This window comes from Megalops cyprinoides, chromosome 23 (genome assembly GCF_013368585.1).
Source record: "Megalops cyprinoides isolate fMegCyp1 chromosome 23, fMegCyp1.pri, whole genome shotgun sequence".
In the NCBI taxonomy this organism is placed as follows: Eukaryota; Metazoa; Chordata; class Actinopteri; order Elopiformes; family Megalopidae; genus Megalops; species Megalops cyprinoides.
Genome location: NC_050605.1, coordinates 1,088,391 through 1,160,479, shown reverse-complemented (window position 1 = coordinate 1,160,479; position 72,089 = coordinate 1,088,391). Strand labels below are relative to the sequence as shown.

At 42.3% G+C, this 72,089-nt stretch overlaps 1 protein-coding gene across 1 annotated transcript; it reads left to right on the top strand.

Annotated features, from left to right (window-relative positions):
* Positions 1-12,440: 12,440 nt before the first annotated feature.
* Positions 12,441-47,767, top strand: LOC118770454 (diphosphoinositol polyphosphate phosphohydrolase 3-beta-like). The gene is made up of 5 exons (XM_036518122.1): positions 12,441-12,893; positions 26,771-26,881; positions 28,027-28,071; positions 28,156-28,243; positions 45,359-47,767. The coding sequence occupies exons 1-5, from the start codon at positions 12,795-12,797 to the stop codon at positions 45,556-45,558; spliced, it is 543 nt and encodes a 180-aa protein (XP_036374015.1). The 5' UTR covers positions 12,441-12,794; the 3' UTR covers positions 45,559-47,767.
* The last annotated feature ends 24,322 nt before the right edge of the window (positions 47,768-72,089 follow it).

The window sequence follows — 72,089 nt, the reverse complement described above, 5'->3', positions numbered from 1 at the left end:
ACCAGTTGAGTAGATCTTATTCAAAAGGGGTGAGCATTCTGGTACAAAATGGCTACTGCACTCTACTCCACTGGGTGAGCTTCACCTTCTCACTGCAAAGGACTTAAAGATCCTGGAAAAACCATGAAATATGAATGAAAGAATTCATATCATGTTTTCAATATTATTGTTGTTTCAGCTGCATCCTAATCAGCAACAGCTTTATTTTCATTGTACTCTTCTTCATTAGAAATATTAAACTGGTGTGAGAGCCTTAACACCTGTGCCTTAAAGCACACCTAAGCCTTTCGAAGGCATTGCCTCAAAGCCAGGAGGGAAGGTGACAAAACAAGTTGTCAAAAAGTTACTTAATGTAAAGACATACAGTAAGTTAATTAAATTACAGGAGAAGAATAAGCTTTTTTAAATTAAATGTGCTTCAGATGAGTTTCTCCAGGCAATTCTTTTTTGCAGAACTCTATGACCTTTCTCTGTTGTTGGGACACCTGCTGACTAGATTGTTCTCTCAGGTAGTTCAGTTCAGAGGTGTGGTACACACAGTGTTTGTCCAAACGTACTTTCCCACAATCTACAAATCTGTTTATCTCTCCCTTGCCTGTTTGGATCTCTCTTACAGCACCATTCATAAAATTATTTGTTCTCTTGTTTGTTGTTTTGCCAGTCCAAGGTGACTGCTTAAATACATAATTTCAGTTAAACCAGAGAACAAAATATTCATTGCTTTACTGTTTATATCTCATGCAATCTCTACCTCTAGCTAAACATGGCTGTTGTACCTATGATAATTGCAGTGGCTATGATAAAGCCTTTCCCTCTGTGTAATTATTGCAACAGTTATGTCTTTGACTCACTTGTCTAATAGATGCTTTCTGCTCATTATAGTTGTTACCTTGTTTTGTAAAAACAGCCCTTGTGAAAGTTTTTTGTTCCTTAAATATTGCATTTTCAAAGTCAACATTCTCCTTATCAGCCAAAGCACATAGCTCATCAGCTGGGCTTGCTCAAACACTCCTCAGTCTTACAGACCCTGGGAACCACATCTATAGGAATTTGAGTTGATCAAGCAGCAAATGTTCTTTACCACTCTATGTTTCAATGCTGTGTGGTTTTTGTTGAGAAAAACAACAGCAGCAGCCTTCATGGTCGAAGATGTCACCTGAGCCATTTTCCCATAAATTAAGCACTCAAAAGACTGTCACTCATGGTCTCTGTTTAACATATTTTGTCATGGGGCATCTGGAGATGAAATCCACATGAGAAACATGTTTTGCAGTTGGTTTGATGAGAGATGAAGGTTGGGGAACACTAGCCCTGCACTAAACCCTCAATAAGCAGCTCTGTGAACCATAGCATGGTGATTCATCTTTTGAACTCATCCCTGCATTGGAGGGTCAGGAGTTTAATTGCTGTTATTGCTGGGTGTGCATTAACACAGGCTCTCCCCAATGGTGTCATGTTGCCCACTTCCCTTATCATACTACAATTTGCTCCCTTTCTTGAGCATGACTGGGAGACCGGCAACTCTTTGAGTAGCCTCTAAACACAAGAATTACTGTTTACATAAACTTAAGCATCACTTCACATTGAAAGCAGCAGTAGAAAATACAAAGAAAAAGAAATACAGCCCATGGTGTACTTGCAGTAATATTCTCTCATGCTATGACAATGTATGAACAAAAAGAATATCTTTAAAAATTCAATATATTCTCATATCTAATTCAAATACATCACATTACTATATTTATATAATACATTCAAATAACACATTATCATATTGTCAGGGCTCAGGCACGTACTCAAACGCAGACCATGAGTGCTCAGGTTCCAAGCGGTTTTATTGGAATCGCTGGACAAGAGCGTAATGGCAAAACAGGCAGGGTCAAAACCAGGCAGGCAGTCCAAAGCCAGAGCAGGAATCAAACAGAAACAGGCTGGGTTAAACCGGGTAGATCAGGCAATCAAGGCAGGGCGACAGGCAGAGACGAAGTCAGGCAGGATTCGGTACCAAAAGTAATAACAGCAAACAGCCAATGCAGGTACAAAACAGACAAAAACCAAGACAAACTGGCAACACAGAGACAAGCAGGGAATATAAAGGGCTGGGGCTGATGAGGAGATAGGATGCAGGTGGGCAGGCATGTAGGTGGACGCGATCAGGTAATCAGGTGGGCAGGGACAGGGCGGAGAGTGGGGCAGTGCTGGAACACAAGGAAAACAGTAAACAAAAGCACATGGACCACACTGACAGACCTGGGGTGTATTCCAGAAAGGAGGTTCAACAAACTCTGAGATAACCCCTGACCTATGGGTTAACAAACCCCAAGATAGGAAACTCTGAGTTTACGGTTCCAATACAGCTGTTCTGGGTTAGTTCAATTAACTCTGAGTAGGTTTACCTTGAGTTATGCACGTGCCCGACAACTATAAAAAGCCGTCATCAATAGAGCTCCGATTCATTGATTCACCATGGCAACAGCCAAATGCAACTGTTCATCGTATTTCACGCCACTGGAACTAGAGATACTCCTAAAAGCTTACGGTGACTATGAACACATTTTCAGAAAAAAAAGTAACACAGCAGCTTCCGCAAAGGCAAGACAGGCAGCATGGGAGTCCATTGCTGCCCGAGTCAATGCGTACATAACTTTGATAATGTAGATTGCTAAGCCTTCTCTCATCTCTTAATAGCGTATGATCTTATTAAATAATTAGGCCCTACGAATACGCTAGTGAATACTATTGTTAAATGCTATTTCGGTTATTTGACCCTTATAAAATAGCAAGTGGCTTTGCATGAACTAGTCCAACCTGCATGACTTTTCTTTTTGAAACTTGCAAAAGTGATATACTGTGAAGACAATCAAACTGGCCCTTACAAAAATAACTGCAGTTATGGGACTGAAAAACAACATTTTTTTGTGTAATAAATATATTGCATTTCCTGCATATTAACTGCAAATAATCCTTCCAATACTGCAGTTTCAATGCAGTTTTGATACTCAGAAAACTGCAGTTTCACAGTACTGCAGTAGGGCAGTTATTTCTGTCTAAGGAGAATATCTATAATTGCAGTTCCACTGGCATGAAGCGCACATGGCAGCAGTTAAAAATGAAATATAAAAACATCGTGCAAACAGGTAAGGCATATGACTTTGGTTTGAATCATGTGTGTGTATATAGTATGAAATTTAGGCTATGTATGTAGAGCTAAGTGTTGGTTTTAACATATAGGCCTAAGTGTTCCTTGAGATAGTAGGTAACTTTTTTTATTTTGCCTCTTTCCAGCTAACAGAAAGACAGTAGAGGCCCACAAAACGGGTGGAGGACCACCACCCCACCTTTGACTGAGGCCGAGCAACTGGCTCTGAGCCAAAACACAGGGCCAATGGTTGAAGGCATCTCAGGAGGGAGCTCTTCTGAATCCAGTGCCCCCCACGACACAAGTGGCTACATAAAATGTCAGTGTATATGTGTTAGAAGACTGTGTGCAGTATGTGTAGGTGTGATGGGTGCACAAATACATCCATGGCTTTTTTCACTATTGTCTTTATAGTTGTAGATGGTGTCATCCACCTTTAAGAGCCTCCAGAAACTCCAACAGAAGCCCCTGCAGTTGTAAGCAATCTGAATTCCAGACATTTGGTTAAATGTACTCCCAATTGTATTGCTAACAGCTTGTTGTCTACAGCATGGTGATGATGACTGTAGTGATGATGACCATGGTGCTGGTTGTGGTTATCTTGATGAGGACACTGCCCACAGCTGTCACAGAGGAGCCTTCTGCAAGGCCTACAGAGGTATACATCAACCTAATTTGTCTTGCATAACTGAGGATTTGACGGGTTGAAATGTATAGAAGTGATGTGACGAAGGTGAGTGAATTTTAAAGAGCTATTTGTATTAAATTCTTTTTCACAGAGCATTCCAGGCCTATGCCAGGACCAGCCATCAACGAGCACAGCACATATGAACACTGTGAGATGTTAATTATGTTCCTGGTTGCAGTTATGCAAGTACAATGGAACTGTAAACTTAATACTATCCCTGTTTCTCCGTAGTTACCTGTAAAGGATTTGTATAAAGTGCACCTTTTGAAACGGAGAGAAAAAACAGAAATTGAAAAGACTTATCTGTCAAAGCTTATTAAAAAGACAGATTTGGATATTCAGCTACTGAACACCAACTAGAGGTGGGTGTATGATCATGGTTACATTGTGTGAAATGATGGAACAATATGTAATAAATGTTCCATTTCTGTTTTAGGAAATAAAGAAGAACAGATGATGGGTAGTTTTCTTGTCTTTATTTCTGACCAGGGGTGATTTATGCAAAATGATTTCTGCAAATGGTGTCCCAGACAGCCCTGCCATCCAGGACATCTGCTGGAGGGTTGGGGTCATCATTTTCAATTTGTATGGCAGGGTGCTGCTCTCCTCTAATTGTAGCAATATTATGAAGAACAACACATGCCACAATGATGTTGCATACTCTTTCAGGGGTTACTCTGAGTTTACGCAGACAGTGAAACCAATTGTCATTTCAACCCGTGCTCTGGTCCTGCTGGGGGGTATGTTGAAGCGTTGTTGTGGGCCTAGTTCTGGGTTTGGGTAAGGGGTCATTAGATGAGGTAGACAAGGATATCCTCTGTCTCCCAGAAGGTGGCCTACAAACTCTCCTGAAATGACAGTGAACATATTTTGAGAGCCAGAAGAGACAGAGAGCAAAATTCTTTATCCAAAGCCTTTTTTACCATTTCCTAGTCTGGTGCTCACAGTGGACTCAGTGGCAGCATCACATATGATCTTCACAGTGCAGACAATGAGAGATGGCCTATGAGTTACAGTGTACCGTGATGTAGCCTGATATAGTATGCTACTGTAACACAACATGCAATATACCTGCACACTAATGCTATGAAAAGACTTCCTATTCACATAGTCTCCTTCATTTACTGAAGGAGCTGCGATGGGAATCTGGGTTCCACCAATGCAGCCAATTACATTAGGAAACCCTGCAAAATAGCATCATGAGTTAAATCCATGCAGAGGTTGAATGCAGTAGAATGAGTAATACAATTGACAAAATTAATATTAATTGAATGGATGACAAACTCTGTCAGGCACCTGCAATCCTGTAGAATTCCTCTTTAATGGCATTGACAGGTTTGTGCCTGGGGAAAACTACAACATTGTGCAGCAGACGTTTAAGTGCAAGACACACTCTTCTAACAGCTCTGCAAGCTGTTGCTTTGCCTACATTTTCTGCATCACCGATGTCGTACAGGAAACTTCCATTGGCAAAAAAGCATAGAGCAATGCACAAAATTTGTTCTGATTTCAGCACATGCCCACAGTGAGTGATATTGTTGAGGTATGTAAGTGACTGTGAAGAAAACCGATATCTTTCTATTAGGTATTCATCTGGGAATGATAGTATGTCTACACGGGGTCACAAAACCCTCTCCCGACGTAAAGCTGTGCGAATCAGCTCTGCCTCGATATCAGTGGGATTTCTCATGAAAGGACACCCCATGTTCTTAAATTAAGTAGCCTACGAAAAAGTCTGTAAGGACTTTGCAGAAACCCAAACCAGCTTTTTCTTCCTATATGGCCTAATGCAAATTAACTTGGTTTTAACAGCAACGAGAAGACGACGACATCACAGCTCATGTCCAATAGCTGGTCAGCAGGAGGGAGGAGATACGCAGAAACTTGGGGTTTGTTTCAACAAAACCTGCTAGAGAGTAGGTTATGTTCACATAGTAAGTTACTATGGTAACTTACCCAGAGGTTTAGTTTTGTCTTTTATTGGAACCGAAAACCCTGAGTTTCCCTTTTCTGAGGTTAACAAACTCTGAGTTTTCAACAAATCCCGCTTTCTGGAATACACCCCTGGAGAACACCAAAACAACAGCTAGGGGGCCGGAGTACTGACACATATAGTTTATTATGACATATTCAGAGATCTGAGATCTTGAAATATGGAGATGTGAGAGATCTATTCATTTCAAAGCATTGGATGGATTTTAAGCAGATGCCTAGATATGACGTAAATCATGTTTATGTCACATATATGTGGTATATGTTCAGTTTAGTCTTAATGTGTTTATCAATAGCAGTATTTGACACTAGATTGTGTAGATGATCCCTCTTTCTGTCAGTATTATATTGGGTCAAAAAATTGCTTTGTATACATGAAGGTAAAAGTGAGTAGGTCCATGGAGAAATGTAACATGTATTTAGCATTTTAGAATCTTTAGAGTGACAAACAAATGGAATGGATATTAGCAGTCTGAAAACTTTGTGAGGAAAAAGAAACTTTATAAAAAAAACTGTAATTTGAGGCAATTGTCAAATAGCTGTAAAATTACTTAGTTCTAATGTAAACATTGCACTAATGCTTAAAGCTACGTTTTGGTAGAGAAGTAATTATATAGGCAGCACTGCCCTCCATGCCAGTTCACTCAAGTTCACATACCTGGTGGAATTAACTTTTTGAATATCCAATCAGGATTATCAGAAAGGCTCGGGGAGAGGCACAGTTACTTGGTGGCACAGGGATACCATTTCATGACTTATCATTTTATTATATTTACACACAAGGCTTTAACATGAGGTGATTTTTGTTAGAGGCATCAGGACAAAGCCCTGTATCACACAGTGGTTTACAATAGTACTATCACAAGAGGGTGTGAGTTTGAGTGACTGTTGCACTCTAGGTCCTGGGCACAGGTTCTTGTAGGGGCTGTGTCAGATGACAGGCCACTTAAACTTTTATTAAGTTCACTTTTTGGATGTGAAAAGTTTATATCAAGGGAGTGGAAAATGTGTATCAAATATAGAAGCTTTGAAGGACAGTGAAAATTAAATGATATCTAAAGGAGATGAATAAACCTTGAAACAGCACGTTGGGTGTATCCAGGTTGACATTTTCAAGCTCCTTGACACTCTAGGTCAAGGAGATAAGTAACAGAACTTCCTGTCATGCTCCTTGCCTGTAAACCCCATAACTGACCAACCCAAATACAGCTCAGTGTACCAACCTAAACACTGCTCACTACAACAATGTAAAGAGTTCACTGCACCAACCTAAGCACAGCTCACTGTACCACCAACCTATATACAGCTCACTGTTCCACCAACCTAAACACAATTCAAAGCTGCAGCCTAAACACACCTCACTGCACTACCAGCAAGTGAGCAATGGTATATTTAAACATTTCCTTGTAGCACTGTTTTTTGTGATAGTGATTGTATTAAATACCAAAAACTTTATAACACTGCTTGCATCACAAACTCTTTTCAACTCAAATCTACTGCCATTTTATAAAGGTGTTTTAATTTCATTAATGAATGCTCCTATATTATGAAGGAAAGAAGTGTTTTTACATGTTTTTCATACACCTTTGCCACCTTTTATTTTAAACAGGTACATTTTTTAGCATTTCACAATGGTTCTTCTGTATGAGATTATTGGTTTGGCTAATACTGAGGCCATGATTTTACTAAGAATGAATGTTATTCTGTTCCTGCAAGGATGCACCCATCTTAGACTCAACACAGAATAAGTGTAAATTAAGTAAGTAAACTGTGCAAAGAAATGTGCATATCTTCTGTTCAGTATGTCCAAATTAGACTGAATCCCCCTGTGGTTACCTGGGAATGGAATATTTGAAATACTTTTGGTTTCAGTTTTTTCATTTAGAAATCAGATGTGTCATGATCAGATTAGATGATTGCTAGTCATCCATGGCCCAGTGTCCAACTACCCAGTTTGTGTGTGTGGGTAAAGGTCAGCATGACACATATTTCCCAGTGACCTCAGCAACCTACAATGACCACATTACCTCAGCCAGACTCACACTGATGATATTGCAAATGTCTTAACTACAGTTACCATAGTATCACAGGCTGAACCATAGTGACAACAAAACCACAGTCTGATCCACAGTGACTGCACAGCCACACTCGGAACTACTGTGATTGCAATGGCACATTCTGAACCACAGTGACCATACTGCCACAATCTGAACTACAGTAACCAAGCTGCCACAATCTGAACAACAGTGACTGCACTGATACTATCTGAACACAGTGACCACACTGCCACAGTCTGAACCACAGTGACCACCTCAGTGACCTGTTTAGAGCTTTGAGACATGGTTTCACCCACACTATTGATATCATTCCAGGGGGGGCAGTGGAATTCACAGACAGGCCAGGCATGTGTGAGTGAGCTGCACTGTGCACTGCACCAGTGGTTTCACACGACCTTCTTATGAGACAATACCCACCAGGACCAGCAGGAGGTGCAGTTTATGCAGCACATCACTTCAGTCAGTTAGGCATCAAATGCTACAACTGTAAACATGATCAAAACTCTCTAAGCAGGGACCCAGAACAGCTCCAAGGCCAGGGAGATTTCCATTAAAGTAAGGGCTTACACCAATTTTAGAAGACAACATGTGATTTCCCGTCCCATAAACCCAGTGACTATTTTGACTATTTCACCAGTGAGTCCAGGAATAGGCTGCACTGAGATCAGCTGTGGACAGGTGCGGGAGGGAGAACTGTATTCAATAGTGACAACAGTAGGAGATCCATCAAACACTGTCTACCACCCACACTGAACAACCTCTTACAGGCGCGCCTCCTACACTAAAACCACTGAGTAACATCTTAAAGAAACGGCTCCCACATGTCAAATAAAATGAGAGACTGAACCCTGCAGAACCAGAGTTTGGTACCATTTAACAGACATTGATAGCAGTTAATTTACTGTAGCTTTAAAGCACACAAAGCTACATTAATGTCATACATTCAGGAGCCTCCTCATATTAGGTGGTTCTCTTTGTGTAGTCATTGTTATTCATGCTATACTGGCACAACAGAAATGTATATAAGGCTAATCCTTTAGTTTTAAATATTGTATTTTTCACAGTGCAGGAGGAAGTGCATCTCTGTTGGCACCTCACCTGTCCTACACTGACAGAAGAGCTCCTCCTACTTGTGCAGCCATGTTGTTTTTTTATTTTATTTTTGGTTTTTCTCATTGGTCAGGCTATTCTCTCGAGCCTGTCCTTGCTCAGGATTTGTCTCTGGTTTGTATCTGTTACAGTAAAAGATGCTCAGCTAAGAGTTAAGTCTTGTTTTAGGGTCTGAGGTCTGCATTGTGTTTTTGGTTTCATCATCCCAATGCCAATGATGTGTTTTGTTTGCTTTATAATTTGTTCTATTATGATCTGCATTTTGATAGCAGACATGGCCTGTTATAATATATATTAGAAGGGGTTAGTAAATTCAACACATTCTAGCAAAGGAGTCTGTTTTCAAGGTTTAGCTCTCAGTAGTTTTAATATTTTGCAGTCTGAATAAGAGTGTCTGCCAAAGGAATAAATATAAATGCAAATGCATATATATATATTGCATTATCTTTGGGATTTAGGAATTTAACCACTCTTTTTGGATATTAATTATCAATGGGATTATCAAGCTGCCCAAGACAGACAGCACCACAATTTCCAGTACAGACAATAGACAGCCTCACTGATCCCAGTGCTGAGATTGAGACAGCACCACTGTTCCCAGTGCAGAAAAGTATGACAGCACCACAGATCCCAATACAGACAAAACAGACAACGCCACTGGCTGCAGGATAGATGGTGAAAGACAGTGGCCACCAGATTTCAGGACAATTCTGTCCCATACAGAAGAAAGTTGTAACATTTTAAAATATGAAAATAGATTCTCTAAAACATCTTTGTGCTGGGAGTTTATGGATTTCACCAAGGGTAAAGAGGTGCATTGAAAATATTTACAAGTGTTGCTAAAATTTCTTCCCACTAATTGCTACATCCAGAGAAAAAAAGTATCAGCTGCAATGGGAAGTTCTAGTCTTGCAACCACAAGTCAAAGTGGGACAGTGCTGCTAGACCCTTCAGGAGGGCACTTCCCTCGAGCTGCTGCAGTAAAGATCTGTCAGTGTAAATGGCTAATGTATACAATGTAATCTGTATGATTCACCTTGGACAAGGATGTTGAGTGCATGAATGTCCCTGAAAAACAAGCTGCCTCAATATTGGCCAACAGGAGGTGATGAGGATCACAGTCCAGTGCCTCTCCCCCGAGGTCATCTGGAGCAAACCTCTCTGATTACACAGTTCACTCACAGTCTGTGCAAAGTGTGCAAGAGGGGCTATGGGTGCTGTACACTGATTAATTATGGTGATTCTGAGACGATATGCTAACATTATCACTGGAGCTCCAGGGGATGAATGAGATTGAGTCTGTGGGGCCCCAGCGATGACATGGGGCCACATGCCGCCTTGGAAAGGGACTGCCAATGATCATGACAGCGTTTGCACTGACCTGTGATGCAGGGGATATCACTGGCACCAGCTGTTGGCCCAAAGAAACTTTGGAACGAGGCCTCATGTCTCATGTATCAGGTGCCCTAGATCCTATTTCACAGGCATTAGCACTAAGTCACCAGGTCAAAAGCAAGCCATGGATCCAATGTTTGAAATATTGAGAAAGAGGAATCAGTACTTCAGAATGTGTTAGCTGATTTATATTTGAATGTGATGGGTGGCAGTGTGGCAAAGTGGTTACAGGGCCAGACCTGTAACCAGCAGTTTATAGATTCAGATCAGAGACATGACACTGCTGCTGTGCTCTTGACAATCTGTTTCAGTGAATGTTCAGCTGTATATATAGACAGCAACTGCTTTAGGGAATGTTCAGTTGTATATATGGTTAGTTACTGCTATAATGAATGTTCAGCTGTATTTATGGTCATGTAAAAGAGTAATCTTTGTACCACCTGTAAAAGAGTGAGTTTTGTAAGTATCCCTGTGTCAGGACTGCGGCATCTTAGCCGGTTGTTTTCTTTTCCCTGTCCACGTGCTTTTGTTTTTCCCTGTGTTTCAGCCCTGCCCTGCTCTCCGCCCTGTCACCGCCCACCAGATTACCTGACTGATTGCACCTGCCTGCCTGTGCACCTGCATCCCGTCTCCTCATCAGCCTTGCCCTATTTAGTCCTGCTCGTGTCATGTCTTGTTGCCAGTTTGTCTCAGTTTGCTGTGTCGCTACTCGCTGTTGTTTCTTCGTGTTTGCCTGCCGGTTCTGTTTCTTTGCCTGTTTTTCCTGACTTCGTTCCTCGTTCTTGCCCTGTGGTTTTGGTCGCCGTGTCTGCCCGGTTTTTGACTCTGCCTGCCCTGACTTCGTCTTGTGGATTTCCCGTTTGGATTAATAAACCCGTTTTTGGCATCCATCTCCTCTGTCTGCGCTTGAGTCCCTGCCTGAGTTCTGACACCCTGAATAAAAGTGTCTGCTAATGAGTGGAATGGAATACCTTTGCCAGCGTTGTATTCCAACATCACCATGTTTTAAGTTGTGCAAACAGTAGCACAATGGTTTTAAAGAAACATGAAAGTGGCTCGAGGTCAAAGGTCATGTACAACCCCCTCTGGTACAACTGACTACTGTCAAATAATAAAGTATTAGCATAAGCACGGTGACATCATGGATCTTTTTGCTTAGTCTGGTCATTATACAGCTGCAGGAGACAGATCCGTAGCTCACATCATTAAACTCTGACACATTTTAATAAAATAGCTTCCACCTCCCTCTCAGATCCCTGAGATGTCTATTAATGTCATGTGATTGGCTGTCATTCTACATCACCACGTCCCCACTTGTTAAGTCACAAGCTTTATTTTCTCCTCCATCCCACCAAAATTAAGTATTTTATTTGCCCCTTCACCCTTGACCCCAGAACAGAGAGGTCAAGAGTGTCCCATCCTGCCACTCATTCTGCCTTGACAGCACTCTCTTATCAATGTGCCCCAGGAGCAATGGCTGCATTGACACAGCACATAAAAGAACACTACTGTGTGAGTACCTATTTTGGGGGATCGGATACTTTCTCTGTTTCAGGAAGTGATGTTTCTATCATTAGAACAGTGACTCTCCGGCAGCCCCTCTTACTCCTGTCTCACGCCAAAGCTGAGCTCCTTTACCTCCACAAAGACAATGCTGGTGTTTCAACCGGTTTGATTCTGAATCGATATGATACACAAGTAACTGTCATACTAAACAATGTGAGAAAACACGGTAATATGTTAGATAATTGACGTAAGTACACACTGTGTGTGTGTCTGTGTCGGTGTCTGTCTGTGTTAAGGTGGTGGGTCGTACTTCTCTTCTTGCTTAAATTTGGACGGAGCGGTCTATAAACAAGTGTTTCTTATAGATTAAAATGAAAAACTCTCGAATATATTTCTTTATCTTTACGATATGTGTGGTACCGCCCCTGTTTTAAAGCCATACGCACTTCTTTGATATTTTCTGTGGGAAACGCCTTGCTCTCTTGAGGGACTGCCACCACAGGTCTGTACAGGAACTGCGGGGCGGAATCGCCTGTCCTATGAAATTCTGTGATCGCGTTGTGTTTAGTATTGACACCTAGCGGCTGCGCACTCCTCGCAGAGGTCATTGGGTGGATTGCAAAACCCACTTAAATATCGGATTGTGAGAGAGAAGTAGTGAAAATTCATACTGTTGGTACTGATCAGGAAGGAGCGACGTAAACTCGAGTTGTTTGAGTGGATGTATTCAATGGAAACAGATACGGCACAAAGGATACATTGTCATTAAATTGCTTCCCTAGACTTTTCACGCTTTAATGCCAGCTTCTTCTCTTCGCTATACCGCACCGGTTTGGCGTCTCACTCATTTGTCTAACCTTTTGATCTTTCGCTGCGTTTTGTGGAGCAACAGTAGCTGTAGACATTCATGATGAAGTTCAAGCCGAACCAGACGAGGACGTACGATGGCGAAGGTTTCAAGAAGCGGGCGGCGTGCTTGTGTTTCAGGAACGAACGTGAAGACGAGGTATGAGCGGCGAAATGTTATATAGCAGCGGGAAAGGAGATGGAATACTACCCGCTGTCTTTACTCGTGTCTGTATAGGGTGACATTTGGGAATTAATTCCAGCAGACGTCCGCAATATGTTCACCGGTCACTGGCATCCAGTGTTAACACTTTTGAGCACACGATATACACGAAATGTGTTTACTGTTGTGTTATCACAGATTTATTTATCATGGTTGTGTTTAATTGTACATGTGGACGCTTAAATGGAATCCAGGCTGTTGTCATTTTGTCTTTGTCATTGTTTGGAGTGTGCGTTCAAAGTGATAACCTGCAGCGACTGTGTAACGTACGGAGGCACAGGCGTAACGTAGCGGCCAGTTTGTCTAGAATGTCTTTGTGAATCGCCCGCAGCAATCCAGTTTGGGCTAGTTTGAAAAGCACAGGGGGACAAGGCGCTCTCTCTCAGATTTAATTTAACGTTGCATCGGCAGGAACCAATCTACAGATTTACGGCAATGTTGTGACAGTGATGTATTCTAAGGGCATGGAGTGGTAGATTTACGGCATATTGATAATTTTCATAGCATGCACCAGTTTGATATTAACTGACACCACTAGAAACTGCATTATTTCATGTAAAAATCATAATATGATGACTATATATGAACTGTGACCACTAGTATGTGACAGCCGTAGATACAACAGATAGGCCTATGATTTGAAGTACAAATTCCCATTTTAATGAGGTTTGCAGGCTGATAACGCTCACATTTCGTTTAGCTGTTGTTGAAATGACAATAGCAGTTAGTCTGCCAGGTTTACTTACACTTGGAATGTTCCATGTATTGGAATATAAATTGGAATGTATTGTGTGCCTTTCAGCTAGCGAATTCACGCAGACGAATATCAAGACTTAATGCACCCAGGAATTCACGTTATTGTAAACTGCGCAGTCCCCAGCATTGCCATACGGGGTGGTCAGTCTGTTTTTTGGCTATGTTTGACGTTTTATTGGCAATCGACAGTTTATGCACCCTTTTCACTTTTATTTTATCGCATATGATTATTTTGCGAAACAGGACGTTGTGTAGTGCTTTTTGTTAACCATACGGCAGAGTTTACGAATGGCTGGGTATTGAATCTGTGAGTCTGGGTTTGATCTGATATGAAGGCAAACACAGATTTAGATTAAGCGCGTACCAGAACAGTCAGGTCGTGCAGTCGCGATAACACACTGGAATGTAATGCACCTGTTTTTACCTGAATTGTTTTCTAGGAAATGTATAATCATAGACTAAGTTTATATAATTCAACACCAAAGTGTCTTTAAGGACAGATGGCGTTTATATGTACCAGAAACTGTTAGAGTCGTTGGCAGCAGTGTGGCATCGTCCATACTAGGAATTAGTATAAATTAGTTTTTTGTTTTACAAAAATGATAGTTTCATTCCTCTAACTATAATAAACCTCCTGAAGCACACTTTATCTTACGGCGTGGTGTCTCATTCAAGAATTTCCTTTTCCTGAGTTTGCTGAGGTGTACTTGAGCATGTAGTGGAGTCCCATTCAGCCTTGAAAATAAGGGGACATATTTAGGGGAGTTGTCTTCTGGCCTTTTGGCCCTCAGTGATAGAGGGAAATCCATGGTGTGGGTGGGGTGAGGGGTGGGCCTTTGACATACGGAAGATCCTATGTATACTGTTCCCTAGATGTTCCCCCAGTTCTCTTGTACAATATTTATACCACACATTCATCCTCTGTCTGCACACTGGTGGTGTTTACCAAATGCACACCTCCTCACACATCAGCCTGCAGAAGCACAGAGTAGCAGGACAGCATTCTGAAAGTACAGCAGACTGCTTAAAGCTCAGATGCCAAACTGCAAGGGTCAGCTTGAAAATAGGAAATATGTGTTTCTCTGAAAAACTGTGTCTTCTGACAAAAGTGAAGTATTAGAAAGTTATGTGTGGATGTACCTTTGGTGACAACAGGACAGGATGTGAGCAGCAGTGTGGCATAGCTGATTAAGAAACTCAAGGTGAAATCCCTGAAACTGCGAATTCGTCCCTTTGAGCAAGGGTTTACCAGCATTTCCTCATCAAATGTACAAATGGACAATGTTCAACCTATGTAGGTTGAGGATGGTGTCTGCTGAGCCAATAGAAAATGTAATTATTTCAGAGCACTTCCCTGTAAACAGTGGTTGACATTGGTTAAGATTGGCTTTGATTTTACAGTTGTTATTTGTAAGGGCAATGTCAGGTCCTGATACACACACTACACCTGCAATTCAAAGCCAGGCATCATTACTGGTGTTTCAGTGATAGCTTCCAAGTTTCCAGTCATGGTTCCGTGTGGCACCATGCCTGCAGAGAGATGGGCATGTTTTGTTTGTTGCCTTATTATTGGGAACAGGAATTAACTGTTAGTTAAGTCCTGGCTCACAATGAAGGCACCGTAGTAACCAGACTTTCACAGTTCCATTGTTCGTAATGAATAGGGGTGTGTTAGAATTCAGTGTTAGAGAGCATTGGTCATTGAAAAGGTAAGCTCTTGGGGTGAGTGGATGAAATTTTAATGTAGCCTGTTAACTCCTGAGCTCTCATACTAGTGAAATACTTGCGCTGTGCATTGGGACCGATGGTGCATTGAATTTAAGCCACGTTAAGCTTTTTCCTTATAATGGGCATCAATGGAGAGGAAAACGTTGTGAGATAACGACCATACTCCTCGGATTTCGGTTTTGATTTTTTGAGATGAAGAAGTGTTTCTGACAAGAGATGTCCGAGAGAAATTTGGCGATCATTGATCACAGTTTTGTAACATTAAGCCACATTAAGCGTTTTAGATGTCCCCTTGATATTCATGATATTGTAAATCTTGACTCCCACAATAGTCTACTAACGTTTGTTTGTAGAACTACAACACTTCACGTATTATTCATAATACCATTTTTCCATGTATTTCCATGGGCTTGGAAGCATTTGAGGTAGGTTGCGAATTGTAGTTGTTGTTGCCTGTTATCGCACTTAAAAACCCGCACATGGTTCGTTATGTTTTCATTAGCATTATTTAGCTTCTCATAGTTTTCAGTTAGCATTTGCTATATTTTTAACGTTAAATCGCTGTTACCTCAAAGCTAAAATTAGGTAGAATTTTTCCAATTTCTAATTAGGGTTGTGTTCTAATTAGGGTTGGGTATCGTCTGGGTTTTTTTTTTTCGATACTGGTGCTAAAGCGATACTTTTAAAACGGTACCGGTGCCTAAACCGATACTTTAAAAAAACACAAAACGATGGTGGACAAGAACGGCTTTTTTATTGCTAAGGCAAATTTGAACTTGAAATTGAATTATATATTAACTGTTAACAGTTTAAAATATACTTAATTATATAAATATAAATAATTACAAAATACTTAACAAATGTTCGCATTGTTAGCATATGTTTTCACTCTTTATTTTTTGTAGTCATGTGTTTCTATCTACCACATGGAAGCAGCATAGTGCTGTTGCTGTGATATCAACATGGCATAGATACGAGTGGCGTTTTTTTCCGACAGAAGCATTTCATATGGCCTCGGAAAACTGCGGGTGTGCTCCCACATCAGATATGACTAAAGAGAAAAAAAATACGGGAAGAAACCTACCGCCCTAATAACCCTTTCGAACGTAACTTATTTTTTATGCTATGTTGCACTTGTTACCTATTTGAACCTGTGGTTCGTTGTGTTTTCATTAGCGTTATAAGCTTCTCGCAGTTTTCAGTTAGCATTTGCTATATTTTTAGAGTTAAATCGCTGTTTCCTCAAAACTAAAATTGGCTAGAATTTCTCCAATCTAGTGTTCTAATCGCACCGGTTTTAGCATACGCGCTTAACTGCAAATCACACCTGTGTGACCGTTCGCGCAAAAGGGTTAAGTGGCACCAAAATCTGCGTTGCGATTTGGTCCGGTAGATAACGGTCATATAGAAACCAGCACCAGGTTTCTGTGCCCACCCCTAGTTCTAATCACACCGGTATGAACGCCGTTGGCGCGCGAATGAGTATGTACTTCCGTTTATGCAGAGGACGTCAGTTGAGGAGTAGTGATGTGCCGGTCACGAACGAGTCAGCTCAATGAGCCGGCTCCTTCACGTGAACGATAGGAGCCGGCTCCCGTCTGAGAGCCGATTTTTTTCTTTTCTTTTTTGTTAATTAATACAAAACAGAATAATAGGATGATCTTTTCGCCACACTGCTCAGCCACAGGCAGTACATGCACTGACCAGATGCACTGTGTTTAGTGTTTATAGCAAAACGCTAATTTACAACGTTCAATATAAATAAAACGTTCAATACACGTGTATAATAGTGTATAACGTGTATAACACGTGTATAATATTTTTACATGAATGTTTTTATACCATACCTAATGTAAAATAATGGTTTTCTGGAAATTATTAGGTTTAGTATAATTACATTGAATAATTTAAGTGATATACGTGCACACATACCAATCATAGGTCATTGCTAAATTTGGCTGAATTACAGTATAAAAGTCAAAAGTGGTACTAAATGAAGAGCCGTTTGGGAGCCGAAAGAGCCGGCTCTTATTGCTGAGCTGAGCCAAATGATTCCCATCACTATTGAGTAGGCGGTCCTTCAATGTGGCCCAGGACGCATTTGCTTTCACACGGCTAAAAGAATGTGGCCATATGCAGCCCAGACCACCTCTGAATGTAGTCTGTGAGATCAGATCTCAATGCGTCCTAAATGCGTCTTTGGTGTGTTCACACCTGTACTTGCCGCTGTCCACTTGTGATCGGATCACCCAAGACGCATGTTAATACCAGGTGTGAACAGGGCCTTAGTCTGTTCTTTTCCTAATTTTTTTTTTCTTTCCAAAATGTGATATAAGGTGAGGATGGTAAATAATTTGCCTTTTGCTTTTTACACTGTGGTACAGAGTGTTTTATCTTGTAAGTGCCCATTTTATTATGTGTTGTTAGTTCTTCTCTGAAGATGTCTAGTGAATGCTTCCCTTTCCTCCATCCTTTAGTGTGTGCATCTTTTCTTCAAAACTGAGACAAAGGATTTCAGTAAGGATGACTGGCGAGTCCATGAAATAGTCATTAAGTAGAGAGAATGCTCCATAGCGCAGTTTGCTTTGTTTGGCTTAACTATTGTAGCAGCCCAGCACAGCACTCAGTCATACCAACCACAGAGACATAGCAGCTTGCTAACCCTCCACAGCTGGTATTTCACCAAAGTGCAAATAGGAATTTCCTTACACCTGGGGGTTTCAGAGGCTCTTATTTTGACACTGAAGCTCCTCTCCCCAGCGCTGAGGTCAGGTTCATTTTTTTGTCATGTTAACAGCATTTAACTTTATCTTGCTAACAAAACTGCACATTGAAAAAAGTACATAACAGAACTAGTTTAATCTGGGCTGATTTAGAGACCGTACATGTAAATATTTCTATGAACTTGTACAAATTTTTCCATTTAGTCCCTCTGAGGGGAAGTAGTTTGTTTGAACAGGGCAAGTCCTTGCTCTTGTTGAGAGTGCATGTCTATGAGCACATATGTGAAGTTGTTTCTAATTTTAATACAGAGTTTGAAACTAGTTGAAGCATGTGATTAGCTGTTAGTTTGAAAGAGTCTTTGCTCCTTATGGAAACAGTAGTAGCCAAAGAGAGTGAGTGCTGGTTGTCGGCTGATATGAGGCAAGCTGTAGAGCTGGAGCAGCAGATCATGGCAGTGCAGGGTGGTGGAGCCGCTTGGAGTTCTCTGAGCTCTATGGCTGACGGCAGTGGAGCTGAGAGCTTGTTCCACATGGAAGGCCTTGCCTTCACTGTTCACTGTTTCTCCGTCTCCCTGAAGGCTGTCTCATGCTATGTCCCATATTGGGCTGAGATGTGAGGCACACTTCCTCAGGGTGGGGGCCCTGTCTGCTATCAGGGCACTGCACCTGCCCTTGCTGCCAAGCTCAGCTACAGGGTATTTCTATGGAGTTTCTATTATACAAAACGTTTGCATGTTCTACAGCAGGATCGCATATTCTACAATTCTTTCTGAAACTCTCTATTTCACGTAAACAGACATTCTGCCGCTGTAACTCCAGCTGGCTGCTGGATGCCTGGCTGCCATACTGGCTCAGAGCTGTATGGTGAGATTAAGTATTAGCCTGTTAGGTTAGTGTTGGGACCAGAAGTGTGGTCAGTAGTGGATAAATATTAGCATGTTAGGTTAGTGTTTGGACCAGAATTGTGGTGAATCATGGTTAAATGTAAGCCTGTTAGGTTAGTGTTGGGACCAGAATGATGACTACTGTCCCTGCTATTGTAGCCACTGAGTTCCTGTCATGTTCTCTGTGCTGTCATTATGCCTAGTGAGTTCCCCTTACGTATTCTCCATGCTGTTGTTATGAATAGTGCATTCCCCTGTCATATTCTGTTCTCCAGAAAGGAGGTGTTTATCTTCCAGCGTCTGACAGGGGTTGTGGAAGGGAGTGGACTGTGCATTCTGGCAGTGACTTTCCTCTGTTGCACAACAGTTTGTGCAGAGAAAATGTCTTAGAAATGTGTATTTTCCCAGGCAGTAAACAGAGGTGAATGAGCTCTTGACCATGTCTGTTTTGATAGAGACCTTATTACTTGCAGTTTGAGTTTGATGCACAGCCTCTTGAATTGGAGATGACACAAGTGGCATCAGTCCATGCAGGGCACCAGTGACTCACTTCCTTGGTACCAACACACCCCAGTGTCTTCTGTTTCTTAAAGGCTTAAAACAATGATTTCACCACCAAGACCCTCCTTGTGTCTGTCCCCCTCTGAAAACTCCACATTACATTACATTACATTACATTACATCATTTAGCAGATGCTCTTACCCAGAGCAACTCCCAAATAAGTGCATCGCTATGCTAAGAGTAGTTATAGATCTACTGAGTCAAACCATAGGACTGGAAATGCAGGTATGTGTGCCTAACTGTACGTTCACACCGGGAGCGGCGAGAGTGTCAAAATTCGCTCTGGCCACCCTGCCAAGAACGCTGTCAAAGAAGTGGACGCTCTGACGTGGATGAAATGGGCGGCTACAAGTTCCTTTGGAATGCTTGGGCTTGCAGATGTTATTTAAAGGGGCCGTAAAGCAAACAAATGTGTCAACTGCTATCTTTGTGCTGACTGACCACAAGTAGGGTAGTTAACCTCATGAAATCTTTTAAATGTTAAGGTAAGAAATTGATTGATGAAGGAAATAAATGAACAATTATAATTACATGTTTGGTAACAAAATAAACTAATGAAATAAACTAATTAAAAGCCATTTGTGTGGTGTGACTTTTGTATTGATGCTAAATGCTAAGTCAAATTTCAACATGCAGTTTATAAGACACGTTTACTAGCCTTGGTCTTTAGTTAACATTAACGTTAATTTGTGTGTAGCCTACATTAATTAAACCTCTCCTCCATTGTGCTTGGGAACTAATGTTTGGTGGGAACAAAAGTTTACACCGTTGTGCTCTTTATAATTCTGAAGAGCAGAGCACTTCTGTTCCGATTGGTTGCCGCCGAACTGCGTCATAGCTCATTACCATAAAGTTGCCCAGACTTCAACTTTATTCTGATGCCCAGACCGCCCAAGACGCACCGCCAACGGTCATGCTGCTGCTCGCCACCGAGAGATGCTGGCTCACATAGAAAATGAATGGCTTCCGGTTGCTTTGACGCTCTCGCCACTCCCGGTGTGAACGTAGGATTAAGAACAGAGCTGAAACATGAAACTCCAACTTTTCTTTTCAAAAAAGAAGCTCCCATTTTTGGCTCATGTAGTGCAGTTACGCAAACCAGATTTGAATTTCAGGAAGAGCATGACTGTTGAACACGTAAGGTGCTTAAATCCAACTATATGAATGGATGGGGTGTAAAGTGTGAGCTGTGTCAGTGGCTGTGGAAATGGGTATGTAGGTGAATCCATAAAGACAGCTCCCAGTCCCACCCCCCTCAAACCATGCTTGAAATTGGGTAGGACACACACCTGTTGTCTGTTAGTTAGCCACTGTTATTTTGGGGTTAACTAGCTAGCACATTGAATACTTATAGTTATCAGAAAACTGGCCTGATTTAGTCAACTATGTGATGTTTGGTAACTTTCCATTAATCTTGTACTGGTATTTGTAGACATAGCTAGCTAGCTAAATTGGCAAAGAATGATAATTGTATATATAGATAATATTATCTTGATGTTAGCTTCAATGCTTTGTTTGTGTAATATGTGTTATTATTTTTCATCTGAAGTAATGCTACCTAATTTGCCAGTCAGTGTGCTGCAGCTGTGGCAGAGGAGAGAACGGTGGGCGCAAGGTTACTGTGGTGATCTGGTGGATATTCACTGGGATCACAACGCGCACCAAACCGAACATCCTGTACCGAATGGTACGGTACAAATACGTGTACCATTACACCCCTAAATGGTATGATGATTTTGTGCTTTATATGTGTTATAGTGTTAATTGTGAAATGAAAAATGAGTTTTGTTGCATTAATAACGTAATGAGAGCTAAACAGGCTGCACCTGCAGCGGTGGCAGCGGGTTGGGGGGTTGTCGACACAAGACTGTGGATGTTAGTATCACGGTTTAGGTCTTCAGCGGTCTTTCAGTCTTTCAGCGGTTTCAGAACCGTTACACCCCTAGTGTGTAGGGTTATCTCTGTTTGGCTCTCTAAGCACAAACAGATGCTCATGTAAGTGTCTGCTCATCAGCTTATTGTGTGCAAGTACATTGTGTAACCCCTATGGATTTCAATAGAGTAGAGCGTAGAATAAGCAAGTTTTTTTTTTTCCCCAACCCAAGACTTTTCTTGGAGACGTGCGTTTAAATGAGCTCCTGACTTTTGTTGTGAAACAGTACAGAACAGTCTTGAAATCTCAAATATCTTCATCTAGCTATACTACTAAGCTTACCTTCTACCAACAAGTGAATTTTCAATCTTGAAGAGAGACGGTTTTGTCGAGTTTAATAACTCCGGTGAGTGAAGCATGTTTCGGCTAGTTCAGTTAGCTTCTTGCTAGCCACTTAGGGGGAAGAGATTAACGTAACATCTACTTGCTTTTAAAAGATATTTTTCATAAAAAAAAAAAAACAATCAGAGTATGGGAATGCTTAATGTTTATAACCAACTTTGGTACATGGTATCATATTTATGAGAATGTTCAGTGTCTTTTACAACAGTGTCAATACTTCCACTTTGAAACACGCCATGCCATTGTATTAATGTTAAGAGATGGCCTGCTAGTGCAGCATGTTGGCTTGGCCAGCGGAATAGTGAACTGCATTTTGAGCAAGGAAAGATACATGACTTTTATTTTGTTTACATTAAGCTAATTGGTTTAAGTGAATTAGTAATTATTAATGGGTTGTAATATAAATGCCTGGTAGATGCAATGATTTTGAGTTTCACATGTATATTTTGTTAAGTTAAAAAGGGATCATGTAATTTCAGTTCATGTTAATATGAAGCATATTAAAATGATGTCTTATAAGGTTAAAAAGAGATGCTGTAGTAAGAAAAGAGTGTAAAACAGACAAACACTTTCATTAGTGGTGTTAAAGCCTTTATTATTGTTGTATTGTTTTATGCAGTCCATCTTGTATTGCAGATACATGGTTAAAAATAATTAGCAATCTGTTGCTTATTTTACAACACTGATGGTTGCTGTGATGTAAGCCATTCATCTCACTGTAATCTAGGTGCAGCCTTAGTTACTGGTTGCACTGATTGTAAGATGGTCTGAATGAAAGAAAAGAAGTTAATGAGATCTCATGTTAGAAACAGAAAAGAGAACAGAACACTTATTTCTTCTGCACTTTGTGTAGATTGGTTTTTTGAATTATCAGAAAGGAATCTGGATTTGAGATGGTGAGCCCAGCCCAGTGAGACTGCGGATGATCGTGAAAGTGGTGTGGCCAGCCGCGAGATCTGTCCCAGAAGAAACCTGATCTGCTTGACTTGTTTATTGAAACACCAGATAAGAGCTTCCATACTGTTCTTCCACACAGATAGATATATTAACAGTAGTACATCCAGTCCACACACAGGAAAGGGACTGAATTGGTTTTTTTTGGAATCGGTACAGACACATGTTCAAGGAACTGAATTTTGTTGGGATCAATACGCACATACACATCCGAGCTGATTACTCTTCGAACATACATATACATACAAAGATAAGAGACTGAATTTAAAAAGGAGGTTTCACTAATTTCCATGTTTATTTGTGTTTTTTGAAGAGCTCTTCCTTTTTATCTCATTTTTTATACAAAGTTGAATGCTGTATATGTTCATTGTGGTTGCAAAGCAATAAATTTGTCAACTGTTCAACTCATTCCCACTTCTAGTAAGCATACCTCTCTCTCTTGATCCTAGGTAGATGTTTGTGCTTTATTTTAAAGGTCCAGGACTACAAGTGCTACAATTGCTATATTGTAATCCTTAACCATAGTGACAGCTCGCTCACACCTGATAGATGCAGGTTTTACTGGAGCAGATGTGCACAGTTGTGTGCAGGTGAGGACAGCAGCAAGCCCAGAATGACTGTCATTTCATCAGTCTAACCAAACCTCTCTAAAGCACAGAGTTGGCTTGTCCCCAGTGTGTTGTGAGAGTGACATTATGGAGTCATAGACTAGGAGAGAAGCACTGCACATGTAGCAGCCTCACATTAGCCAAGTGAAGACAAGCAGAATTCTTTGTCCTCTCCATCTACAACCTCTCTCTCTCTCTTTGTACCCTTTTCCCCTCACTCTCCTCTCTCTCCCACAGTCTGTGTCTCTCTCTCTCTTTCTTGTTCCCTCATTGCGGATAGAGCTGTAACAATTCCAAGGGTTGCTGTATAATTAATTGTCTCAGAAATAATTGCGATTAACAATATAATTGTCTCTCTTGGTCAAATTTAAAGAATATTTATTTATTATTTTTCAAACAAGTTAAAGTTTTTAATGAATCCCATGGTATATCTTTTGGTTATTTCACTGTTATGTGACCCAGATAATTTAATAACACAAGTATACAGCCTATGAAGTAAACCACGCCTCTTTATTATCATAAGATCATATCATCTTTTGCTTAAATGAACATAAAATTGACAATAGAACATTTGTCCTCATTAAATAAAAACAACGCATCACTCATTAACATAAAAACAGATTAAATTACAACCTCATTTCCAAAAAAGTTGGGACACTGTGTAAAATGTAAATAAAAACACAACGCAATGATTTGCAAATTGCACAAACCCATATTTTATTCACAACAGAACATAGAAAACATAACAAATGTTTAAACTGAGACAGTGTACTGTTTTATGAAAAAAAAAAAAGTTAATTTTGAATTTGACGGTTGCAACATGTCTCAAAAAAGTTGGGACAGGGCCATGTTTACCACTGTGTAGCATCTCCTCTTCTTTTAACAACAGCTTGTATATGTTTGGGAAGTGAAGAGATGAGTTTTGAGTGGAATGTTGTCCCATTCTTGCCTGATATAGGATTCCAGCTGCTCAACTGTCCAGGGTCTTCTTTGCCGTATTTTTCGCTTCATGATGCGCCAAATATTTTCAATTGGTGAAAGGTCTGAACTGCAGGCAGGCCAGTTCAGCACCCGGATTCTTCTGCTATGAAGCCATGCCGTTGTAGGACGTGCGGTATGTGGTTTGGCATTGTCTTGCTGAAATATGCAAGGCCTTCCCTGAAAAAGATGTCATCTGGATGGAAGCATATGTTGCTCTAAAACCTGTATATACCTCTCAGCATTGATGGTGCCTTTCCAGATGTGCAAGCTGCCCATGCCATATGCACTAATGCATCCCCATAACATCAGAGAAGGTGGCTTTTGAACTGAGCGCTGATAACAAGTCGGATAGTCCTTCTCCTCTTCAGTCCGGAGAACACGGCGTCCATGTTTTCCAAAAAGAACTTAAAATTTGGACCCGTCTGACCACAGAACAGTTTTCCACTTTGCCTCAGTCCATTTTAAATGAGCTTTGGCCCAGAGAAGAAGGCGGTGTTTCTGGATCATGTTCATATATGGCTTCCTCTTTGCATGGTACAGCTTTAATCTGCATTTGTGGATGGCACGGTGAACTGTGTTTAATGACAGTGGTTTTTTGAAGTGTTCCTGAGCCCATGCAGTGATATCCGTTACAGAAGCCGGCCTGTTTTTGATGCAGTGCCGTCTGAGGGCCTGAAGATCACGGGCATCCAGTATTGCTTTTCGCCCTTGTCCCTTATGCACAGAGATTTCTCCAGATTCTTTGAATCTTTTTATGATATTATGTACTGTAGATGATGAGATGTTGAAATTCTTTGCAACTTTACGCTGTGGAACATTATTCTGAAATTGTTTCACTACTTGCCTGGGCAGTTTTTCACTGGTCGGTGAACCTCTGGCCATCTTTACTTCTGAGAGACTCTGCTACTATAAGATGCTCTTTCTTTACCCAATCATGTTACTAGCCTGTTGCCAATTAATCCAATTAGTTTTAAAATGTTCCTTCAGTTGTTTCTTGTTAGTATTATTTACTTTTCCAGCCTTTTGTTGCCCCTGTCCCAACTTTTTTGAGACATGTTGCTGGCATTAAATTCCAAATGAGCTAATTTTTTTCATAAAATAATTAAATGTCTCACTTTAAACATTTTATATGTTGTCTATACTCTGTTGAGAATAAAATATGGGTTTATATGATTTGCAAATCATTGCATTCTGTTTTTATTTACATTTTACACAGCGTCCCAACTTTTTTGGAAATGAGGTTGTAAATTAGGAGTATAAAAAAATAGTCATCACTATTGGCAAAACTACGTGGCAAAATGGTCATCACCGCATCTTCCCTTCTGGTTTGGCTTGAATTCAAAATTATCCCAGAAAGATGAAGTCATGTTACGTTTTGAAATAAGCTCCATATCGTGTCATTTATTCTGCCCCTTCCTCTACCAAATGTAGGCCACTGTACATTTGCTGAATCTGGTGTCGAACTGATGCTGTAGCTGACAGCAGGCTGACAGTCTAATCCCTCCCCAGATGACCGATTGTCCAATCGTGGTTTAGCTGAACTCAGTTGGGCTTGCAGACTCCCCAGATTTTGTCAGGACCAACGGGCCAGTGTGAAGTGATTTTTTTTTTTTTACCAACACTAAATGAAAACTTTACCAACACTAAGTGAAAACCAAACGTGTATCAGTTTAATGTTATGGGCATTTCACAAAGATACAACACTGCTTCTCACGAACCTGCCCAATTCTGTTTGGATTTTTAACATTCGAAAGCCAACTTGACTTTGCAACTGTAAATCAATGCAGGTGGGGCATCCTCTAATAGGACAGCTACTGTTCTGTAGCGCTACAGGTGCATGCGGGCATTGGAAATGTGTTTGATGGATGCAAACAAAAGTGTGACCATGCTTTGACCCATCTTATTAAAAAAATGCTTTAACCGCAGTTCAACAAAGAAACCGCGATCACATCAAAAAATCGCAGTTAGACAATTATGAAATAATTGCTACAGGCCTAATTGCAGAGGTTGACTTGGCCCCAAGCATGAGCTTCGCTGTAATGCAGCCAGGTAGAAAAAGGGGTGGATCCACTTGAGTCCTGAATCTGTGCGCTCTGGTGTTTCAGTTGGGAGATTATTTTTTCACTGCTTTCTCAAGCTGCTTTGAAGTGAGTGACCACTCATACATACGTACTCACACACACGTACACAATGTGAGACTAGTGCCAGTAGACACCCTAGAGGGTAAGGTCCATATGGTGGGGGTGTACTCGCTAGTGCAGTTTGAAGGTGAGCCCCTTGGTGCAGCTGGGATATGGGTGCCCTGTGGAGCAACTTAGCTGATGGGACTCTCTCTTCCTGCAGGTGTTGTTGGTGAGCAGCAGTCGCCATCCAGACCAGTGGATCGTACCTGGTGGAGGGCTGGAGCCAGAGGAGGAGCCATGTGGAGCAGCAGTGCGAGAGGTGTATGAGGAAGTGAGCATGTCATCATTATCATCTTCATCACCCCTCTCAAACCCTTCCAATCACTGATGTATTATCTGTCAGGAGGAGCACATTGTGAGGATATGCATAACTGCGAGGATGCACTGCTGCATAACACTTTATAATAATGTTGAGCTCAAACTAACAGTGGTTACTGCAGATTTAGTTTGAAGTCGGTGAGCAAACAGGAAGCCTAAAATTACATAGCACCACGTCACATCATAGTCATGTTTGCTCTTAAATGGCAAATGGCAGAATTTTACATTTTGCACTTTGCATTGAAGAAGACCACAACAAGCTTGTTGCACTGGAATGCAGTGGTTCATACACTGACTTGGCAGCACAAGGAAACTGCCAAGTTTGTGTTCCCATCCTGAGCTTCACGGGCACACATTCAGGTTTGGTAGGTGTACCATCACCCACATATCAGAGGCAATATTCTGGGTCAAATGTGGGTGTCACACTGGCCTAGTGTTACCTGTCAGAATCATTTTTTTCTGCACAAACAGAAAGTCATGAGTCTGAAGCTCTCCCTCAGGGAAACTTCCTGGCAGCTGCTTTAGACAATTTAGTGTAACTAGGATTTATTACTACCTTGTGAAGGAGAAACTTCACCTGTTCCCCAAAACTAATAGCTGTTTGTTAATTGTTTAAATGTCTAAATATTGCTGTCTTTCAGTGTTCAGCCTTGTGAGTAATTGAATTCATTTCACATCAGATACACCGAACCAGTTAATTGTTTCATTGTTTATTTTGTCAATTTATAATTGTCTGTCTGTAAGTCAGCCATTGGATAGTGAACATCACCTGGCTAAACAAGCCTATTAAATACAGGTGTATGGCTGCATAGCCAAGAAGACTGAACTGGTTTGGCTGGGTGCTCTGGCTGGTTCTTTTTGTTTGTTATGTATTTTTTAAATAAATTATTGGTTGTTAAGTATTTGCTCCCTCCCTTTCATTTTTTTGTGAGAAGTGTTGGCCAGCTGCTCCATATCATCTACAGCAGATGCAGGTAGATGTAGGTCATTTGTTCTTCTCTCCTCAGTCTGTCCTCTGTCTCCCTCTGTGACTCCGCTGTCCCCCTGTAAAAGATGTGATAGAAGACTCCTAACTCTCTCCTGTCTCTTCCTGTTCAGGCGGGGGTGAAAGGCAAGCTGGGCCGGCTGTTGGGAGTGTTTGAGGTGAGTTCCTCCATTTGCACTCTGCTTAGGCATGTACTGTCACCTTGAAGACTGTGTTTAAAATGTTTCTCTTGCCCTCCAAAGCAAAACCAGGACAGGAAGCACCGTACGTATGTGTTTGTCCTGACCGTGACTGAGACACTGGAGGACTGGGAGGACTCAGTCAACATTGGTAAGCTTCCTTATGTCCAATCATCTTCCTGCTGTTTATCATTGGATCTGCATTTCAATTAATCTGCACTTCAAATATTCTACAGCTCCCAGCATTTGAATAACTTGCTTCTTTCCCTGTGGATGAAACTGCAGTTCTTTCTGTTTTAATAACTCTCTCAAAGTGATCTGTTTACTCACTGTCTCAGGCAGGGAAATAAGTAAAATACATGATTTGTTCCTTTAATCAGGGATATTTGTCCCATTAATATTGATTCAATGCAGATTCTGATTCTGCAGAAATGATTCTACATTTATTTAACATGCATTTCACTACTGAGTAATTAAGTGATATTATTGCAAGTTTTCAAATAATTGAACATTTGGTCTCATCCAAATAATTTTTTGCATATGTAGATCTTATGAAGTAACGTGTTTAATGGAATGAGCAGACTTTCAGACAAATGTTTCAGTGAACTCTGATTTTTTTTCTGTTAAGACCACTTAGTTTGGGTAATTTTAGCCTGGGATTAATAAAATGTTGTAGTTAAATAAGCTTGTTCTTGTTAACATCGAAGATACTGGTAAGTTTCAGAGAGTGGATGGAAGAAGCTGTTTGGTTGTGTATTAGTGAGAAATTATTGGTGGGATAATGGCTTTAGAAGCCCCATTAAGCCCCTTCATGAAGCTTGATGGTGTAATAAATAGGAGGTCACATAACACCCAGTTCTGGTGCAGGGGTGGCTCAATATTATTGATTTATACAGATGGGTCTGTGTTGAATTCAGTATCCATTACTACTGACCATAGATTGCATCAAGAGTAATCTGGGTTTTCAGCCTTTATCACTCTGCCACCCTGTGCCCTGCTGCCCCACTTTGTTTCTTCTGAGCATGCTCTTAGTGTGTCCCCCTCCCACCCCCTCTGGTAGCCTAAGGATTAAGGAATGTCTGCAATGCCACTTGTAGAGGGCAGGATTTCTCTCCCCCCACAGAGTAACGTGTGGAAAAGGAGCCTTTAAGACAGAGAAGTTAGACAGATTTGTAAAGCTGGCCTGTAAATCCAACAGGGTCTGGACACCGCCCAAGAAAATGCCCCCCCCCCCCCCCCCAAAATAGCCCTGGTATGGAGGCAGTATGTTACTGCAGAGGAGACATGAGGTGAAATGCGACCGTGCCACTGTAAATGTGAACCGTCAACACATGGTGTGAACAGGTGCTCATAAATCAGTTTACTTTCCACTGTGCTACTGGAGGAGCCCCTAAATTAGACTTTGTCTTACAACCATAAATAATTTGATAATTATCAGAGGCATGATATATTTGGACACTGCTGACAGAATCGTAAATAGTTTATCATGGGTAGCCCTGTGGAATCATGGGAGTCAGGATGGGAGGTGAGGCAGTGAAGCTGCGTGTCCTGTACTCTGAAGTAGGGTTTTGGGGTTCTGCTGTTTCCACATGGCTTTTACAAAGCAACTATTACACTTTCAGAATCTAGTTTCACTTTCCAGTTTCAAATCTCAAAGTAGGTAGGTAAATACACACTTTAGAGAAGAATAACTATAAACCCTGCATTATCTGGTGTAATACAGAAACCATGCATTATGGGGTGTAATGAGGACACAGTGCAGTGTTGGGTGTAATGGGGAAACTGTGCAGTATGGAGTATAAAGGAGAAACACAGTGCAATATGTGGTATATGGATGATGCAGTGTAACCCAGTACAAGATGAAGGCTAGGCATTGACCGCTGGAAATTTAACCTACAGGGTCTAGGATCACAACTGTTATATTAAGCTGTGTCCCGGGTTCAGGATTCTGTGGACAAAGTTTTTCTTTTAGTTAAATGAATACAAACCAGAACTGCTCTCATAAGTATGTTCAAATAAAGAGAGAATTTAATGTAACACTTTTGACTTTCTCTCTCTCTCTCACAAAGTCACTTTTATAGACGTTTACCCAAACTGTTTTAACATTCATGTCATAAAGAAAATCAAATGAAATAAAGATAGAGTAAATCTGTATGACTGTATAAATCATCCAACAATGTGTTTAACCATTACATATAACCCACTGATACGAAAAATTATTCAATGAAAAAGGGGGGAAAAATATTATATATTATATATATATATATATATATATATATATATATGGGCTCCAGACTAACTTTTTTTGCCAGGAGCACTGTAGCCCCAAGCAGAAAATTTAGGGGTGCACATCATAAATCGATTTGCAACACAATTATTCACATGTTCCCCCATTTTAACTGTAATAAATACAGAAACTACAATGTGCTGTTACCAGTGTCACATTTTAATTGAAATGGTGCTTTTTCAATCATGTTTACAGAATGTAGTCAGAATGAGGTATGTGGTCAGAGAAGAACCTCAACTTAACAAATGTACACAAAGAAATATCTGTTCAGTGACCTTCCTGTCATTACAGTACAAAAAACAACTAAACAAATACATTAAATGCAACCATGAGGTAAGTGATCACTGTTCATTAACTTTACTGCAATTACTGCACCGCTTACTTTACCATTACAGCACATCCAGGGCTCCAGACTAACTTTTTCCACTATCAACACTAGTGCTCCTTACTGAAAATTTTAGGAGCACCAGCATAAAATTTAGGCACACCACTTAAATCGACATGCAACACAACAGTGTTGTATTTTTTTTTTTTTTTTTTTTTCATCTTAACTGTATTACTCATAAATTGTTTGGTAATAAACAGACAATTTACAGAAATAGCAATGTGCTGTTTTATTTTAAAGGAAAAAGTCACAAAGTGAAGTGATTTAAGAGAAAAAAGTTAAATTGTGCTTTTTTAAACACAAACACCAAATAATAAATTTACAAATGTAAACACAGGGCTCCAGACTAACTTCTCCACTGGTAGCACTTTCTCAGTTTTTTGGTGCAGCATGGTATTAATCAATGACCTTGCGCGCTGATGAATACTTGTCTTAATTTGCATACCCTAGTTTTGCATTGATGCAAAGATTGACAGTGACTCGAGACTTGATATTTGCAAAATATTTTAATCTGAACATTAAGTTTCCCTCGGACCAGCAACCACGGGTACTGCGTTAGCCATTGTGGTTGAAAGTAGTACTTTTTCTCCTTCACTGGCTCAGTCGGTCTCTCCCTGCCTCCACCTGCACTCTCATCATCAGTTGCGTCTGAGTCGGGACCTCTCGCTGGCTCTCTCTCTCCACCAGTCTCCTCCTCTATCTCCTCATTTTTTTTAAAATCCTTTCGCGCGTACGGTCACACCAATGTGATTAGCCGTTTAGCGCCTATGCTAAAACCGGTGCGATTAGAACACGAGACTGGAAAAATTCTAGCTAATTCTAGCTTTGAGGAAACAGCGATTTAACATTAAAAATTATAGCAAATGCGGCGGTGAAAACTATGAGAAACTTAATAACGCTAATGAAAACATAACGAACCATGTAAGGTTATGCGTGCTACATATCATAAAATAAGTTACGTGCGAATGGATTAAAATAATCAGCTATAGACCGCTTCATCTTTGCAACAGGATAACAGCTAAATGGATCGTTTCGCACGTTTCATCATCAGTGCGCGTGTACAGGCAGGGAGAGTGCAGATAGGAAGAAACCAATTAAGCCAGTGAAGAAAAAGTACTACTTTCATCCACAATGGCTAACGCAGTACCCGTGCGGGAAAGGCACCAAAATTATCATCATGCACTCGCACGAATGTGACCACGTGAAATTTTAACTTGCACACTCTCAAAAAATGTTCGCATATGCGGGCATATTTGCAAGTCGCACTGGTGCGCCTAGTTATAAAATTTAGTCGCACTGTCTCCAAAAATGGTCGCAAAATGCGACTAAATGGTCGCAGTCTGGAGCCCTGACCTTTGTGCTCAACTAGAGCGAGCTTACTGTATGCTGAATCAGATGCTCAGTCCCGACGCGTGCACTAAGAGCGTTGAAAAAAATGTTAGCAGCGAGGTAGCTTGCCAGAGTCTGTCCAGCGGAGAAAAGCACGTTGCTACGTCGCCCGTGTAGCTTGAAGGGAAAAAATCCGTCCAGACAGGGAAAAAAAGGAACGCAGTCTCCACGCCGGGAAAACACAGGTATAAAAACAGTGCTTTTCAGACACAAATGCGACGGAGTACAATAATGATTGGTGAATTATATTCACAGTTATGTGCGGAGAGCATACAGTAGTGGTGTTCAAAACGATTCTTTTTAGCGATTCGGTTCCTTTCATTTCAGTTCAGTTTAATAAAATGATTCGAATCTGATTCGTTCATTTCCATATCCGGTCGGGCGGCATACACGAACCTGTAAATAGTTTTATTGCATTTTAAAAGTTACTCTACATTGTTCCAAATATCATGTCCATTATTAGCCTGCTCTGCAGCAAAACAACACGTGTGAAACCAAATGTCAATGAAATTAATAATAATTAAATCGTAATATTTATTACATGAAAGTGCACCATGCTATTCAAACAATCATGCAGCCGTATGCAGCAAAGTATACTTCATCTTTAGGAAGTTAATAGAACCCCACATTTTAACGTGTATAATAACCTAAATACATGTCATTTGCTAAAACTAATAAAGCACTGAGGAAAAAAGCCACGCTTAAATCCGCGAAAAACTTCGATTTACAAGTTTTGTTTTTTTTTTTTTTTGTTTTGTGTTTTATAAGTGCCCACCACCAGCCCTCTCTTCGGAGGACAACTTTATTTTTATTCTGGTTTAATTATACAAACTTTGACTGAAGTTGCTCCGTAACCCGCTCACCCACCCACCCAAGAGTGGATGTTTTAGGGCAAACAGACAGACAGGTATACAGTCCGACAGACAGACAAAACAGACCGGCTTTCGGCTATCGAATTGGATCAAATCTTGAAAATTGGTTGTTCAAAAGAAAAAAAGGATTCTGAAATCGGATTAGATCACATAATCCAGTCTTGGTTTTGAGCTGGATCAAACCTTCAGTAAGTTCAATTCAATTCAATTCAATTCATTTTTATTTGTATAGTGCTTTTTACAACACAAGTTGTCACAAAGCAGCTTTACATTGTTCCCAGGCCTGAGACCCCCTGAGAGCAAGCCTAAGGCAACAGTGGCAAGGAAAAACTCCCTATCAGGAAGAAACCTTGAGCAGAACCGGGCTCATAGGGGGGGGGCATCTGCTTCTGGCCAGCACTGGGCAGATAGAGTTAGAGACAAGTTATGCAATGTACTTTAAGACATTTACGATTGACAGACAATAACAACAGAGTTATTATAAGAATGTCTCCTAGGATGTCCAGTTCTTGGAACGCAGTTGGCTTTGATGGGCAGGGCAGCGAGGTAGCAGGACTGGAAAACGGGATGAGACGCTTGGGCTACAGCTCCGGACAGGAGCCCGGAGCAGGGATAAGAAGCAAACAGAAAACAGTGGTTAGTGGATGATAAGAATGGCAGGGATGTAGAACAGAGAGGCAGGAGAGGAGGGGCAGAGAAAAAGGTGTGCAACAAGGAAAGACCCCGGCAGGCTAACATTATGGTAGCATACCTAGGGGACGGGAGGCAAAGGACCGGCATAGTCATGAGGGCGACCCTAAGACAGTCAGCACCAGATCACGGTACAGGGTCCATGAAAGCAATGACCACTTAGTCCACCAGAGACTCTATGATCCACGCCAGCACCAGGCCATGTCCCTCAGCTGAAGGATTTACTATATAGATATGTTTTGAGCCTAGACTTAAAGGTGGAGAGAGAGTCTGTTCCCTGAATCTCAGAGGGTAAGCTGTTCCACAGGAGAGGGGCTTGATAGGAAAAGGCTCTACCGCCTACAGTAGTTTTGCCCACTCTTGGAATGGTGAGAAGCCCAGCATTTTGGGAGCGAAGGGCTCTCTGCGGAAGATATGGATGAAGAAGGTCCTTGAGATAGGGGGGGGGGGGCAGGCCCATTTAAAGCCTTAAATGTGAGTAAGAGTATTTTAAAAATGATCCGGTATTTAATAGGTAGCCAATGGAGAGAGGCCAGAACTGGGGTGATGTGCTCAAAGCGTTTAGTTTTAGTTAAGATTCGAGCAGCTGCATTTTGCACCAGCTGAAGGGGTTTTAATGAGACGTTTGCACATCCTGACAAGAGGGCATTACAGTAGTCTAATCTGGATGTTACAAAGGCATGGATTAGTTTTTCAGCATCGTTAATTGATACGATTTTCCTGATTTTAGCAATATTTCTCAGATGGAAGAAGGCAGTCCTAGAGGTGTTAGTTATGTGAGTTTCAAAGGAGAGCTCGGGATCAATAACAACACCAAGGACTTTGATGGCTGCACTCGGGGCAAGGGAGACACTATCAAGGTCCAGTGTAAAATGAGTGAGTTTGCTCCTGACTGAATTTTGGCCTATGACCAATATTTCGGTTTTGTCCGGGTTGAGGAGGAGAAAGTTTCGGGCCATCCAATTCTTTACATCTGTTAGGCAGGCCTCCATGTTTGAAATATTCAGAGGGACATCGGGTTTGACTGATATGTATAACTGAGTGTCATCCGCGTAACAGTGGAAATTAATGTCATGTTTACGGATGATATCGCCAAGAGGCAACATGTATAGCGAGAAGAGCAGAGGTCCAAGCACAGATCCTTGAGGTATACCATATTTTACTCTGGAACGAGCGGAGGATTCGTTGTTGATGGAGACAAACTGATATCGTTCTGATAGATAAGACCTAAACCAAGATAGGGCCTGTCCACTTATGCCAACCAGGTTTTCGAGGCAGTCAAGGAGGATACAATGATCGATGGTATCAAAGGCTGCACTTAGGTCTAGTAGCACAAGAAGAGAGATACAGCCATTGTCACAGGAGAGTAGAAGGTCGTTGAGCACTTTCAGGAGAGCGGTTTCTGTACTGTGGTGAGGCCTAAATCCGGACTGGAAAACTTCCAAAATGTTGTTAGAGTGTAAAAAGGCACAGAGTTGCTTTGATACTGCTTTTTCCAGAATTTTCAAGAGGAATGGAAGGTTCGAGATGGGCCTATAGTTCGACAGGTCATTGGGATCAAGATTAGGCTTTTTCAGAATAGGCTTGATAACTGCTACTTTGAAGCGTTGAGGTACGTGTCCAGACATAAGAGAGGCATTGATAAGATTTAATAGTGGTGTGCCAATTGCAGGCAATAGCTGTTTTAGGAAGCCAGTTGGTATGGGGTCAAGTTGGCTGGTAGAGTTATTAGATGAATTGAGAAGGGAAGAAAAGTCGCCAAATTCAATGGGTATAAAAGAGTCAAAGCGCGAGGCGGGCCTAATAGACATGCCTACATAATCTGGAATGGGACTGGCCAGGCAGGAACCAGAAGTTGATGAGAATTTTTGTATTGTGTCTCTTACCTTTAAGATTTTACTATCAAAGAAGTTCATGAAGTCACTGCTACTATAAATTGCTGGTATGGTAGGGTTAACTGATGCAGGACTCTTGGTTAATCTGTCGATAGTGCTAAACAGGTACCTAGGATTGTCCTTGTTTCTCTCAATAAGAGTAGAGAAATATTTGGATCTGGTAGCTGTGAGGGCATGCTTGTAATTTAGGAGACTTTCCTTCCACGCCAGGAGAAAAACCTGTAATTTGGTGGAGCGCCATTTTCTTTCGAGTTTTCGTGTGGCTTGTTTGAGAGCACGAGTATGGTCGTTATACCAAGGTGCTAGCTTCTTGTCTGTGATTTTCTTCCTTTTGAGGGGAGCAACGGCATCTAGAGTTTTACGCAAAGTAGAGTCGATTCTGTCCACGAGTAGATTAATTTCAGTTGAGCTAGGGTTTGAACATAAACTAGAGGAGATTTCGTTGTGCAGGTAGTATGATGTAGGGAGCTCGTCGATAAAGGCATTTGCTGTAAGAGAGCAAAACGTGCGCCTGGAAGAAAATCTAGGCTCCGAGTATGTGAAGCACGTTAGTGGTAAATTGAAAGAGATGAGATAGTGGTCGGATAACACAGGATTGTGTGGCATGATTTCCACCTGGTTAATGTCTGCTCCATATGTGAGGACCAAATCAAGAGTATGGTTGCGGTAATGTGTGGGTTTGTCCACAGCTTGATAGAGTCCAATGGATTCGATGATGGACATAAATGCTGTTCTGAACGGGTCATGTTCATTATCAATATGGACATTAAAGTCGCCTACTATTACAGCTTTTTCTATATTGACAACCAGGTCAGATAGAAAATTGGAAAATTCCGATAAGAAAACACTGTAAGGGCCAGGTGGCCTGTAAACTATAACAAGGGTAAATAGCTGAAATGCAGTCTCGTCAGGATGTGCAAAGCTAAGTACTAATAGTTCAAATGAATGGAAGTTATAGCCAGGTTTAAGGGTGGCACAGAGTTTGGAGCTGTGTACAGCAGCAACGCCGCCACCTCTACCAGTAGGTTGAGGGACCTGGTGATTACAATAACTGGGAGGAGTTGATTCGTTGAGAGCAACAAAGTCATTAGGTTTAAGCCATGTTTCAGTCAGGCATAAGATCAAATTGGTGATCAGTAATCAATTCGTTTATTAATAAAGCTTTAGGTTGTAGCGATCTGATATTTATTAACCCAATCTTAAGGACCATTTGTCTACAGGTAGTACTTTCAGGTTTGTCAGACTTAATTTTTATCAAATTATCAGCACAAATGCCCCTACTGGATGTTTTTAAGAAGTTTGGGATGGAGGGTCGTGGAACAGACACTGTCTCTATGGGATTTTTAAGTGGTGGTTCCAGGGAAAAAGCAGACATCTGTGTAGGACAGAAAGTCTGCTGCCTGGCCTTGGCCCTGATAAGTCAAGGTTTAGTGGAATTCAGACTATGACCCATGTTACTAGAGATGATAGCTGCACCCTCCCTCGAGGGGTGGATGCCATCTCGTTTTAAAAGACCAGGCCTCCCCCAAAACTTGTGCCAATTATCTATAAAACCCACGTTGTTAGAGGGGCACCATTCAGACAACCAACGATTAAGTGACGTTAATCTGCTATAGATCTCGTCACCGCGCCGCATGGGGATGGGGCCAGAGAAAATTACTGAATCCGACATTTGTTTGGCAATCCTGCACACCGATTTAATAGTTAACTTTGTTACTTCCGATTGCCTCATGTGAACATCGTTAGCGCCAACGTGAATAACAATTTTTGAGTATTCCGCTTTACTTTTACCTTTAGCTTTAGCCAGCACTTTCAAATTGGCTTCAATGTCGGAAGCTCTGGCTCCAGGAATGCAATTGACTATGGTCGTTGGTGTCTCTACGTTCACGTTTCTAAGAATAGAATCGCCAATAATCAGGGCTCTTTTAACAGGTTTCTCAGCAGGTGTGTTACTGAGGGGGGAGAACCTGTTGGAAACGTGAACCGAGGGTTGGTGGTGCACCGGGGGCTTGCGCTTGCGTCTATTTTCCCGAACCGTAACCCACTCGCCTTGCTGCGAAGGCTCTGCCGGGGTTGAACTAGAGGAAAGGCTAATTGACGCATCCGGTACTGAAAAGGATTCGATAAACTTTTCACTAGCTTTAATCTCATATAAGGTGCGGATGCGTGCTTCTAATTCTGCTACCTTCTCCGTCAACCTAGCGTTAAGCTCGCATTTAACACAGGTGAAGTTGGTAGTAATGGCGGAGAAGGAATAACTGAACATGTTACACACAGAGCAGGGGAGACAGCGAGAGGGAGGAGAGCTAAGGATTGGAGAAACAGAGCTGCGAGAAGCCATCGTACGTAACTAGTGGCTACTTACATAGTTTTTGCGAGGGTGTCGAAAAGTAGTGTCGGCGAGTACTCCGGGTTTGGGTCCTGGCTGGGCCCTAACCGATCGGCGTCTTGCGTCTGGCGTTCGGGGAACGAGCAACAGGAAGTGCGGGGAACGAGCAACAGGTGAGGAGCAGCAGGTAGGGAGCGAGAGCGTCTGGAGCGAGAGCGAGAGCGTCTGGAGCGAGAGCGAGAGCGTCTGGAGCGAGAGCGAGAGCGTCTGGAGCGAGAGCGTCTGGAGCGAGAGCGAGAGCGTCTGGAGCGAGAGCGAGTGTTGTTCAAAACTTTTTAGTAGGATTGGGAAACCTTTGATCCAAAAAAATCTGGATTATCCTGATCCTAGCAGAAGGGTGGATTCAGGGTGGATTTCAGGATCAAACTGTAATAAAACTTTAAAATTGGTCAAATAATACAACATTTGTATCATGTAGTATATATACATTTATTTATATTTTGCACTTGGTTGTTTAACTGTAAAAGTAGATAAAGTAGACATTAGGCTACCTATTAAACCTTTCAGTACAGGAAAGTAAAAAAAAAAAAAAGTATTTTGTCCCCATAAAATATTCCCCCAAACAGCTGTCAATATCAAACAAAAATATTTAATTTTAACTGTCATTTATCACTGTATATTATTTACAATGATACATCAGAGATGAACCAGTCAAAAGTAGTTACTAACAATTGCATCCCTTATTGAACGTCCAGTCAGTCCCTCATTCTGAGAGAACGCCGGAGGTTGGTCTGGGTCTTCAACAGGCTCAGGTGTATCATAAACATAATCACAGAGAGGGACATTGCACCGGGTAGCGATGTTGTGCAGGACAATACAGGCAAATATTATGTTGCACGCTCCCTGTGCCGTTTTCTGTCTCTTCAAATAAAAACACTTAAAGTGACCCCACGCTGGCTATTCTACCTACTGTTCTTTACATAGCCAGTAGCCTACATTGTGATATGTAGTCCCATTTTGAGCACTGGTAATCCAGATTTGGTAATCTTGAAAAATTTGTATCTGGATCGGGGGGATCCAATCCAATGTTGCTTTGAAAAACCAGCACAAAAGTAAGATGGATTATCAGATCCTGGATAGCAAAACATGGGATTTCCAAATCCAGTTTTATTACATTTTGTTCCTGAAATCCACCCTTCTGCTGGGTTCAGGATAATCCTGATTTTTTTTTTATCAAAGGTATCCCAATCCTACTAAAATGTTTTGAACAACACTTACTGAAGGTTTGATCCAGCTCAAAACCAAGACTGGATTATGTGATCTAATCCGATTTCAGAATCCTTTTTTCTTTTGAACAACCCATTTTCAAGATTTGATCCAATCCGATAGCCGAAATCCGATCAGATTACTTCTGAACAACTGGGCCCAGGTCTTCATAGTCAGCGAATCTTTGGAGTCCAAAGGAACTGGTGAACTGAGGAACTTGTCAACAGTTCATCAGGTCAGTAGGGGGAGTTTAGAGTCTTCGTAGTCACCTGATCTTTTGCATTGTCCCACATCGTCAGCTGTGCCAAGTTGGCCAGTGAGAGGTGCTTCAAGAGTTTTAGCATTTCAGCCATTGGCTAGTTGTCGTCATGAACATACTGCTGATACAGTTTTGTGATAGGCTGCTTCGTGGACAGACCGCATATCTAATATCCACTGGAGGGAGGGTTATAGTTGCTATGCCAGCTAATCGGCGCACATGTTTGCAAAGAGGAAGGAACGAATCTTTTAGACTAGGGATTCAGTACACTCGGTTCACCTCAAAGATTTGTTCGTTCACGAACTGCACATCACTAGCATACAGCACAACTTCTCTCCTCAGCTAACTGAAAAGTGATTACGTAAGTCATATCTTACGTCCCCATTTGAGCTATCAAAAATCATCATCCATCACATCAATGTGTAGGTAGGCCTACATAAAACAGTAAGTGCATAACACACATATGGATATAACAATGACTATTTCGTTTTTTTTTTCAACTCAAACATTCCATTGTTAAAATGGCGGGCTAGCTAGCTAGTTCGCACATAGCTAGCATTACCATGCACTTGGCTAGTGATTCTACCCAATAGCTGAAAATGAACAAAAATACTATGGCTGTGAGAGGAAACTACAAATTAGCTTACCTGGTATTGTTATGACCCCGTCTAGGGTGAGGTGTAACATAAAATAAAACGTGTGGACACCCCTCTTTTCTTGTCTCCAGTCCAGAACACACACACCGTAAATAAAGCCAGGGTTCTTTTATTAACACAAAACTTCAAGGCCAAAATAACAAACAGAACACAACTTACTGAGGAGAACGGGAATAAATTACCTAACCAAAGAAAATAAGAAAACAGAATACAGTCTCTTCCTTGAATCCCTAACTATCCAAAAACAAGACAAAAAAAAAACAACAGAAAACGGCACCCAGCCCCTACTACCCGCTGGCTAAATAATAAAATGGTAACACAAAGAAAGTATTTACAGCTATTTACAAATTTATCAGAGAGTGCACACACACAAACGCGCATCAGCTAGCACTCCAGCAGTTCACGGACAGGCATTAGCAAGAGGGAAAGCGCCGCTCCATCCTGAGGCTTCCTCCTTTTAAATCCTCCCGCTCGTTTCTCACCCAATCGCAGCGGGGCGCCAATCTGCAAAAAAAGAAAACGGAGGGCGGAACAGTGCGAGCAGACACACAAACTCCATACGTCCAAGGACGTAACAGTATAAAAAAATTAGTACTTTTCAGACACAAATGCAACGAAGCACAATAACGATTGGTGAATTATTTTCAAAGTTATGTGCGGAGGCAGGGCCGTGTCTACGGGTGGGCATTGCCCACCCAAAAGGCTCGTTTGCCCACCCTACGAAAAATCAGTTAAATTAAAGGTTTATCTTAATTTATATAGTCTATGGCTTATCTTCGCTTTTATATTTCTCTAATGAATCATTGGGTATTTCAAATATTTGCAAATATGGTTTAACCCCCCCCCCAAAAAAAAAGGGTCAAAGTGTCCCGGTTTTTCACAAATCAAAGGTACGTATGTTTGGCCAGAAGACAAGATGCTTTAACGCGAGCTGGTACCAGTCTGGACCGTGGCTGGAGTATTCAGCACAGCGTGATGCAGTTTTCTGTTTTCAGTGTCGTATGTTTGGTGCCGGTGATAAGGAGGACATATTCACCAAGCGTGGCTTCACAAATAGGAAACGTGCCCTTGACCGAGACAGTGGCTTCCAAAAACATGCGTCCAGTGTCTGTCATGTGCGGGCTATGTCTGTCTAAGTCAGGTCAAAAAATCCAAATATTACATTAAAAGCATTGGCAAGTTTCTCGCGGTAAACGAACTTGCTTTCCATGGGCATAGCAGTCAGGGAGATGGAGAAAGTTTCTTGTTGTGTTATATATCTTTGCCTTAGGATCCTATGGACTACACCAGTTGAGAATTTGTTTTATTTCAGATTTCTTTTTTTTTTTTCCTTTTTTGTTCCAAAAGAAAACACACGGCTATCTTACATCTGATATTCTTGTCTTACTAGGATTGAAAATGACAGCCTGTAATTCTGCATTAAGTTTGCTAGTACTGCACTCTGATCCTTCATTTCTGTAAATTTCGTGTTTATGAAACTACATGAATAACTGCAATTACAGTATAAATGGAAATTATCAGCAATTGTAATATTTTTTGTCATGTAGGAATAGCACGACTGTAGTTGCATTTACTGTTGTATATGTGGGCCTACAGCTTTTATCGGAGTATTTTTGAATGAAAAGTAACCTGTGTTATACAGGCAGAAAGAGAGGTTTTTTAGTTGTGGCTCTTTTCATATTGGATATAGTTGCCCACCCCACATATCCAAATGCCCACCCCAGGATGACATGCTAGTAATGCCACTGTGCGGAGGGCATACAGCACAACTTCTCTTTGCAGCTAACTGAAAAGTGATCTATGTAAGACATAGCTTACGTCACCATTTGAGGTCGCTATAGCGCAGCAGCTTCTCAGTGTATAAGAGCTGGCCGAGAAGTCTGTGTCTGAAATGTGAATGTGAAAATGGGCTATAAAATTGTAAACAGCCATAGGGTGTAATTGGATCACATTTGTGACTGGGTTACATCAGAACAACATTTTTGAACCAGAACACCTAGCACATATCAGCTCAGGTGGAGAGAGCAGTGTGTGTAACAGTGTACTGCACTGCTTGTATGACTAACTAATGATTATAGTATGTGTAACTATTGCACTGCATCTCACACTTCTGTCATCAGAGAGTATAAAGAGAGATAAAACTTAGGCCAGTATTTGCAGCCTTTGTAGATTGACCTTTTATCAGGTCAACAGTGCGCTGAAAACTAGAGCAGCAGTAAATGAACTAGGAATAATCCTGTGAAAAGCCCAGATTTGTCCCCAGTTTCCAAGCCCAGTGGCAGCAGTGGAAACTCGCAGCTGTAATATCAGTACAGCCCAGGGAGCACTCTTTGAAACTTCGTGCTCTGTGTGAAGGGCCTCTGCCACCAGATTTAGTTGTAATCTTTGGGACTAAAAGAAAGGCAGACACTTGTGAATATAGAAGTCTGGGTGGATTAATAGATCCTGCAGGCCTACATGGAGACCTGATAAGATCTCTCTGGGTTTGAAATCTAATGCCTTCTGGGGAAAGGTTTAGTGACCCACATGTGCTGCTGTGATGGGGCTCTATAGCAACATTGGAGTTTAACTGCGGTAATGCTTCCGCATAGTCACATGCCCATTGAATCTGCACCTCCTCGCCTGGGCCCCATCTGTAAACCAGCTCCTCATTGAGGCCAGCAGGGAACAGGTTAAAGGTGAATGGCCAGTTGTAGGGCAGTGTAAATTAGTTTTGACTGTGGGCAGAGCTGGGAGGCATTCCAATGGTGCACCTCTTTTCTTTTGTATTTTGGTTTCTGTGCCTCTTGCTTCTGACCTGTTCATCTGGCAGGTCGCTTGGTGGTGATGGGAACCCCCATTTCTCCAGCTGGGAAGTGGGGGTCCCCTTCGTGCCCGTGGGATGATCATGTCCCCACAGGCACACAGCAACATCCGACTCGAAGAGACACTGAGGCTTCTGGGCATCAATTAAACCCACAGGGGACAAACAGCTTACATACACCACATTTCCTGCATCAGACTCCAGTATTAAGACAAAGGGACTGCGCTGAATTTCCATTCAAAATCCTGTTACTTTCCTTCCTTCCTTGTCTACTTATCTCAGTGAAATGCTTTTTGCGTGGGTTATAGAAGAGCCCCCATGTCAAGTGCTCAGAGCTTGAGCAATTTGATTCACAGAAAGAGAGCACAGTTGGTATGGTGGGGAAACTTGGCCCTGACCTCTGACCCCTTAAGTGCTGACTCTCACTCAAGAGTTTCTACCTTGTTTATTTGTGAACCTGGGTCAGACCACAGGTAATATAGGGGAATGGCAGACACTGTTTTTCCCCATGCAGCTAAGGGCAAACAGTATAGCAGCCTCCCACCATTTGCCCCCCCCCCCCCCCCCCCCCCCAGCTACAAGACCACAGTGCCCATTGCAACAAGGGAGCCCAGTGAGCATGCATTAGAAGGGTTCATCACCTGTTCTTTCAGTACAATTTGGGAAAGATCCAAATGTGTGCAAATTTTCCCCAGTTATTGTATTCATCATTACTTATTTTCATTATTTTTGGTATGTAGATTAAAAATCCCAGATAGCCACTCTCTCAGCACCCCTCATCAATAATAAATGTACTCTGCAAAGCAGTTCAATGGCAAATTCCCCTGGCATTTTACAGCTGCTTATTAATGGAGATCTGGTGTGCCATTGGCACTGTATAAGTCCCTTGGTGTAACAACTCAGACATGGACTCAGTTGCAGACCACGGGAGCTTCAGGTTCCAGGCAGGTTTATTGGAACGCAAGACACAAGCGAAATCACGGGCAGGGTCGATACCAGGAAGGCAGTCTGAGGGCAGAATCAGGGGCAGAAAACAGGAACAGGCAGGGTCAGGAACCAGGTAGGCAGGCGATGAGGCAACAGGTCAAAGCGGCAGGCAAAAACGAAGTCGAGGCGCAGGCAGGGTCGAATTCGGGAACTGTCAGACAGAGAGAAAACGGCGGGGACGAAACAGGCGAAAAACACACTGAGACGAACTAGCAAACAAGACAGAAACAAACAGGGTAGAAATAGGGCTGGGCTGATGAGGGGACTGGAAACAGGTGTGCGGGCAGGCAGGAGGAACTGATCAGGAGGGCGGAAAGCGGGGCAGGGCTGGAACACAAGGAGAAACAAACAAAAGCACATGGACAGCGAAAAAAAAACAAAAACACCACAGCTAGGGAGGAAGAGTACTGACACTGGGATTCTGATGGAACTGCAATCTTGGTCTTAGAGAAGCAGGGCTCTGGCTTCTGATTGGTTTAGTGGCTGGTGATTCTGACATAGTGTTGGCATAGGTCTCATTTGTAGTACAGCTCTGGTTTCTGATTTGTGTTTGGGTTGGCGGGTCTTGTGTCGCTTTGGGTCTCGCTTCTGCCTTTGGCAGCTTTGACGTGAATGACAAGGTGTCTGAAAGATGACAGATGACACATGGGGTGATGGGTTCTGGAAAGAGTGTAAATAGATATGGAGCACATTGCCTCCGGACACTGATCCAGGTTCAGTTAAGTCAGCTATACTCCTCAGCCAACCATTATGTGATGACAGCAAAAAATAAACCGGGTCAGTATGCTTACTAAACAATTAACAATTACCATAATACTGTAAAATTTGCTACTGCAGTGATATGTGAATACAAATATTTACAATAATACAATTAGAAAAACACCAGAGGAGGAGTCTGGTTTTATTGTTGAATAAAACTGTTTTGGAAACACAATTTAGTGGCAGTATTTCTAACAGGCCTGTGTTTGTGTATGTGGGGAAATGGCTTTCCTCTCTGTTTACTGGCAAGGACTCAATATCAGCACTATCCTCAGTTGGGTGGGAAAAGACCCTAGTAAGTCCTCACTTTGGACTCATTACTTTGGAGGGACTCTGACTCGATCTGAATATGGCTGCTGTGGGGTTGTTCCTCAGCAATCATAGTAGCTGAAGGGCTACAGGACTAGAGCAGTGTTCAGGTGGTGTAGATGCAGTGTTCCTTAGGCAGCATAATGCTCCTCAGCCTGTTAGCAGCTTCAGTGTAGTGCTTCATCGTAGACTAGTGCCACAGAGTTCTGGTCCCAGGGATCTTGGGATGTATCAGAGCTATACTGTAGTATTATCAGAACCATGCTATTGTAACTGTAGTATTGTAAGAGCTGTCTTGTAGATTTGCCAATCTGTAGCTCTGAGCAATTGTGTTCCACATTGTCCCCTGTAGGTTCTCTAACTCTCTGCCTTGTTCCCAGGTCGAAAGCGCGAGTGGTTCACTGTGGAGGAGGCCATCAAGGTGCTGCAGTGTCACAAACCTGTCCATGCAGAATATCTGAAGCGCCTGCGTCCAGCCTGCTCCCCCACCAATGGTAACAGTCTGACCCCCTCACGACCAGACAACAATTCCCCTCTGTATGTCACCATGCAGGGCTCCACGCCCCCCTCGTGCAGATAGAACTGCTGTTGGGGGTGCTGGCACAATGGAGAAACTCCAGCAAAACAAACTTATGAAAACTCAGCTGATCCATTTGAACTGACGTTTGCATGAATTGCAGTACAGAGGCCAATCTGTCTGCAGTTTGTATCATACAACCTAAACACATCAAAGCAGGCAGGCACAGGCACAGGACGTGTATCAGTAAGATTTAGATAAATAATGCCTTAAATTACCTGTGTAATTGTGATCACCATTGCAAAACACCTCAGTGGACTGGTGCAGGCTTTGTGCACTGTATGGTCCCTTCAGCATACTTGAAGTAAATGTGTGCTTGCTGTGTTTGAGATTGGACTGGGCTGACTTGTCCACCTGCGCAGTGGCCCTGCACCTCCTAATGGAATTACATATGGATAATCATTTACTGAGGCAGAGTGAAGACCTTTTCCTTTGGGTGTTGGAGTCTGAAGACTCAGTGATGTCTCTCACCTGTTCATTCCTGAGTCCTGAGGAATGCCCTTTGTGTTTGAGCCATTTGGAAAGCGGTGCAGGTGTGAAGTGTGCTGGACAGCGGCCCTGGCCTAACAGCAACTGGACCCGGGCATTGGCAAAAGCAGGCAAATTGGCTCAAGAGACCTGGACACAAGTAACAGGAAATGAGTGGTGGGAGAGAGGAAGACTACTGCAGTCTGTGGGAAGTGGACATTTGTAACAAAGTGGATTTCAAGACACAGTAAAAAGACATTGGTGGCATCAAAGGTTGTATAGGAGCAAGATCCACAAGTAGCCTTATTTTCAGTGAAAATGGCTGTGTGAGGCTGCAAAGAGACTGGACCTGCAGCATGTGTGCAGAGAAACTCACAGGGTCGCTGATGTTAGCATGTGCAGAGGAAGTCATCCTGCGAAATAGTTACAGCTGAACAACTGGCAAGTTAAAAATTTCCATTTCCATTATATGCAAGACACTTTCTGCCTCATGGTACCCATGATGAAAAAAGTTCCAGGCCTTTTACCGTGAGAACATAGTGGTGCTATGGACAAACTTTGATAGTCTTGAAATGACCACAGTAGAGGGGGATGTGTTTCTTTGTTTTAACCTCTTTATATGAATCCACTCTGCAGAAAACCTGGTGGTGAGCTGCAGCTCTCACTTTCAGTTGTTTGGAAACATGATAGAAACAAACAGGAGGTGGACTGTGGAACACAGGAAGAAGACCGTGGCCCACAAGAAGAGGACATTAGTAATGGGAAGTGGCCTTGTGGCACAGCCTCCAGTTTACATTTGGGTGTGATGTAATGCTACCTCTGACAACCATTTGAAATGTGTCTCACTACCACCTGAACACAAGTACACTGCATAAGTAGCCTATACTGAGACTGTATGGTGGCTGGGTTGGAACTGTCCAGTGTGACTGGAAGAGATGCCCCTGCCACACTCTACACTACACATTACGCCCATGCCACATATGACACACTACGTACCCTATTGGAAATGGCCATCTGTTATGCTGTACATCAGTTGACCTGAGCATGACAAGAGGTTTATACTACCCCTCTCCACTGCTTCTTCTGTGATCTTATATACCTACTCCCATACCCTGTAGCCCTCCTCTAGAATCCTGACCTCTTTCAGTATCTTATAGCCGTCCTCCACTATCCTATGTCTCTCTTTCAGAATTCCAGTCTGACTTTCTGTTTCTACATCATGAGGTTCCATGCCACTTTCCATCTGCCATCTAGTCCAGGACCCAGACTAGCAAACAGGAGTCTGCATGTCTTTTCCTAGGTGGGCTACTGCTGTTATGCCTTTGTGTTCACTTTGCTGTCTATACAGACCAACTTATATTTTAACACTTACAATGGTGATTACTGGATGCTGGTTTGGGTAGAATACCTTGCGTCTGGAACCCTCTGGTCATAGGCAATGCTGCTTTACCATGTGGCCATACTCCCAGCTTTGGGCAAAGTATTATATCTGAATGACTGTAGGTGAACATCCAGCCAAACTTACTCTGTTCCTGGTTTGTTGCATGCATGTCCACATAGAATATATTTCCAGGGGTGTTCTGCACTGTGCTAGATAATTATGTAATTGGATTAAATTTGATTTACATTCATCATGTTTTCACAGAAAGTATCCTCTTAATTGCAGATATGTTCTACCTAGATGTATGTGCTGAATACAAATTGGTAATGTTTGGCTGTACCAAACCTTACTTCAGGTACACACAGCTGCTTTTCACACTGTCAGTATTCATCAGGAAAATGATTTATAGGTAGGTAAAAAAAAATATATATATATATATAAACAGAAAAAGAAAATTGTTTGGCTTGGATTTTTTTCTGTTTTGTTTTTCCTATTGTTTTCTAATGCAAAATGCAGAAGAACTGATGTAAATATATTTTTGTTCTGAAGAGCATCACTTCTGAGTAACTTGCCACAAGGAGGCTATTTGTATCCTAACCTGGGAGTCTGACCTAGTCCTGTTAGAGCAGTATGTGAAAGGGGGTGGAGTTCTGACACTGAAAGGGCTGGCCCACATGGTGTTGGGCCACGCCCCTGCTCTATCCAGAAGCCTCTGTGCATCATTTGTGGAGTGGCTAGGTAGGGCTGGCCTGTTTCTCACATATCTACATTTGGGCCCTTGGAGTATGTGGAGGAAGGGGCAGCTGGGAGTTCAGAGTACAGTCTCAAGCTTACAAGCCCCATCAGAGCAGTCAAATCAGGAAGCGGATGAGTCATTTGATTCAGCACAAGGCAGACAACATTACCCTCCAGGAAAAGTGTGGATGTTTTTTGAGTGCTTTCTACTCTGGAAAAACTGATGCAGGATCAATTTAGTCAATGGAAGCACCAACTGCTACAGCCTGTGAAAAGGTACCCTGACATAAACGCTGTACTGTGTGAGGGATTTCTGTCATGGTGGATTTCTCTGTGGGAGTAAGAGAGGTTCTGCATGGCCCAGACTCATGTGAACTGGAACCTGCTCTAAAAGAACTTTTCTATTTATCAATTTGATGATTTTCTTATTTTTGACATGTACAGATTTAACTTAAAACCATCAATTTGGCAAATGATTGCCAAGAAGCCAGTGTATCCTGTTTTTGAATATGTATGAATAAAAAAGAGAAGAATTCATTCAAGTCTGGCTCTCATTCCCTCTGTTGCATCCCCTATGAGAGTTTACAGGATGCACTGTGTTGGGGCAGTCGTCCAGCAGAGAGGTCAGTGTTCAGGCTGAGCAATGGTAGTATAGAAAATACAAGCAAACCTGATTCCACATTCTCTCCTTTTGTAGTGAATGTATGGCAGGCTGTGCTTGCCTCAGGTAATGTTGCTGCAATCAAATATCCCAATCAAATATCCAGGATGGCCTGTGCCCCCTGAAGCCCCCCCCTGTGGCCCCACCCCTGAGAAGGCAAGACTGGATCAAATAGTCTGGAAAGCAAATATAAGTCGCCTGCCAGTCCAGGTGAAGTGAAGTGAACAAGTCCAATTCAAGCAACATCACATGACCAGCCTACAGTATATACTTGAAGAAAAAAGGAAGATGGTGATTTCAGAGTGCATCTGAGATAGAATCCACTATCATCCGTCCAGCACCTTAGCTTGTGATGAGTTCCCCCCCCCCCCCAAAAAAAAACAAAAAACAAAAATCATGTCACCATCATAACACTAATAATGCTGATAACATCACGTTTTTATTACCTGTGGAATCAAGATTAAAATGTATTTATCCTATTTTCTGCATGAATTGTCACCTCATAACTGGTTGTATGCTACCAATTGTTCTTTCTCTCTCTCTCTCTCACTCTCTCTCTGGTTTATTTATGAACAAAGTTATTTTAAAAAAATCAACAGAAAGTTATATAAGGTATCTCCAAGCCTGTGAATCCAGGAAATCTGGCAGCAACAGCACCTTTCTAGAAAATTCATGAGAAAAATCTTTTCAGTGATATAATTTTTATTTTTACCCTTCCCATCCTGTCTTCCCTACCATTTTTTTGGAATGGCTGATATGAAAGACAGGGATGAAACAGGAGTGTAAAACCATCTCCATCTGGTGGTCAAAGACTGTACTATAACTATACTATGAGTTAAGGAACTATGTAGTTATAATTGAACCGTTCTTATTCAGCAGCACATTTAAGTTCACTTAAACTAATGAATAGTGCAGAAAATAAAGAGGATTTCTTTTATTCTTTTCAGTTTTCTTTTGTGAGCTAATTAACGTTTTGTCATTTCAGAAAATAATATTTTGTCCCTTGCCTGTCTATCGCCACTCCACCTGCCACTTACTTGGGTGGCAGTGTACCATAGTGGTCAGAAGCAGGGCTCATAACTGAAAAGTTGCTGGTTTGATTCCCACTGGGGCACTGCTGCTATACCCTTGGGCAAGGCACTTAACCCAGAATTGCCTCAGGAAATATCCAGCTGTATAAATGGATAACATATAAAATGTCTGTTAAGTAACAATAATGTAATGTCTATGAACACTGTGTTTATATTACATCCTAGTCCATCAAATTTCATCTTTGGTTATAGTTTTGTGTTTATACTATCAAAGGCTATCAGAACACAGCATATTTCCTGTCCTGCTATGGGTTCTGATATACAGTAGATAACAGTCCAGGCCCAATTATCCTCTGAAGAGATGTGTGATTTTTGCATAATTTACATTTACTTTGGCTCAATTTCCAGTGTATGTCTTAATTACATTGCATTGGATGACTGTATGACTGTGTATGTCAGAGCCATGGGCTACAGTATATGGGCATGACTGACTCTAGCTAAGGTGGTGCTACAAAAAATGTAAAAATCCAGAGCTGTCTCTGCTGCCTGCTGTCTGACTGGAGTACCATTGGGCTTTGTCATCCACCCATTCCCTCTTCTTCAGCAAATAATAACCCACTTAATGCTGTGCTGTTGTATTAAATTTAAGCAGGAAAGGGTGGTGTGAGTTCTTCCAAATGGGTTATTCCACTTACACTGGACCTTGGAGTAGGCTATTCTACTTACACTGGTGCATGGAGTGGGCTATTCAATTGCATTGGAGTTTGCAGTGGGCTATTCCAATTTTAAGACAGCTTGGAAATGGCTATTCCACTTACACTGGAGCTTAGAGTGTGCTATTCCAGTTATATGACATCTTCTTGCCATCAGAATAAAAAAAACCCTGAATAAATAAGGAGCAGTTTACTTTGAAATAAATAAAGTAGTTCAGCTCAGGAGAACCACTTACCATCTTGGCCTAAGGATAAGTTGGTCCTGATCATATGACAAAACCCCTTTTCAAACAAGTTCATGTAAAAAATGACAAAAATGTACTTTTATGAATAATAAAAAATAACTCATGAAGTAGTAGGATGAATGGTTAAGGGAGGACACTGTGAGGCAATGGACATCAGACTTGGGTGAAGTCAGCTGTTTATTTCCAGCAGAAAAGTAAAGTAAATAAAGTCATAGAGTGATTAAGTCACACATTGCAGATTCTGTCAGCTGTTTCTACAAATAGAAGTAGCAAGGAAACTGCATTGAAGTGATATAAATATACATGTACTTGTAGATTTGTATGCACAAACGGGGGCAGCACTAGTTTTCAATGTTTGTTATGGAATTTTGGAGCTACAGATGAAAAGGGAGTTTTCTGCAGTATTACAAGGGAGCGTTGCAGCCATCTGCTGGTGGTCTGATCATGAATGTTGTGGAGACAATCTGCAAGCTGACCATATGTATCACCATGAAATGATTTTCCCTGAGAGCAATCTTTTTTGAAGAAGAAGAAATGATACAATACAAATTAAACAACACATTACACTTTCCTTCTTTTTGGATTTAGAATGAAATTCCCTTCCCCCACCCTTCCCAAACACACCTTAGCAGCTGATGTGTACAATTCAATTCAATTCAATGCAATTTTATTTGTATAGTGCTTTTTACAACAGAAGTTGTCACAAAGCAGCTTTACATTGTTACCAGGCCTGAGAGCAAACCTAAGGCAACAGTGGCAAGGAAAAACTCCCTAATTATCAGGGAGAAACCTTGAGCAGAACCCGGCTCAGAAGGGAAGCCCATCTGCTTCTGGCTGGCACTGGGCAGATAGAATTACAGAGAAAACTTAAAGTTGTATAATGTACTTAAGACATTTGAATTAGATACACAGTAGTAATAAACAAAAGAGTAATTATAAAATGTAATCCTAGAATGTCCAGTTCTTGGCACACAGTTGGCTTGATAGGCAGGGCAGTGAGATAGCTGAACTGGAGATTGGGATATGGCGGTTGAGATATAGCTCCAGGCAGGAACCTGGATCAGGGACAGGAAACAAATAGAAAACAGCGATTAGTGGATGTTATTGGATGGCCAATACTGAGAGGCTCTGTAGGAGCTTCTTCCCCCAGGCCGTCAGAACACTAAATGCAGCCCATACTGGAGTCTAACTTTATTTTGCACATTTTTCTATTGTGTGTTTTATAGTATATCTTCCTTAAGTTATTTCTTTAAAATATATATATTTTTTATTGTGAGTTTGGCACAGTCTGCCCTGCTGCTGACCGTCATTTCACTGCTTACTGTGCATTGTACCTTGGCATGTGACAAATAAAAACTTTGAACTTTGATAGAGGCAAGGGGGGAGCAGAGGGGGGAAGAGAGATTCACGTGTGTAATAAGAGTAAAAATAAGTGAAAAATCCCAGCAGATAAGCACTATGGCAGCATACCTAGGGGACGAGAGGCAAGGGGCCAGCACGATCATGAGGGCGACCCCAAGGCAGTCAACACCAGACCACAGCCGGGTCAGCTGAACACAGAGTAATCAGGCCATGACCACGTAGTCCACCAGAGATTCTATGATCAATACCAGCACTATGCTGTGTCCCTCAACTAAAAGATTTGATAGAGAGGTTTTTAGCCTAGAGTTAAAGGTGGAGAGAGAGTCTGCTCCCCGAACCCCGGTGGGTAAATTGTTCCACAAAAGAGGGGCTCGATATGAAAAGGCACCACCGCCTATAGTACTTTTACCCACTCTTGGAACAATGAGAAGTCCCGCACTTTGGGAACGTAGTGATCGTTTTGGAGAATATGGGTGAAGAAGGTCCTTAAGATGGCAAGCCCATTTAAAGCTTTAAATGTAAGGAGAAGTATTTTGAAATCAGTGCAGTATTTGATAGGTAGCCAATGGAGAGAGGCTAATACTGGGGTGATGTGCTTAAAGCGCTTTGTTCTGGTTAGAATACGAGCGCTGTATTTTGAACCAACTGAGGGGGCTTTAGGGAGGCAGATGCATATCTTGACAAGAGGGCATGGCTATAGTCCAATCTAATGGATTGGATGTAACAAAAGCGTGGATTAGCTTTTTTAGAATTTTCCTGATTTTAGCTATATTCCTCAAATGAAAGAAAGCAGTCCTGGAAGTGTTTTTATATGTGTTTCAAAAGAGAGGTCAGGATCAACGCTGACACCAAGGTCTTTGATGGTTGATGTGTACAAAATACAACATTACACAATTATACAATTACAGATGCACATTCTCCCCACACGTGTCTGAGGCACAAGCCCACGCATATCTACAACAGAGTAGTTTGAAATATAATGTATTAGCCATCCTGTGAAGTCATCAAAATTCAGGTCAAAGAGAGAACAAACAAAAGAGAAAGCGACAAGTAAAAACCCAACTACAGTTGAATGTCCTCATCCAGTGGGTAATTCTCTAAGACTTTCGGCAACACATTTCAGTTCACTTAAACTAATGAATAGTGCAGAAAATAAAAAAGATTTCTTTTATTCTTTTCAGTTTTCTTTTGAGCTAATAAACGTTTTGTCATTTCAGAAAATAATATTTTGTCCCTTGCCTGTCTATCGCCACTCCACCTGCCACTTACTTGGGTGGCAGTGTACCATAGTGGTCAGAAGCAGGGCTCATAACTGAAAAGCTGCTGGTTTGATTCCCACTGGGGCACTGCTGCTGTACCCTTGGGCAAGGCATTTAACCCAGAATTGCCTCAGTAAATATCCAGCTGTATAAATGGAATGTAATGTAATGTAAAAACAATGTAATGTCTATGAACACAGTGTTTATCATATAAGCTAGTCCATCAAATTTCATATGAACAAAAAATGACTTGAGTAAGAAGACTGGCAAGCACTGGAACAAATAAAGAAATTTGGGAAGTATGGTCATCTTCACTGATTGTATCCTCCCAGCTATAGTAAGTGGTAGACTACGCCATCTCTGAAAGTAGGCCTTCATTTGGCTAACTTGAGGCATATAGTTAGCTTCAAACAAAGACTCAAAGGAGCGGGTCATATGTATTCCAAGATATTTGAAACCTTGTTGAGAAAGATGAAAGGACAATAATTCTTGTTGGATCTGTAGGGCTAAGTTATTAATGGGAAAGCATTCACTTTTTTGGAGATTTAATTTATAGCCAGAGAAAGCTTTCCAACACCTTATTAAAAAAACATAAAATTTCAATGCAAACTACAACACTTATCTAAAGAAGGAAAATACAGACGTAAGTAATCTCTGAGATAATGGCTTCTACCAATTCTTCTGTCTCACCTATTCTGAACTATCCCCCCTCTCGCTGTGTCCCCTGCATTGTGTGTAATATGTATAGTTACTCCTTCTCCGCTGATAGCGCTAATTTCACCTGTGCAAAATGTGAGTTAAATGCTAGGTTGACGGAGAAGATAGTCGAGTTAGAGGCATGCATCCGCACCTTATACAAGATCAAATCTAGCGAGGAGTTTATTGAATCCTTCTTGGTACTGGATGCGTCAGGTAGCCGCTTCCCTAGCTCAGTCCTGGCAGGGCCTTCGCAGCAAGGCAAGTGGGTTACAGTTCCGGAAAACAGATGAAAATGTAAGCCTTCAGTGCACCACCAACCCCCGGTTCACATTTCAAACAGGTTCTCCCCCATCAGTAACACACTGAGAAACCCGTGAAAAGAGCCCTGATAATTGGTGATTCTATTTTGAGAAACGTGAACATAGAGACTCCACTGACCATAGTTAATTGCATTCCTGCAGCCAGAGCATCTGACATCGAAGCCAATTTGAAAGCGCTGGCTAAAAGTAAAGTAAAAGTAAATTCTCAAACATTATTATTCATGTCGGCGCTAACAATGTCCAGATGAGACAATCAGAAATAACTAAGTTAAATCGGTGTGTAAACTCGCAAAAAAGTCAGAGTCAGTAACTTTCTCCGGTCCCATCCCTATGTAGCCTGGTGACGAGATGTACAGCAGATTATCCTCACTAAATCCGTGCTTGGACCTCTTTTTCATTATACATGGTGCATAACGGTTATACATGGTTATACATTGGAAATATGTATAAACATGGCATTAATTTCCACTGCTATGCAGCTGATACCCAGTTATACATATCAGCCAAACCAAATGTCTCCTTGGAAATATCAAACATGGGAGCCTGCCTCAAAGACATAAAGACATGGATGGCCCATAATTTCCTCCTTCTAAATATGGACAAAAGAGAAATATTGGTTATTGGCCCAAAGTCTATCAGGAGCAAACTCACCAATATTACCTTGAATCTTGATGGTGTCTCACTGGCCTCAAGTACAACCATCAAAGACCTTGGTGTCACGATTGATCCTGAGCTTTCTTTTGACACACATATAAAAAACACCTCCAGGACTGGTTTCTTTCATTTGAGAAATATTGCCAAAATCAGGAAAATTCTATCAATACACGATGCTGAAAAGCTAATCCACGCTTTTGTTACATCCAGATTGGACTACTGTAATGCCCTCTTGTCAGGATGTGCATATGCCTCCCTAAAGCCCCAGGTTGGTTCAAAATGCAGCTGCTCGTATTCTAACCAGGACAAAGTGCTTTAAGCACATCATCCCAAAATACTTCTCCTTACATTTAAAGTTTTAAATGGGCTTGCCCCTCCCTACTTTAAGGATTTTCTTTGCCCATATTCTTCAAAACGAACTCAACGTTCCCAAAGCGCAGGACTTCTCATTGTTCCAAGGGTGGATAAAAGAACTAGAGGCGGTAGAGTCTGTTCATACCGAGCCCCTCTTTTGCAGAACAATTTACCCACCGAAGTTCAGGGAGCAGACTCTCTCTCCACCTTTAAGTCTAGGCTAAAAACTTATCCTTATTTCAAATCCTTTAGTTGAGGGACACGGCACAGTGCTGACATTGATTGTAGAGTCTCTGGTGGACTAATGGTGTACTCACACTAGGCAATCTGTACCATGCCCGAGCACGTTTGACCCCCAAAGTCCAGTTTGTTTGACTAGTGTGATCGCTCTGTACCGTCCCCGGGCAGTTGGACTCAGGCACGGTATGCATCAGTGTGATCGCTAACCATGCCCGAGCACGGAACTCGAACATGACGTTAATGATGTGACTCTCCCGTTTAACAAATATATCCGTTATAGCAACAGTTAGCTGGATATCTGTTAGTTACACACCCAGTCATAATAAATCCTTTAAACCATCATTTGATAAGCTACCTGACTTCCTTATATATAACAATCTGACTACCTCCAAAATGATCTTCAATTGGTTAGTTCTGTAGATCTATACCTAAAAATAACTGTGGATCCCCACATTAGCTTGATTACTAGCAAGCGAAATAAAACTATACTTAGACACCTTATAATAGATTACATTACATTATTACTTACATTGCCACGTGAACTATACTTCACGTGGCAATGTAAGCACTGCTGTTGTCAGGGGCTTAGTCAGAGTATCACAAATGAAGCAGCCAACCTGTTTAAGTAGCTAGTCTTCAACAATCGTTCAGATAGGTAGCCTATTAGCGAACTAGCTATGTTTGTTAAATCTATCACTAGATAGCTAAAGTTAGCTCCCCAGCCAGCGATTTTCAGCTAATCGTGCTGCACGTATATGAAGATTTTTATGGAGGCAGCTGACGTTGAGGGATGAATTTGGAGTTTCACTCGCCGACTACAATTCACGTTCATCAATAAGGTCCAGACCCGTTATTAACCCAAATATTCTCAAATGAATTGAAAAGTGTACTATCCAAGTAGTAATAGAAGATGTTTGTTGTTGTAATGATGACAGTAGCGCACACACAAGTAGTAGCCCTAACTGGTTAACATTAGCTAACATTAGTGTGATTAGGCTACTGTAATCTGACACAAAATATTGGTCTGTCCCTTATCATAATGACTGAAACATCAGCTGCCTCCGTAAAAATCTTATTATATGTGCAGCACGATTTAACTGAAAATCACTGCATTGCATAATTGATAAATCTATTAGGCATGTGAAAGGGCCGTGTGTCACCGCGCCCAAACCGCTCTGAATAAGCCACAAAATACAATCATGAACTCCACTGTGCTGTGCGAGAGCGCTGTTCTTTAACACAAAAAGTTTGTATCGTGATGATGTAAGCATGCTCGGGCTCGGAACGTTAAGCGCAATGTGATCACAGGCCAGTGGGGGAGTGGGGAGGGGGGACAATCGTGCTCGGGCGTGGTACAAGGCAATCGGGCCTAGTGTGAGTACGCCCTAAGTGGTCATTGCCGTCACTACATCATAGCCTGGTTACTTTGTGTTCAGCTGATCCAGCTGTGGTCTGGTGTTGACCGCCTTAGGGGCACCCTCATGATCGTGCTGGCCCCTTGCCTCTCATCCCCTAGGTATGCTGCCATAGTGCTAATCTTATCTGCTGAGATTTTTTCTTATTGCACACATGCATCCCTCTTCCCCCCTCTGTTCCCCCCTTTGCCTTAATGCCTTTATGCCTTTATGTTTCCATTCCTGCAATTAACATCCATTAATCACTGCTTCCTCTTTGTTTCCTATCCCTGCTTCGGGCTCCTGCCTGGAGCTGTAGCCCAAGCGTCACATCCCGATTTCCAGTCCTGCTACCTCGTTGCCCTGCCTATCTGCGTGCCAAGACCCGGACATTCTAGGATACATTTTATAATTACGCTGTTGTTAACTACTAATGTCTATCAAACTCAAATATCTTAAAGTACATTGTACAATGTCAAGTATTCTATGTAATTCTATCTGCCCAGTGCCGGCCAGAAGCAGATGGGCTCCCCCTCTGAGCCGGGTTCTGCTCAAGGTTTCTTCCTGCTAATTAGGAGTTTTTCCTTGCCACTGTTGCCTTAGGCTTGCTCTCAGGGGGTCTCAGGTCTGGGAATAATGTAAAACTGCTTTGTGACAACTTGTTTTGTAAAAAGCGCTATATAAATAAAATTGAATTGAACTGTCCCTATCTTAAACAAGGTTGCCCTCCACAAAGATATATTCAACCAGTCCCACCTTAACCACCCCTTTAACTCCCCCTTTGTGTTCCTGACATGCTCCTCCCTCAACTTCTCCAAACTCTCTAAGGCAGTTGTAATGTTGCCCCCTTCTGCTGTATGCATTGGAAAAACCGTGCAGCATTTCTCACCAATACGTTCACATACCCCTTGCTCCCCGGCTAACATTGTGTCAAGAATACGTCTATTCTACAATGTCATGAGCGAAGTGGCATGCAATTGTTCCTTCACCCCCTGTAATGCCTGCACGGTGTAGTTAATAAATCTTTCCTGATTATACCACAAATAATTCACCCAGCGCACATTCCTTGTTTCTGTATTCCCTACAAACGGACCTGCCATCACTTAACTTTCTGGTATAGCTCTGTGTTCAGACAGTATACCAAAAGATCCAGACCACGGCGTAATCCATACTCTTTTATCCTCTTCCCATACGTGTCTCTTTTGCCTTGTGTGCTGAACCATGCGATTCAGCTGAATCACAGGCAATAGTCCTGTTAATGCAACTGGTGCACATATACTCACCCAGTTTTTCTCCAGCGTGGTTCTAACTTGCGTGTCTTTACCATAGTACCAATATACGTCTGCTAGTGGATACGTACCATTAGAAAAGTCTGGTACTGCAAAAGAGGACTGTAGTAGTTTTCCATTGTCTGCTGTACGTGTAGCAGTATATGCATAGTTGTCAACTACTTCTTGACACTTGAGTGGCACTGTTATTGTCGTCAAGCATGCCACGTTTTTGCTATCCCACTTCTGACAGTTAATTTGGGGTGCAATACCCCACCGCAGCTTGTCTGTCGCTTCTGTTATCTTGTGACCCCGTGTAATACAGAATGGAAACTCAATATCATCGGGTATTATAACCACTGGTGACACTCGGACATCCTCCTCTACCGCTGGGGTAAGCACATCCTCACACTTACTCATCTTAATCATCTTTTGCCCACGCATAGTCTGGACATACCTGTCCCTTATACAAGACGCGTGATTCCCCCCTCTAGCCATGAAATACAACATACACTAAGTAGCATGTCTGGTTTTGTATACATCCCTGCTGCGTGATAGTGGTCTCAGTTGGGAATTTCTTCTTGCGTCAGCATTGTAACACATTATGCATGTTTCCTGAGTCACCTGCCTCGCAGAATATTCCAGCCACTGGTAAAACATGTTATTTGTCCACCATCGTGATGTATTTAATTTGCTCAATGTCGACAACTGGTGAGCTTGTGCATCGTTTAATGTCCACCCTCTCACCTTTTGGCTGTCGTTCAAGGTATGGCTGATAATGTCAAGGCCTAGGGTCAGTGACTTCATTCTGTTCACTTGGCTGGCATTCAAGGTATGGCGGATAATGTCTAGGCCTTGGATCTTAATACTGTCAAGGTCTTGGGTCAGAGCAGGCTGAACAGGACATATTTTGGCTTGCAGCAGTACTCCCATTATTACACCCCACACTTCCCACAACAACTCCCTTCTCTCTTCAAGTCTCTCTGGCTTCCTCGCTCCCCTCCCCATCGGGGGGCACGTTGTCCTCATCCTGGCTTTCTGCTACTCTCTGCAAGTCTTCTCTTACCTCGTCCTGTGTGCGTCCTGGTTTTGCAGCCCTACAACAGTGATTAAGGTGGAACCACACAGTTTTACCTTCAACCTTAAGTGCAGTGGGCATTGGTTCATTACACTTTCTCTTGAACACTTTGATGTACACCCAGTCTCCTGGACATATTATACGAAGGTCTTCTGAGATGTCACTCGCTCTTCCTTCAGCCTTTTACCTGTTGGAAGATAGCTTTATGTATTGAAGTAAGATGTTGTACATAATTCAACAACTCTCTATAAAGTTGCTCTAGCAAAGGTCCATTATATGGACTTTTGGAGGGTAAGCCACTGGCATGAGCCTACCAGTTAACATTTCATGGGGGATTAAGTGTGTACTTTTATTACTTTGCATTCTCATACTCATTAATGCCAACGGCAACGCTTCCACCCAATTAATCTTCCCATCTGCACATATCTTTGCTTTCAGACTACCATTTGCCCTTTCCACCACCCCCTGTGATTGTGGATGATACACACATCCAAATCTCCGCTTAACTCCCACCATTTTTGTTATAATTCTCATAAGTTCAGCTGCAAAATGTGGCCCATTATCTGAACTAATCTTATCTGGAATCCCAAACCTAGGAAACACTTCTTTGCACAAAAACTTTGCCACTCATTTGGCATCCGGGCTACTTGTAGGCACTGCTTCCACCCACTGACTAAACCTATCCACAACCACCAGCATGTATCTTTTATTCTGGACCCGTTCAATCATGTCCACATAATCTATTATAAGGTGTCTAAATGGTCCATCGGGTGGTGGAATGTGTCCAATTGGTGCTGAAAAGGCCTTCCTTATGCGTTGCACACACCTCACATTCGTGCAATGCACGGATCCACCATACTTGTTAAACCTGGTGACCACCAGGCATTTTGAATGTGCTTAATAACTTCCCCCCTTGCGCAATGGTCTTGACCATGCGCATCCTGGATCAGGGTACAGAACACTGACGTGGGTGCTACTAAATGGCCTGCCGGCCATTTCTCCACAACCCTTTGTGGGGGCCATCCTGCGTTTTCACTGCTCCCCTTTTTAGCCAAACACTGATTTCAAACACGCTTGCTTTGTTTTGGACCTGAATAAGAGAGGATAAATCCTCTGTGGGACTGAGCTCTTCTGCTACCACTGCTCCTATAAGGTTCGGACCTATTGCCGATTGGCGTGCTAATTCATCTGCCAAATTATTACTCTTGGCTACCAGGGTGTTTGTCTTCTGGGCATTAGGTAATGGCTATTGCTGCAGGTAACTTCATAGCCTCTAACAAGCCTGAAATTGCTTCCCCATGTGCAATAGGTGTACCATCTGCCCTGTGAAAACCTCTTTGGTTCCAGATAGTGCCATAAACATGACAAACGCCGTACGCATAAGCAGAATCAGTTTATATGTTGACACACTTGCCAGCTGCCAACTGACAGTTAACTACTGTCCTACCGGGTTAACAGTAGTACATCACTGAATGTTCATTTCTGGTGCGGACAGAATCACTTCATATCCTGTTTTCCTAGCCTGAGTTAGGACAAAGCGTGGACTAGTTAGCAACGCACATAATTGGTGAGATGTGTAATCAGATGCCCCATTGTCAAGGTAGAGGCCTTTTGATAGGCAAATACAGCTGCTCCACAGTGTCTAGTTTTGTGCTATAGTAAGCCAACAGTTGTTTACCTGTGGGTGTGTCCTGCATCAAAACTGCACTAGCAAAGCCTGAGAGCTCCGCAACATACTAATGGAATGGTTTGCTATAGTCTGGATTTCCCAGTGCGGGGGCTGTTTGCATTTGACTTTTTAGAGCTAGAAAAGCTTCTTCTGCCTCATCAGTCCATTGTAACTGGGCTGCACTATTGCCCTGTCCTGCTGCTTTAATTAGTGCCCATAAAGGCGATGTAATGACCGCATAGTCGCAAATCCACTATACCCTACTACTACACCCTGCCATTCCCAGGAAAGAAACCACCTCCCCTACTGTTTGTGGTTTAGGTGCTTTGGTGATAACGTCAACTTGTGAGGGTGCAATACATCTTTTGTCACTGCTCAGTTGTCTGCCTAGGTAGTCAACTGTCTGTTGACAGAACTGCAACTTATCTCTGCTAACTTTATGGCCTCCTGCTAGGGCTGTTAGTACAGCAATTGAATCTGTTTTGCATTGTTCTTTTGTGGGGCTACAAATCAACAAATCATCCACATACTGAATCACGGTACTGGATATGTTTAAATGCTGCAAATCTTGGGCTAACACCCTATTAAACACTGATGGACTCTCGCAATATCCTTGTGGCAGCCTTGTGTATGTGTATTGCTGACCTTGGTATGTGAATGCAAAAAGGTATTGTGATTCAGGGTGTAATAGTACACTGAAAAAAGCAGAGCGTAGGTCAATCACTGTGTACCAGTGTGTGTTGGGTGGAATATTGGAAAGCAACATGTGTGGGTCTGGAACAAGGGACACTTTGGATTACCGTAACAAGGGATTACCGTTTAGTGCACACAAATCGTGCACTAAACGGTAATCATTTGAGTGTGGCTTTTTGATCGGAAAAATTGGTGTGTTGCATGGACTTTTGGTTTTTACTAACACACCAGCCTGCAATAGACCATCAATTGTGGGCATAAAATGCTGTCTATTGCCTGCCGTCTAAGGGGATACTGCTTGTGGTACGGCAAATTGGTCCCTTGTTTTAATGTGATACGTACTGGCTGCACAGACCTAACGTATCCTATGTCCGCTTTGCGTTTTGACCACACGCTCTCCGGCACGGGCTTCAATAAGCTTTCATGTTCTGACATGAGGGGCATTTGTGTTGGTGTTCTTTCATCTAACAGAACCCTTTCTGCCAATCCCTCACCGTATGCCTTTACTGAGATCCTGACGAAGTGTTCATCTGGAGAGATATGAATGTACTTGTTTGTTGTTGGCGTCCACTCTAGCACCTGCAGAGCCACTCTAACCATTGGTCCCAGTTCATGTGATTCGTGGCCTTCTGCTATTAGCAACGTCACATGTGGGGTGGATCCCTGGACCTGAAACCATTGTTGATGTTGCAGAGATGGTGGCAACGTTATTGTGGCCGCTGCTCCTTGTGGTCCAATATAGATGTCTTGACTTACAATGTGATATTGGCGCCTGTTGATCAATTCATCCCAGCATGCTTCATAGTCTTCAAGGCTTTTCACACTGCATATTCTTAGCCTTGGGCTAAGAGTTGACCCTGGGATAACTTAGCCCCTTTTCACACACACATTGTTAACCCAGGGTTAACCTAAGCCCAGGACTATATACGATTCACACTGCACTTCTACCAGCCCTGGGTTACATGTCCGTTGGAACATGCAACTAATGTTTACATTCTAGAATGATGCATAACTACTCTTTAACAGCAAGCAGCAATGTTAAAATGTTGCCATTAGCAGGGCTTTATGTGAGAGTGGTGTTGAAACCCAAATTTTTTGAGCTTTTGTTTGAGTTGTTCTGTTGTCCTATTGAAACCTGCCTCGTCTAGCTTCACGGACAGATGATGGAAAACCTTTCTGTTGCAGCATGTTCCATCTAGTTTGTCTTGAACGGACTTTTCAGACCACAAACTCAGGAACAATGCCATTTCCGCCTGTGACCAATTTGATCTTTTTAAGTCTTTTCCAGATGTATTATTGTTGTTTTAAGTTAGCGAGCTTGCTAGTGTAACCTGCATTGTGTAGAATACTCTGTCCCAACCTCGGTCTTCATTCCATCAGCACACAGGACTCACAGATGGAGGATGGTGTAGTTTGGGAAGGGCATACGATAATCTGGTCCGCCCACAGCAGTAGTCTCTCTTCCTGCTGTTAGGGTTACAATACTACAATACTAAAATTAATAAAATTAAAATGACTATTTTATTACAGTTCTAATAAATACAATTACTAGTATAAAAATATGAAGTTTGTCAATAAAATATTCAAAAGAAACTCCAAAAAGGGTAATACGTCATCATACAAATCTCAGATCTGCTCCATCCATTTTCAATAACATTCACACAAAACAGTTCTCATTCAACGGTAAACATCACACTCTAGTGATGCGAACATGCTAGCCATGCCAACGAGTAAGTTAATACGTATTGCATGAAACAATTCATTGAACAATATTGGTTACCTGCATAAAGGGTCAGCAATCACAACGTTTGGGAAGGGCATAAGACAATCTGGTCCACCTAAATGAAATACATTTACATCATATTAAAATTTTCACCATGAAAGCGGGCTTTGCGGTCAATTGACAAAAGTAACAATTTAAGTTAAATTGTCGCAAAAACGCAATTTCTAGTGTAGTTTATGCATATTACTTCTAGCAAAAGATATACAGAACATGTCATATGATGATAATATGATTTTAATAACTTTTATTGCGGACCCACTATTTGTCCGACCTACCCACAACAGTAGTCTCTCTTCCTGCTGTGGATTACCCACAATACATTTCCTACAGCACAGAACGGATACAAAATAAAAGTCGTTGAACCAATTTATGCAGGATTTAACATTTAATATGTGAACTGATTAACCCCGTTACACTAGGTACCTTTAACATCTGAATGTTGCCGGTTTTGGTTAGTAGTAGTAGTTACAACAAACATAAAGCATGTGCGTACTGCAATCACGTGATGAAGAAGTCGTGTGATTGGACAACAAAAGCGTGATGCAAGGTCCATTGTTTACTTTAGCCTCATTTCACACTGGCACCTTTTATCCCCGTGTTTAGTCGATTTTCGTGTGTTTGATACTCATCAAACATGAGGGTGCAGTGTAATGGTAGTCGAGGCTCTGTAGCTTTATCTAGCTGAGCTCGCACCCATGGCTCCCATCTCTTCCATTGTTGTTGCAACATCGATTCCTGAGGGGTCAAGCGCAGCCAATATACCATGGGTTGCACTAATATACTTCATTGAGAGCATGGACATAATTTTGTGTTGTGAATCATCTGGGATATCCACATAGATGCCATTTTGCATACAGATAATATTGGCTTTCAGTGGACACAGTAAATCCCTACTTAGTAGGTTAACTGGGGTCTGGGCTGAATAAAGGTGCAACTATGGTTCTATTAGCAATTTGCATTGGGACAGGCTGCGTAAGCGGAATTATCTGTGGTTTCTCAGAGAAGCTGATCGTCTTAACAGATGAACTGGAGAGGGGGAGGCCAGAACCTGTTTTCCCAATGCATGAGTAATTTGACCCTGTGTCTACCATAAATTGATGCTCTCACTGATTAATGATTACTGGTATGGTGCGCTCATCTTGCGGTTGTGTTGAAACAATTGGTGACATTGCTTCTCTGGGCATCCTTATGGTTGCCAGTCTGCTGCTGACCCTGTCCATGAGTTGTAGGGGGCTGGTCCTGTCCAAGGGTTGGAGGGAGCTGGTCCTGCCCATGAGTTGATTGGACAGTCCCTCCTGCGATATCCAACTTGGTTGCAACCCCAGTACACTTCTTCTCTAGGTTGGCCATCTGACAGTTGTAGTCCCTGATTAGGATAATTTGGTGGCTGGTTTGTTGGACCCATCCTGCCTCCTCATTAAGGCAGTCCTCCTCTTTGTCCTCTTCCCATCAGGAGTCCATATCCACCTCCTGACTGATTATCATACACGTGTATAGGTGGAATCTGCGAGGCCGTTGCAGCTGTTGGAGCCACAAAAACTGACTAGGCTGGGATTGTTGTCTGTGATTGAGCTGTTTATGACCGAGGCGTTGCCACAGCCACTGGAGTTACAACTGTTGAATTTGGTGTGGGTGGTTCAGCTAGTACCACTGGGGCTTGTGTCTTACCTTTGTCTTTCTTGGGCTTGGACAGTTCCCATAAGCTGCAGTTGTGTGAGTTTGTTAGTTAGTTGCTTGCTCTGTTCGTCTGCGTCTTTCTTCTCCTTTCAATACTGTTCCACATGATGTATTACATGTTCTGAGAACATTAGCCACCTCCATTCTCATTAGTCCTACCACTCCCTCCAAGCGTTTATGTACTGGTTGTGGCAGGCTCTTCTTGATCATCAGTTTGAACAAGTTCTGTGTGGTGGCATTTGCATTCCAGGGGCTTCCTGTCTCTTCACTCCATCTGCATTGGAATGTGTGCAGAAACTTTTGCACACTGTCTCCTTCTTTTAACTCTTCTCCTTCTAGCTTTGAGGGATCCTTTTTTCCAGATACTGTTGCCGGAGTTCTGCCCATACTTGGGTCCTGTATGCTCCAAATCCTACATGATGTACTGAGTGCCCCATGGCTACCCCATGCCCCATTTCTAATCCTGCCGCCCTGAAAACCTCGTTGGTCACCTGCTTTCCAACCACATACATCAGCAGGGCTTTAATGTCACCTAGAGCCAACCTAGCTCCCCCTGTACTCTCCTCTAGGGCTGTCCACTTTCCTGCTCCCTCTGTTAGATCTGGCAATCGTCCTGCTAACCCTACCATGTCAATAAATGACAATGGCACATACTGCATCTGACCCCCTTTTTGAACTAAGGGCATTTGGAGTATTCCCTGTTCTCCAAGCATTTCTTCATCTTCCTCTGATCCCGGCGCCCATTTCTTTTGTCTTCTTGGTATTCCCTTACCACTTCTTAACATCATGGGTTCCGACACTCCATAACCCCATTCCTCTAGCATCCTGATTTCCTCCTCAATCTCATCCAAGCACCTCTTTTACAGTTCTTGCATACTCTGTATCTTCTCCTCCCTGTCCTTTCTTCTGGCTCGTGCTTCTTGCTTATTTTCTATCCACAGTTTCCCATGCAACAACAGTTCTGTCTTTTGCAGCAAGGTCTCTTCCTCCTCTTCACTTCCACTACTTTCTCTGCTTCTTGGAGTGGAAGTGCAATGCACCCTATGCCTGCTTGTGGATGTGCTTTGTTCTCTCCTCCCCGGAGCTAACACCTTTGCATAATTTTGTCAGTCTTTTTCTTCATATAGGCACCCACCCACTTGTCTTGCTTCTTCCCCCAGCATATATATCATATATTGATATATGACATATATGCTGGGGGAAGAAGCAATCAGTTAGGATCGGTTAGGACCCAGCCAGGACCCAAACCCGGAGTACTCGCCGATTTCGACACCCTCGCAAAAACTACAGACGTAAGTAGCCACTAGTTACGTATGATGGTTTCTCGCAGCTCTGTTTCTCCAATCCTTAGCTCTCCTCCCTCTCGCTGTCTCTCCAGCTCTGTGTGCAACATGTTTAGTTATTCCTTCTCCGCCATTACTACCAACTTCACCTGTGTTAAATGCGAGCTTAACGCTAGGTTGACGGAGAAGGTAGCAGAATTAAAAGCACGCATCCGCACCTTATACGAGATTAAAGCAAGTGAAAAGTTTATCGAATCCTTTTCAGTACCGGATGCGTCAATTAGCCTTTCCCCTAGTTCAACCCCGGCAGAGCCTTTGCAGCAAGGCGAGTGGGTTACGGTTCGGGAAAATAGACGCAAGCGCAAGCCCCCGGTGCACCACCAACCCTCGGTTCACGTTTCCAACAGGTTCTCCCCCCTCAGTAACACACCTGCTGAGAAACCTGTTAAAAGAGCCCTGATTATTGGCGATTCTATTCTTAGAAACGTGAACGTAGAGACACCAACGACCATAGTCAATTGCATTCCTGGAGCCAGAGCTTCCGACATTGAAGCCAATTTGAAAGTGCTGGCTAAAGCTAAAGGTAAAAGTAAAGCGGAATACTCAAAAATTGTTATTCACGTTGGCGCTAACGATGTTCACATGAGGCAATCGGAAGTAACAAAGTTAACTATTAAATCGGTGTGCAGGATTGCCAAACAAATGTCAGATTCAGAAATTTTCTCTGGCCCCATCCCCATGCGGCGCGGTGACGAGATCTATAGCAGATTAACGTCACTTAATCGTTGGTTGTCTGAATGGTGCCCCTCTAACAACGTGGGTTTTATAGATAATTGGCACAAGTTTTGGGGGAGGCCTGGTCTTTTAAAACGAGATGGCATCCACCCCTCGAGGGAGGGTGCAGCTATCATCTCTAGAAACATGGATCATAGTCTGAATTCCTCTAAACCTTGACTTATCAGGGCCAAGGCCAGGCAGCAGACTTTCTGTCCTACACAGATGTCTGCTTTTTGCCTGGAACCACCACTTAAAAATCCCATAGAGACAGTGTCTGTTCCACGATCCTCCATCCCAAACTTCTTAAAAACATCCAGTAGGGGCATTTGTGCTGATAATTTGATAAAAATTAAGTCTGACAAACCTGAAAGTACTACCTGTAGACAAATGATCCTTAAATGATCCTTAAGATTAAGGGTTAATAAATATCAGATCGCTACAACCTAAAGCTTTATTAATAAACGAATTGATTACTGATCACCAGTTTGATATCTTATGCCTGACTGAAACATGCCTTAAACCTAATGACTTTGTTGCTCTCAACGAATCAACTCCTCCCAGTTACTGTAATCACCAGGTCCCTCGACCTACTGGTAGAGGTGGCGGCGTTGCTGCTGTACACAGCTCCAAACTCTGTGCCACCCTTAAACCTGGTTATAACTTCCATTCATTTGAACTATTAGTACTTAGCTTTGCACATCCTGACAAGACTGCATTTCAGCTATTTACCCTTGTTATAGTTTACAGGCCACCTGGCCCTTACAGTGTTTTCTTATCGGAATTTGCCAATTTTCTATCTGACCTGGTTGTCAGTACAGAAAAAGCTGTAATAGTAGGCGACTTTGATGTCCATATGGATAATGAACATGACCCGTTCAGAACAGCATTTTTGTCCATCATCAAATCCATTGGACTCTATCAAGCTGTGGACAAACCCACACATTACCACAACCATACTCTTGATTTGGTCCTCACATATGGAGCAGATATTAACCAGGTGGAAATTATGCCACACAATCCTGTGTTATCCGACCACTATCTCATCTCTTTCAATTTACCACTAACGTGCTTCACATACTCGGAGCCTAGATTTTCTTCCAGGCGCACGTTTTGCTCTCTTACAGCAAATGCCTTTATCGACGAGCTCCCTACATCATACTACCTGCACAACGAAATCTCCTCTAGATTATGTTCAAACCCTAGCTCAACTGAAATTAATCTACTCGCGGACAGAATCGACTCTACTTTGTGTAAAACTCTAGATGTCGTTGCTCCCCTCAAAAGGAAGAAAATCACAGACAAGAAGCTAGCACCTTGGTATAACGACGTGCTCTCAAACAAGCTACACGAAAACTCGAAAGAAAATGGCGCTCCACCAAATTACAGGTTTTTCTCCTGGTGTGGAAGGAAAGTCTCCTAACTTACAAGCATGCCCTCACAGCTACCAGATCCAAATATTTCTCTACTCTTATTGAGAGAAACAAGGACAATCCTAGGTACCTGTTTAGCACTATCGCCAGATTAACCAAGAGTCCTGCATCAGTTAACCCTACCATACCAGCAATTTATAGTAGCAATGACTTCATGAACTTCTTTGATAGTAAAATCTTAAAGATAAGAGACACAATACAAAAATTCTCATCAACTTCTGGTTCCTGCCTGGCCAGGCCCGTTCCAGATTATGTAGGCATGTCTATTAGGCCCGCCTCGCGCTTTGACTCTTTTATACCCATTGAATTTGGCGACTTTTCTTCTCTTATCAATTCATCTAATGACTCTACCAGCCAACTTGACCCCATACCAACTGGCTTCCTAAAACAGCTACTGCCTGCAATTGGCACACCACTATTAAATCTTATCAATGCCTCTCTTATGTCTGGACACGTACCTCAGCCCTTCAAAGTAGCAGTTATCAAGCCTATTCTGAAAAAGCCTAATCTTGATCCCAATGACCTGCCAAACTATAGGCCCATCTCGAACCTTCCATTCCTCTCAAAAATTCTGGAAAAAGCAGTATCAAAGCAACTCTGTGCCTTTTTACACTCTAACAACATTTTGGAAGTTTTCCAGTCCGGATTTAGACCTCACCACAGTACGGAAACCGCTCTCCTGAAAGTGCTCAACGACCTTCTACTCTCCTGTGACAATGGCTGTATCTCTCTTCTTATGCTGCTTGACCTAAGTGCAGCCTTTGATACCATCAATCATTGTATCTTCCTTGACCGCCTCGAAAACCTGGTTGGCATAAGTGGACAGGCCCTATCTTGGTTTAGGTCTTATCTATCAGAACGATATCAGTTTGTCTCCATCAACAACGAATCCTCCGCTCGTTCCAGAGTAAGATATGGTATACCTCAAGGATCTGTGCTTGGACCTCTGCTCTTCTCGTTATACATGTTGCCTCTTGGCGATATCATCCGTAAACATGACATTAATTTCCACTGTTACGCGGATGACACTCAGTTATACATATCAGTCAAACCCGATGTCCCTCTGAATATTTCAAACATGGAGGCCTGCCTAACAGATGTAAAGAATTGGATGGCCCGAAACTTTCTCCTCCTCAACCCGGACAAAGCCGAAATATTGGTCATAGGCCAAAATTCAATCAGGAGCAAACTCACTCATTTTACACTGGACCTTGATGGTGTCTCCCTTGCCCTGAGTGCAGCCATCAAAGACCTTGGTGTTGTTATTGATCCCGAGCTCTCCTTTGAAACTCACATAACTAACACCTCTAGGACTGCCTTCTTCCATCTGAGAAATATTGCTAAAATCAGGAAAATCGTATCAATTAATGACGCTGAAAAACTAATCCATGCCTTTGTAACATCCAGATTAGACTACTGTAATGCCCTCTTGTCAGGATGTGCAAACGTCTCATTAAAACCCCTTCAGCTGGTGCAAAATGCAGCTGTTCGAATCTTAACTAAAACTAAACGCTTTGAGCACATCACCCCAGTTCTGGCTTCTCTCCATTGGCTACCTATTAAATACCGGATCATATTTAAATGGGCTTGCCCCCCCCTATCTTAAGGACCTTCTTCATCCATATCTTCCGCAGAGAGCCCTTCGCTCCCAAAATGCCGGGCTTCTCACCATTCCAAGAGTGGGCAAAACTACTGTAGGCGGTAGAGCCTTTTCCTATCAAGCCCCTCTCCTGTGGAACAGTTTACCCTCTGAGATTCGGGGAACAGACTCTCTCTCCACCTTTAAGTCTAGGCTCAAAACATATCTATATAGTAAATCCTTCAGCTGAGGGACATGGCCTGGTGCTGGCGTGGATCATAGAGTCTCTGGTGGACTAAGTGGTCATTGCTTTCATGGACCCTGTGCCGTGATCTGGTGTTGACTGTCTTAGGGTCGCCCTCATGACTATGCCGGTCCCTTGCCTCCCTTCCCCTAGGTATGCTGCCATAATGTTAGCCTGCCGGGGTCTTTCCTTGTTGCACACCTTTTTCTCTGCCCCTCCTCTCCTGCCTCTATGTTCTACATCCCTGCCATTCTTATCATCCACTAACCACTGTTTTCTGTTTGCTTCCTATTCCCTGCTCCGGGCTCCTGTCCGGAGCTGTAGCCCAAGCGTCTCATCCCATTTTCCAGTCCTGCTACCTCACTGCCCTGCCCATCAAAGCCAACTGCGTTCCAAGAACCGGACATCCTAGGAGACATTCTTATAATCACTCTACTGTTAACTACTGTTGTTTGTCAATCGTAAATGTACATTGCATAATTTGTCTCTAACTCTATCTGCCCAGTGCCGGCCAGAAGCAGATGGGCCCCCCCATGAGCCGGGTTCTGCTCAAGGTTTCTTCCTGATAGGGAGTTTTTCCTTGCCACTGTTGCCTTAGGCTTGCTCTCAGGGGGTCTCAGGCCTGGGAACAATGTAAAGCTGCTTTGTGACAACTTGTGTTGTAAAAAGTGCTATACAAATAAAAATGAATTGAATTGAATTGAATTGAATATTGAAAATATGTCACTTAGTGACTTAACTTTCCCCGTAGGCAGGGGCTCAGAGTCCCCGTTTCTTACAATCATTTTAACTGTTCCCACCAATGGTTCAAATTCCACCCTTCTTTCCACTTCCATTGTGCTTCCTTCTTCTCCCTTTTGTATATACTGGCTTGCCCTAAATGGGTTTTTGTCACCTGGGTACGGTGGAACTACTGGCTAACTTCTAGCTCCTCATCTGACTCCCTTGTTCTAATTAGCACTATTATCTTTCCCGCTGTGACCCCGTTTTTATATTTCCTGCTAGGTTTTGAATTAAAAGTCAACTTTTCTGAGCCATCAGACTCTCTTGTTCTTTCAATGTCAGCCCACTTACCTGTTTCCCACCTAACTCTCTTGGGCTGACAGTAATACACAGTCGTGGGTTTCGCAACAGTCTTTCTCGTCCTTGAATAGCAAACCCTTCTGGTATTCCTAGAACTGCCAGCGTCACAGTCGCTGTTGCCTCTGGGTTGCCACACAGTCGGTCTAATACTAGTCCCAATGTCCTCACTGTCCACAGTCTTCACAATAACGGTACCCACTGTATGTCTGGAAACTCTTCTTGAACCTGCCTCAAATTTACCCACTTAGTAATTTGCCAAAGTTTTAGGTTAATCAGCTGCGTATCTTGGTATTGTTCAACCCCTTTTGAATCTATATAGATACATTCCAGCGAAGAGTGTGTTCTAATCCCAAATCTATGGTTAATCATCCATCTAATAGCTGCTATCCACAATACAAATGAGACAGTCCAAAGGACTAGAAATATCTGTATGCCCCTATGTGTGTATTGTCTA

Coding starts and splice junctions, on each gene's coding strand:
- LOC118770454 (XM_036518122.1), top strand. CDS start 12,795: ATGATGAAGTTCAAGCCGAACCAGACGAGGACGTACGATGGCGAAGGT. Junction 26,882..28,026: donor TGCGAGAGGTGTATGAGGAA/GTGAGCATGTCA, acceptor CTTCCTGTTCAG/GCGGGGGTGAAAGGCAAGCT. Junction 28,244..45,358: donor GGAGGACTCAGTCAACATTG/GTAAGCTTCCTT, acceptor CCTTGTTCCCAG/GTCGAAAGCGCGAGTGGTTC.